Source organism: Haemorhous mexicanus, chromosome 10 (genome assembly GCF_027477595.1).
Source record: "Haemorhous mexicanus isolate bHaeMex1 chromosome 10, bHaeMex1.pri, whole genome shotgun sequence".
NCBI classification, from domain to species: domain Eukaryota; kingdom Metazoa; phylum Chordata; class Aves; order Passeriformes; family Fringillidae; genus Haemorhous; species Haemorhous mexicanus.
In genome coordinates this window covers 13,514,600-13,585,869 of record NC_082350.1, presented here as the reverse complement: position 1 = coordinate 13,585,869, position 71,270 = coordinate 13,514,600, and the positions used below count along the sequence as shown (strand labels likewise).

Genomic DNA, 71,270 nt, shown 5'->3' with positions numbered 1-71,270 from the left:
TTTTTAATTAAAAAAACAGTATCACTGTTTTCAATTTGGATTTTCAAACCTTTCTTTTATTTTTCAATTAATTACATCACAGCTAGTTATACCTTGTGAAGTCTTCTTCTTTTACTGTTCAATGCCGTCCTCCTCAAATCTTGGACATACTTATAACTTCAAGTTCTTGTTCCCTCCCCCTTGTCAAATTCTCAGAGAATCAAATTTCTTCTTCTAGAGTCAGCACAATGTCCTGATTATCATTACATTGTCTAATTTAATCTTTACTAACCCATTCAGCGATATGAATTCCAAAATAATGTACTATATGAAAAATAGTGTGAAAATAAACTATCTAGTAATGATTAGAACTCCTGCTGATTGCCTGGCTTTATGCGAAATGATGGCAATCACATGTTCAAAGCATGCCAACTGAAGTGTGGCTACCACACTTAGCAGTTTAGTTTCTCATGTGACAGAAGTATGAAATGCAGCACGGAGCCTTTCTGTGGCTGCGCAGTCGTCTGTGGTGCCTAATGAGAAAGCTGTGTCAGAGCTTACAGCAAGGATGGATCTTTCATGTAGTGACAGGTAAGCAAAGAAACGTGAGAGGGAAAGGTTTTCTGGAGGAAGGAGAGCAAGCTGTTTGCTTCTATGAGAAAGTTTGTTATTGAGCAAGGACTGGGAAAACCAAGCTGATCCAGGGTTGCTGTGTGTCAGCCCCAGCCTAGAAGGGTCGGACACCTTTCCGTGGTTGCATTAACACAATATAAGCTGGAGAAATTAAATTACTTTGTGCTTAAGGTGTGCACACATCTGTATCAGTTTCACCACAGATGCCTCAAAGAAAACAGTTATTATTTTTCTGGGTGTCTGTGGTATTATCTTAGGTTCTCTGTACAAATCTTGCTGCAACCCATCTTGCACATTCATTGAGCTTTGCGTGGTGCAGACTGGAAGATGATTCCTGGCAGCTCCATGAACTTCCTTCACAAGGAAGGAGCTCTCTGCAGGGTGGGCTTTGGGGTTGCAGGCTTTCGTTTTTCTCTGGGTCTAAAATGGCAAATATGCAGTGTCAAGTGCAAATGCCAGCAAAGACTGTGCAAGAGATGTGCTTTGTTCTCGGGAGGGAAGATCAGTTTTCATATGTTTCGTACTTCCAGTAGAAGCTCACAGCTGACTTTTTAGTTGCTGTATCTCTGTCAGACAGGAGTTGTAATTTTGGTGAGATTACAAGGTCGAACATTCCTTTTGTCAATTAATGTCCTTTTGTCAGCATAGTTTTCCTACTTGGGGAACCAGCAGAGGATGTGCTGACAAAATACACTTTTGCCAGCATTCAACAAATCTACTCGAGGAAGGTCTGCTAACAAAGCACTGTACAGGTAGACAATTTCCTTGAGCTAACTCTCAAGGTATTTCTGTCTTTGCAAAGAGGAGTTTCTTCTGCTTGTAGATACTCCTGTTGATCTTCAGGAGTTGCTCTAGGTACAACTTCTCTCCCAGGGATTAAGCAAACTCTGCAGTTGTACAGATGACTAAATATCTTCTGAGGGAATGTATTTCAGCTTTTCTGTAGAACAGTCAAGACTCAAGAAGCAGAAAAGTCTCATATACATAGGTGATTGGAAGGTGTTTCCATATTGATAATAAAGTACCTGGGTTGGAACAAAGCACAGTCTGTTCCACATGTCTGGTAAGCCTCAGGAGCTGCCATTTTTGTACAGAGAAAGGCCCACTGAAATTCTCCAGGAACAACTTTTCCAGCAATTGGCCATGCAATGAACTGCAGAACCACAGCCCACAAATACCAGGAGAAATCTGTATTTATACAACGTGTTTTGTAGCTACTACTAGGTAATTCAGTATACCTGTTTGTGAAACAGGTATAAATATCATGGTACAGACAGGAAAATAAGAGGCAAGTGTTATATGATACATTTGATATACATCATGTTGCAGGGTTATTCAGACCTCCTACAATTTGAGTTTATCTTTTTGGTATAGTTATGCATTCTTGACCACTGGCTCTACACCATACTTTAAAGTCAGTTTTATAACTTCCATATTAGAGTGCTACATCTTGCTTATGGGCTGGGAAAGACACAATATTTATCTAACCAACTCTAATTTGCAACATTCTGAGCCAATTCTCTTGAATAATTCTTGGTTGTGCACAAAGATCTTCAAGAGCAGACAAGGCTTTAGCCATGCAACTCTCATTAAAAGCAGCTGGGACAATAAGTCCTCATGTGACTAAAATTCAGGGATAGGAGTTTGCCAGCAATGTGCCTCTGAGTCTCTGTGACTAATCAGTCTCATCTGGGACAGCACAACACAGGTAATAATGGGGGACACATTTTCATTAAGGTGTAAATCAGTCACCTTTTTGGAAAGTGACACTGTCACGTTGGTATAAAATGGTGCAACTTTAGATGCCTCCAAGCAGCCACACTATTCTTCAGTGCCTGTGGAAGTAACTCACTCTCCTCACAGATTACCCTGACCATGCCAAGGCTCTTTCTACACTCAGAGAATTATTGTAATTATTGGAAATTCCAAAAAAAAAAAAAAAAGGCAATTACTGTAAAATATTACTCAAGCCAAAATAAAATTCCCTAACACTTTCACAAGAACATACATCTTTGCATTACTAAGTGAGGTTTAGCCTGCAATTGTATGAGTCCTTCAGTAAGTAGTGCAAACACGGCCCTATTTTAAAGTTATTTAGATTATTTGATTTAATAAGTGAGTTAGAAATCTAAGTATGCTTTAAAATCCTCCCTATATTCTAGTACATCACCATGTGTGGGTTCATTCATTAATTTGAAATGTGCTCACAGCCTGCATTTCTACAGGGCAGGATTTGGGATTTACTGCAACAGGGATTACATGTTTGAATGTTCTGAAAGTGGCATCTAGGTTTTCATGTCAGAAGTTTTGTTAAGATTACTGTACCTTTATATTTTTTCAAAAGTAATATTCCTACCATTGGACAGTCATATGTGTCCTCTGTTGGCCCTTTTTCCCAGGGTATACATTTATAACCCAAGGTTATAAACAATTAGTACAATCCAATTTTCAATGCTAAGGAAAAGGATATGCTTGATTTGTCTCTAAAGTAGGTTACAACAAAATGAACATGTGAGCTTTGACTGAACAGAAGGTTGAGATAACCTGTGATATTTTCCAAATGTCAAAAAAAAATTTGTTGGCTAGTAAGGGTTGTATAGTGGAGCTATTAATTTCAATGGGATTATGCCACAGTAGAATCCCCTCAGTAATTTTGAATATGGTTTCACAAAATGATCCTGGCAGCTAAAAGAATGAATCCTATTTTGTCCCTACAAAACCTTTGTCCAAAATTAAATTCTGTGCATAATTTATAGAACTTATCAAAATTCTGTATTCAATTTATAAATATTCAAACACATACTTCCATTTTCAATTTCTACTGTATTATTGGAAAACGACATAAAGTCAAATATCCAGAGCTATAACTGATACATTTGGGGAAGTTCTGTCAAGATCAATAGTTATGCTGATTAACCCCAGCTGAGAATCTGGCCCAATAAACAACTAACTACATAATGCACAAAATAATTCACTCTGCTATTAATTAGCACAAGAGCTAACCAACACTTACTCCAAATGCTGGGTGTGCAGAGGCTGTTCCAAAGCACGTACGCAGTTGTGGGCAATTTGGGAGAGGATCAATGTGTCAAGTTGTGGAGTTCCCACATTTCTCTGTTCTCGGCTGTAAACCCTTTGCATATTTTGGGAGCAAAGGAGGAGTCTACATTTTTTGCAGATGCTGGAAACATGCCAGATCCTCCTATTACAAATATTTCTACATACTGCCAAATGCTCCCATTGGGAATACTCCTTGTATCCCCATAACTACTGGTTTTGCTCCGTCCATTGCTCAATAAAACTAGCCACTGCTCCAGCTGGAATAGTCTGGTCTGAGAAAAAGGGCACCAGAAATTCAAACTCATCTAGCTGGAGAAACTGGGCTGTTAATAGATCCAGCAAGCTGAGATTTGTTACACAATATTTTCATTAAAAGGAAATATAAAGCACTGCCTCACAGGTGCAAATACATTTTACTAGTGTAAAAAAAAAAATCCTTTACTGAGGATCATGTCTTGAAATTATAATAGTATTTAAAAGTATGATGTGACAGAAATGGTCTAGTGATAATACTGATAAATTTCTTTTAGATCTGTATTTTCATCTATCACTGAATTCAGTGGGGCCAAGAGTTCAGCTCTGATGTCCTAATGATTTGAAAGAAATTGGAAGTATCTCAGCTTTAAAAAATTTTATTTTCTACCTTTAAGCAGTACTTGAGATCAAGTATGTTTTCCCTGGTGAGTCTGAAAGAAAAGGAATGTATTTGCTACCATCCACTTTCTACATGCAATTTTTCTATTTTCTTATCATTCTGTAACAATGAAAGATGCCACATTAGTGCATAGAGCCTTAATCTTAACCTGTCAGATGTATTCATTCCTTTCACTATAAAAATTGCATTTCACATTTTCTTGCCTTAGACCCCAAATTTGCAAACACTTAAGCATGTACTTAATATTAAGTCTCATTTGGTACAGAACGGGAAAGCAATGAACTGCACTTAAGAGACACCAGTGCTCTACAAAAATATTTTATAGCTGTTTTTCTTGACTATATTTGATTATTTTAATACCAAATTGAACTGTTTCATCTCATCTGCAATATACCAGAGAAATCTTGAAGCTGTTCTTTAGGCTTCTTTTGATCTGATTAATATTTTCTGGTTTTGAGAATTTCTTCGAACAATCCAATGATTTAATGGCAGCTCTTTTTCCTCTAGCCTAGCATCTAAGCCAGTGCCATCCCACATTAAAGGCAATGAAAATAGACTAGGCTGATTTACAACAAAAATATTTATATTAAATATTAGTGTTTCTGTAGTAGGTCACTAAAGGAATAATAAAAATGGTAGGCTGTTGTTACTGCCTTAAAAAACGGGATTTTTATTTAAGCAAATCATGTCAGTGTCTGAAGCCTACTGGATTATCTTCTAACATATGGTAAGTATTGGTTATGTGGTGTGCTGGCTTGCATTTCATTGTTGGAAAAGCATAGAAAACTGATTTTAGTATGCCTTTGCTCTTAGCAGCAGGGTATAATCATTTTTAAAAGAAATTATGGAATCAAGCATTAGCATACTGTGTAAATTTAGGATTTATGGAAGGATGTCATATATCACACACATATATTGCTTTGGGATGCTTAGGAAATCTTCACTACCACATGTCACTGTTTTGTAGTTGTTTAAAATGGTAACTATGCACATGCAAAAAGATAGCAATGCTAGGATAGTCTTCAAAAAAATTACATTGTTAAGTATTTAATAAACATACCAAAACATTAATGCATTATCCATTTTTACAAGCGCTGAACTTTAAAGAATTTCTCTCTGTGAATGCGTCAGTTATCATTATCCCTGAGGGTATTAGCTGAGCCCCACGGATTCAGCCCCTTGCAACCTCGCCATTCTTACGGGATTTGCTTCAGGTGCCTGGAGGTGGGAGGATGTGTGGGAGGAAGTCGGGGCTTTTTGAACCCACAGGAGAGGAAACCAGCACTTCTCATCCCCTTATGTCCCCTGTGTCCCTCCACTTTCCTCCATGTGAGGGGAGTGAGAGCTGTACCAGCAGGTGATGCCATTCCCACACACCTGATGGTGCAGGATGAGCCCATGGGCTTTTACCTGGCAAAGCACTGTGAGGTGTGCCCTGCTCTGGCACCAGCACGTGCCTGCTGGATCTCCCAAAAGAACAGCCTGCTCATCCTCACTATAAACAGGAAGCCCAAATTGCAATTGGAAGGTGAGAGAAAAGTACCCATTACATACTTGCCAGCCCATGCTTACTGCTGAGGGTAGGCTTGACTTCACCCTTCACTTTAGATTTCAGCAGCTTAATTAATCTACTAACATCAAAAGGAAAATAATCTGTTCCAAGCAGTCCTTCTAAAGGCTTGGTGCTTTGAACCTTCGTTTCAAAATCGATCTCGCCTCTGCCAAAATGAATGTAAAACTCAGAGACGAGAAGATCCCTTTCCTGTGACCCTCCACCACTGCCACTTTTGTTCCACCAGACCTCTGCAAGGTGCCCATTTGATCACTGCTATTTAGTCTGTACTTTTGTCCAAATAAGGCTCTGAGTATGTTGCTTGTCCATGCAGAGAGAGACAAGCCCCAAAGCACCAAAGCTGAGGGGGTTGAAGGGTATGGGCTGTCACAGGCTGTTCTGTCAGATTGTGGCTGTACAGGGAGTGGTTGTGAGGTCACTGTGGTGGCAGGAACTGGCAACAAACTATGAGGAGAGGGCAGGAAGTCAGGGTAGCCCCTTTTTATATTTCCCTGTGGCCCATGCTGTGCCAATGACACCAGGCTGCCTGTGTAGGACACTGGGCAGTGACCCGGCCAGAGTCCTCTGAGCTCACAGTGGTCAAGTGCCAGGCAGAAGAAGGCCCTGTGGAATAATGAACGCTATGAGTGCCTGGAGACAGACCACAGGCACAGAGGAGATGGGAGGAGAGAGTTGAGGATCTGGGCTGCCCAAGGCTCCTCCATTTAGAGAGCAGTGGAGCTGCTATTGATGGAAATGATGATGAACAGCCATTTAGGAGAGACCGTGTGTTCATGTGACAACTGTGCAAAGGTGACTGCCTTAGAATAAGACATCTTGACATTTCACTAGAGGCCATCCCTCTAGTGAAATGTGATGGGAGGCAGAAAAGTAAAGCAAGAAACAAAATTCTGGTACCCTGGAGCTCTTAAAATTTAAATTACTAACTGCTTATGAAAGGAAAGGCAGAGCCAGAACCAGTATCAATTATTTTAAATTATACCATACAGTGCCAGAGTCAGCAATCACATCAGCCACTCATGCAAGCTGCTTCAAAGTGCAGCTTGAAGCACAAGACTCCTACCCCACATGACTAACTCAGTGCATTGACAAGGACTATAACTCATATTGGCAAATATTCAGCAAACCTAACATAACCTGTGACCTGTTGCTTAGAAGCATTCCTGCAAAAACCTTGTTAATCTGTAATAACCTAGAGAAATCCCAACTTCTGGGCTCCATGGCCCAGATTCTCCAAGATCTGCCATGCATGAGATGTTTTGTTTCTTCTTGCTCCCCTGATCTGGCCCCTGGTTCCCCACTGGCGTTTTGCAAAGCCTGGGGACCTTGAAGGGGGAGCTGACTGCCTCTGCCCAGGTGTCCAGTAGGGCCGTGCCAGGGAATGGCTCTCTGACCCATTAAATCATTTTGAAAATGCAGTTATATCTTATTAGCATTTAGCATTGGCTGTCTTCAGTGTTTGCACTGGTTTGTTTCCATGAAGTGAGATTTCTGGGTTATTTATTACTGCTAATATGTTCCACCATGCTTTGACAGTCACCTTATGTTCTGCCACTTTGGGGGTTTTTGTCAATTACCCTGATTTCATGTATGCCTCTGACCTTTATCTACAAATACTTCTCACTTCATCCTCTCCAGACAGGAACTTGTCCTTGTTTTCCAGATGGGTTGTAAGGGCTGGACTGTAGAATAACTGCACAAGAAATAAGGGATTTGTTTACAAACAGCTTGACAGGGTTAGTTTACCCAAACACACAAGCTATCCGAATTTCATGTAAAAGAGACCTCTTGTACTGAAGGAGAGTAAAGAAAAGTTGTGGCTCATGATCAGGTTTATATTTGCATTTTCCATCAAGGGGGTTATTTGATCCCCTCTGCAGGGAGCATTTACTTGAAAGATGGGTCTCAGCCACAAAGTGTAAATTCCATTTCACTCTCCCTAAAAGTCTGGTGTTATTGAGAACGTCCAAGTTTTGGTGTGCCAAACTTAGTGGAACGAGAGCTACCTTCCTTCACACTTCAGCTGTCTCTTTAACACACACTCTGCTCTTTCACTGTTGTCATGTCTCAGCCTCTTGCTCACAAGTGACAATGTCAGCTCAAGCATGCACAATAAACTCATAATTCAAAATTACTTGGCTCTGCAGTACAAGATAACCTTAAGAAAACTGCAAATAAATACTGTAATACTATATTCACATATGTGTTATCTGATAATGTACACTGTGGTTTAAATTCTACTACTGTCAAATTCTTTGAGACATTAAACAAGTGATACTCATTGGACATTTAGTCATTCTAGACATGTTTTGACATTTTGGATCAAAACATTTTTTAGTATGATTAGCTAACTTTCTTAGAAATTGTTTTCTTGTGTGTAGCATAAACTAAGAACACTTTATCAGCTATGGTGAATTATCCTTTCTAACTCAGAATTTCAGAAGTATATAAAATTTGCATATTCAACAATTCTGCAGAATTTCTCTAGAAAATAACAATATTTATGATTCATTAAGAACTTAAAGGTGTTGTGTCTTGACATTATGAAGGGCTGGGATATTATGAACACAGACTTCCACCAAAAAAAAAAAATACATTAGAATTAAGCTTAAAAAAATTTAGATTTAGATGAAGCCACCAAGCTTGCCAGCAAGCCAGTGCTATGAGTGAATTGTGCAGCTGGATTACATCAATTAGTCCCAAAACTGAACATTAATTAAGCTTTTACTAATATTAGTTCATACAATTGCATTCTGTTACCAAAGCAATATTTTAAAGATGAACAGCAACACATTTTCAATTTCCTTGTAGACATAAAGACAGTCAGAACCCAGAGTGCAATGCATTTAGTAGTGTAATCAGTTCATTGTTCTTATGTTCCTGAAGCTCTAGTAACAGTTTATTTTTACTTTTTTATGTCCTTATCTAATAATGTTTGTTCAACTGCTGTTATATCATCTAAAGTGAACAATTCAAAGAGATGAGGGGAGAAGAAAAGGAGTGCACAGAAAAAAGCAGTTATATCACAGTCATGTAGGTAACAACTGTTATCAAATACTTTATTTTATCCTTTTTTATTGGAGCTTGCAAATGGTTCAAACATGCGCTCAGCCATAAGTGAAGTGTTTATAAGCAGCTCCCAACAAAGCTGGTTTTGTATGAACTTAAACTTTTGGGGTCAGCTGGGACCTGAGTCCCAAACTCCATTCTTGCCCACTGTGGAATGGGGCCAAGCTCAGTGAGCTGTGCTTTGCTTTCCCTGGAGGCAAATGAGAGCTACCACAGACACTGCAGGAGCAGGACTGGGCTCTCTGGGATAGCCCAGGAGGACCTGGGGGTGCTGCATGGGAGGAGCTGATGTCTGCGCTGGGGGGAGGGACAGGAGCATGGTGATTCAGAGAGACAGACCCTGATTTCCACCTTATCCTCCCAAGCTCCAAAAAGTTTTCTGTCTCAGCCAACCTCCTTCTGTACAGGGACATATTTTTCTAAATTACAACACTGAAGCTTTTAATCTTAAATATTCTTTTGCAGAAAAAAAATGTCAACACTGATGATGTTTTCCAGGATCTCATTTTCCCATGTATATAAATATCATGCCTCACATTTCAGTGACTTTTATTCAAACTTATTACAGTTGAGTTGCAAAATGTAGTCTTTGTCCTTAAGACCATGACAGAGAACTTTATCTGCATTCAGATGCCTACTGGTTTTGGTATTTCAATAATAAAACAGCAGGATTGAAGGCTCATGATGAGAAATCTGACTAATTACCTGTTAGATGATAGATGGTTGTAACTCGGCAGTGCCAGTCACTGAAAACAAAACACTTCTAGATATCAATCAGCCTCCTGACAAATTCAATTTCCATCACATTCAGTGGACAATAAATGTGAATTTTACCTCAGCAGCTACATAGCTTTGACTTTTAACTTTCCAATATGCATAATGATGTTTTAATAAAGTAGAGATTTCTTTTAAGTAAATTAGTATTTAAATACCTGACATATTTGTATTTCAGGCTCAAAGCTGGTGGAAATAATTAATGTTGCAAATTTGTTTTGTGTTCTACTGCAGACAGCAAAAGTGTATTTAATAGCAGTATTTTTGTTTTCTCCATATATTCTTGTTTAAGACCAATTATTTACACAGTTTTTAGTGGAGGCATTTGCCCTCTTTTTCTATCACCTTATCAATCTATGTAATAGTGAGTTGGGTGCAGATTCTTCATATGACACAAAAAACAAAATATCCAACTATCACCATTACATACCATGACGTGGGCCAAGTTAAAACAAGGAAGGATTGGAGAGTGGAAATTGAACATGGGCTTGGAGAAACACCTCTCCTTCTTTCCACATAGGGACTAATTGCATTGTCAACATCTGGAAGTTGTGGATAAGCTTGTCCACTTCAGAATGAATCTGAGTCCACTTACTCTGTTATAAATCAGAAGAGGTTAATTACAGTGTGTTTAATATCCATGCCAAAAGTATGATATGAAAATTTGGCCCTAGAGGTCATCAATCCCTTGGGCACATTAAACTGAAAGCAAAGAGAAAACATTAAATATTGTCCCAAAGTTATGGTGGATGTGCATCCTGGTATCAGTGCAGGTTATCACCCTGCCCTGTGCATGGTGTGTGCACACAACAGGCAAGAGCAGGCTCTGTCTCAGACTTCTGAAACTTTCATGTCTCATGGGATACAAATTCCAACCAATGATTTATCTCTGCCTTTTGGCAAGTGGCATCCGCACAACCAAAAGAAGGGCAGCAAAATTATGTTTATACTTGCTTTAGAGCAGTGTGCTTCTCCTATGTTATTTCACCGAATAAAGAATTGAAAAAAGGAAAATAAGATCAAGCCTTAATGCAATTGTCCTTCTTGGAGGAGCCATCTCAATGTGCTCCGTCAGCTGTCGGGGCAAGGCGAAGCTCTGAGGACCCACCACAGGTGTCCACCCAGCCCTCGGTGCAGGAGCTGCAGGGAGCTTTGTCCTTGGGAAATGGGAAAATTATTAAGCAGGTAACATCTGGGACCTGCTTCTCTGAGGCAACATCAGGGAGAGATAACTCTGTTAGGGTAAGTGATGGTCGAGGGCTCCGGGGCTGGCCGCTGCTCTGTGCTCATTTTGATTGATTGGCAGCTGCTGGGACGAGCTGCGTCTGTTCCTTTCTCCCCACCAGGAGCAGCCTCTGCCTTTATCCAGGGCTGCCCACAGCAGCCCCTTCCCAGCAGGGTCTCTGGGCTTCTGCAGGAGCAGGGGTGGGCAGGGACACAGGACCCGCCTGCCCCAGGGCTGGGCAGGGACACAGGGAAGGGCACGGTGTGAGCTCTGTGCCAGAGCTCTGTGCCAGGGATGAGAGCTGTGAAAAAGCTCAAGAGTGAAAAGGCTGAGAATTTTTCACTGGAGTCAGTTTACTCAGGAAACACCCTAAAGCACCATTTCTTCTCAACCCAGAGTTTCCTTCCCAGGTCCTGCCTCAGCACAAGCAGCCCAGAAGAGCTGCCTGAGCACTCATGGTGTGCAGGCTGCCCAGGGCAGTGCAGGTCACACACATGTGGCTCAGGTCTGGCTTTCAGGCATTACATTGGGCTTAGATGGTTTTGTATTGGAAGCTGCAGCAAATTTGCCCTCCAAACCACATCCCTCTCTGCAGCCTGGCATTTTGCAAGTAACTGTTATTTTCCAATTTGCAGAAATGCACATTGTTTTTTCTGAATTTGCAGGACCTATTTCTACTTTGTTTTAAGAAAGATTCTTGATAGTACTGGCCGAGTTTGTCTCTGATTTTGTACAGTCAGGCTATCACTGTAAAAGGTGCCAATATATCTATGAATAAGAGCTTTAGTGCATCAGTGAAAAATTACATTCTTAAACACAGGTTATTAAAGATTATGTCACCAATCTGCATGCATGCACATACATATCCGTATATTAAAAAAATATGCCAGTAATCAATTTAGAATAGCTTATTTTATTATTTCTTGTGGAAACAATAATGGTTGTATCAACAAATTCTTCTGTTTCTGATTCTGATAATGAATTACCAGGCTCACATTTATATACTACTTTTCATTAGAGATGTACTGAAGACGCTGTAATGATTTTTTTCTTAATCAAACCACTGTGCAGAAGAGATCTACTTAGGCTTTTCTTAAAGCAGCCTGACATCAAAAGATTTCAAAAGGACAAAGGCTGCTTTTAAAAGCTAACATACTATTTATGATTTCAAATGGCAGAGGTATGATTTAGCCTGCTTTATTACAGATGTTATAAATGATGTTTCACATAAGAATATTATTCTCTTATTGCTTTCCAGGTAGAGTTTCCTCTGGCTTCATTAAAGGCCTGAATGTAAAACAGCTGCAGAACCATGAATTGAGTCCTGGTAAGTGAAATTGTCCCCCTTTTTTTTTTTCTTAATCATTTGACGTGGCAACATGGCAGCTATTTAATTACACTCATGCAAGAACAATAAATAAAAGTCCTATGACCTTTTGTTTCAATAAAATAAAACCTACTTATTCTTTTTAACTAAAATGTCATTTCCCATTTATTTTCCCCCAATGTGGTTGCCAGTGTCCAATTTTTAGGCTCAGTGCACAACAGTGATAAGGTCAAAACCTGAGACAGGGTGATGTGATTAGCCCTGTCCTGGGCTACCTCATAAAAATGTCTGCCACACAGCACATGCTCTGTCATGCAAGAAAAATTGTTTATAAAAGGGTTCAACCAAACAGAGTTGTATGAACATGCAAAGGACTTTTTGCAGACTTCTCTCAACTTATTTTTACAAGTGAGATCAGGGAGAGGGGGAGGAGAATTTAAAAATGGGTAAATAGAAGATAAAACTGGACACTGCAGAAAATCAAAAGCTGAGGTGGGTGGTCTGGCAGCTCGAATAACTGCTGCAGATGACCTTACGAAGCCAAGGTGTGATTCATCAATCCCAGAAGATTTGCAATATGTGATATTTTTCCTGCTTCAGAATAGGCAGTAACCCAAACAAAACCTGACCTGATGAGGTTTGGTTCACAGAGGTCTCATCTCTCCATGAGAATAAGTGGAATTACAAGCATAAGTACCAAACACTAATATGGCACCATAGCCAGGGACTTTATTTATCATGCAGAGAGTGAAAACAAAGCTTTCTACTAGATTTATTGGTAAAAGGGAACAGAAGAATCTGGTATGGACAAACTGCATGTTCCCCACATCTCAACTGCCAGGACTTCCTGCCCTCAGGCATAGATATATTTATCTGGTTATAATTCAGTAAAGTTGTGTGATTTCAAGCCATTCCAAACAAACAAAATATCTAGGATATCATTCAAGGATGTCCTGACAATGCAATATTTCCCCTTTCAAATTAAAATAAAAAATAGAGATGCTAATTAAATGCTCTCACAAAGAGAAGTTCTTCTTCTCAGAAATTGTTTTTATTAATTTTATTTTTTAAACAGCCTAAGGACTGTAAAAATTAAAATGATGACAGTTTTATCTGGATGAAATTATTATAGCATGTACATCACTGGGGGAGAGAGAAAAGCATATGGAATATATATATATATATTCAGAGCTTGATTGTGCTGTTTCTTTGTATTCAAAGGCCTCTTTGACTTCACTGGAAATTTTACATATGTGACAGTTGCAGAAATGAGTCCTCAAATTGTACAGAAATCAAATTTCCATGTTAAAGAGACCCTGTTTCTAATTTCACTTGGAAAAATCACAGTTTTTCATATGAACCCCATCTCGTTATTTTTCCAGCCTTTCTAAACATTGGTGCTGTCTATAAGTGAGGGTCATTGGGGAGAAAAAAAAAGAGATAGAAGGAAAAAGAAGACTTTATGTGTACCAGGGGATAAATATGTTACTGGAACAAGTGTTTGGTGTTGAGTGTACTGTCAGGAGTAAAGAGAAACATGGATAATACCATTAGCGCCCCAGTGCTCAAAATAAAATATTAATGGCAGCATTTCCTAAGAAATTAAATTACTAGAGAAAAAAAGTCTTAAAAATATGCATTCCACTGCCTTGTTGAAAGCCCTCACACAAATTATGGTCAAATTAATATCCTTTTGTCTTTAGCACACATAGTTTATGACCTTGAGAGATGTCCTCATGTAAATGTCTGAGGTTTTCTTATTCAGAGATGGTCATATTTCACCCACACTCTCTCTGGCCAAGGGAAAGAGCACAACCATGAGCTATGTTGGAATGGATGAAATTCAGGTGTCTGTTTGCAGGAGTCATAAGATCATCTAGGGGCTGTTTAGCCTCTGCTTAAACCTCCAGAATTGTTCAGCTTTAGTCATTCTTCACTTGAGGGCATTGATGCTGACCAGTCTGGTTTGTCCCAGCTGCACAGATGGACAGTCAGCCTCAGCACATGGAAGGAGTGCTCTCTTTGTTGCAATGCTTTACAATTTCTTTTAGGTTCTTATTCAAACATTAGCAGTGACTCACTGGTTCTTAGATAACTACAGTTCTCACTAAACTGAAAATAAAAAATCGAGATCCATTCTCACAGAGGTCCTCCATATGTGATAAATACTGGCTGCTATGCTTCTAAGAAGACTATAATTAGCTAAAATATAATTCATTATGTCAAGTCTCCAATGCACACTATATTATCAACAGGAGTAAAAAAAATTATTTCTAGATCGTGACTATTTCAAAAAGGTTATTCCTTGAAGTAAAAAAGGGAAATATTATGACTCATGCCTATCAATTTTCTATTGCCTATATTCATTTTTCAGCTGAGAAAAAAAAAGAAAAAAGAAAAAAATTCAATGTCCTGCCAATAAGTTGAAATTTTTAGCATGTTTTATACACATTAAAATCATGCGTCAAGTAGGTTAATAATACCCCTCCACCTCAGAAGCAGTGGAGAACACAATCTTCCTTTGCCCTGACTGTGATACAGGAAAAGGCTTGCTCCTGCTGAGACTATGAGGGGGCTGAAACTTTCCTTTCTCTAATAAGGTCACCAAGAATCACAGATATTTGGGGCATAAAGCTGCATTCAGTTGAATTCTATCAAATGAGAAAAATCTGTGTACTTCACACAGTGCTCAGCATCTTGTCCAGCACTGGTGTACTGCCTTCAGGTCAGGCCAAGTGCATGTCTCCTACCCCAGTCTTTGCAAAAATACTATCCCCAACACTGTTCTTGCTAAAATATATAATTAAGTATTTTCCACTGTCATAAATAATTTTTGCAGCAAGGTTTTTCACACTTCTCCCCCATTCTCTGATATAATCCACTCGGCTGAATTTTTGCAGAATTGAGGGAAACATGGTTAAACCTAAGATCCCACAGCAGTATAATAAATATTCATCAGTACTACATTTGTCTTTATGTACTTCCCAAGCTTCAAAATGGCTAAATGACACAAATTTGTTACAGTGCTAACAGCAACACAATTATGGTTAGTGGCCTGTCGCTGCTACCATCCAAACTTCAGCTTACAATAATACAAAACTCTTGACAGGCCATTCATGGATCAAACTTAAAATATAAGGAAAAAAGAGAAATTGTTTTAACAACAGAGAGTTTATGGAACTGCCAGATGACAAGCTAGTATATGGAAGAGAAAATTAAATGTACAGAGGAAAAAAACAAAACCAACCATGCATGTTGCAGATAGGTTTTATACATGCACAAAATATTTACCTTGACACTTTTAAAAATCAGTACTTTTCTTAAAGGAATGGCAAGCTAAGACCCTGAGGGGATGTTCTTCTCCATGCCAGAGGCCCAGACTAGCTCAGGAGAAACAGCAGTTCATCCTGCAGACATGAAAGGAATGGTTTCTGCCCAGGTGGGCAGCAGGCAGCTGCTGGTGCTGGAGGTGAACATCTCAAGGGGATCCCAGGAATAAATCCTCCTCCTAATAGATAGGTTTCCACTCCCTGATCCATCACTAGGCATCACACCACAAACAAGGGGTGAAACATATAATTTGGTGTTCTTCGTGGTCTGGGCCTGATGTGTGGGGCAGGAAAGGAAGAGGAAGGAGTGGAATAAAGGAACAGAAGAGAGAGGTTTCTTCCAGTGAGTGGCCAAGGACACTCAAGTCAGGCTTCTGCTCTACCCTGCCCAACATGAGTTTCTCTCTCTTCCTCAGCTCTTTGAAAGCCAGAGGAGGACAGCAACAAGCCCAGCTGCAGTGACCTTGCCAAGGTGACAGCCAGTCCTCCCCAGTATCTTCACCAGAATGGGTCAGGCTGGCCCTGAGAACTCAGGGCCTTCTTAGGAATTATCCCTGAAGCAAGGTTCCCTACCCAAGGGAGAGGTGCTCACCCATCTTCTCACAAAATATTGTATATCAGAGTGCTGCAACAGGGGCCTCGGATATTCAAACACAGTTTTTAGAGGAAACACATTCTATAGCTCCATGTTCCAGCATCCAGTGAATTGCTAACACAAATAATTAAAACTAATATATGGTTGCAAAAATAAATGAATAAAGTATATTTCATTATGCAGTATCCTTGATTTTTATGGTGTTTGATTACTCACTAATTTGTAAAATGTGGTAATCTGCAGTATGCATCCAAGTCATTAGTGAAATCATACTGTACTTTAGTCAACAGGCTGATGATCTGACGTGTCCCAACAGCACCCCTTTACAGAAAGGTAAAATGAATTAAGGCCCTGATTCTTACACTTATAAAAGCCAGTTTACAACATCCAGACAATGAAAAGGAACCATCGAGTTTCTACAGAGAGGCTTACAGTGGTATAAATGACATTAAAATAAGTAATAATGTGGCCAAAGGCACTTATGCCTTTTAGGGTTTCTTCTAATATATTTTATCTTTTAGTGTCTCTGATTAAACTTGGTGAGAATATGTAGGTGACACCTAGAAGACAAATATAGCTTGGTATGGATCAACAGTGTTAATTCCAACACCCAATTTTGAGAAACATATGTTCTCTTGAGCAGATATATGGGTGTTATCATTGGCAAGGCTATAAATAAATATTAAATCCTCATCAGTCAAAATAAGGAGTACTCTGAGGTTTCACTTTCATCACATAACAATAACACCTCTAGAAAAACATTAAGTCTAAATGATAGCATATTTATTATTTGACAAAAACTATCTCGCAAAATATTTTGGTTTAATTCCCAGATGATTTACATAATAGATTATAGCAGCTGCTATAACAATTCCAAAGTTGTTTTTTTTCCGAATAGTCTTTGAATCCTCTAACAGTACAAGTGTTTTTCCAGATCTTATTTTTTAAATTAGCATGCCTTCAGAAAATACCTACATGTATTTTCCTAGAATGACACTAGCTATTGATCTCAGCTTGACAAAAGTGGAAGAACTCATAGGTCATTTCAAAGTCACCTGTTGAACTAACAGAGAAGAAATATTGCTCCTTCACCAGCCTAGAATCTTTAGAGACCAGTGGATGGTGCAAAGGCTTCACAGGGGCACACACGGTGGTGGTGCACGGCCAGAGCAGAGCGTCCTGGCAGATTGTCACAGCACTTCAGCTTTTCCATTTGAGCCCTGAAACAGCTGGTTCTGTCCTCAGCTCCTTCTCAGGAAAAACTCCTGAAGCAGTGGCAGGCCTTTTGTTTAATTGTAGCCACGTGCAAATTTATTTTGGGATGAGCATATAATTAATCTATTAAAAGGTTCCATGGGACATTCCAAAAGTCGCCGTGAAAAATTATTGTCAGTGCACAGCTGAGATGCTGCTTTATAGAATTAGCTCATAAAGTGGTATCGTGTGTAATTGCATTCGTGTTGTCACTGTCTCTTTGTAAATCTCCTGAGATTTACAGCGTCACACACTGGAGCAAGACCATCTAATATTTATAATGTTTTGTTATTTTCATCTACTTGGAACAAAACTTGTAGACTTATAGAAAACCTGACAAGATGTATCAGAAATAGCAGAGTCCACTGGCAGTATCCATAGCAGTACACAGAGCACAGGCGACACGACACCACAGGAATTGCAAGTGACCAAACAGCTGCATGACATTTACTCAAAATACTTTCTGCATTTAACACACTTATTGAGCAGAACTTGAAAATAGGGTCATTGCTTATTTGGGCATGGCAGAGGGGAAACTTTGTTTTTTTTACTCGACCTACAGAGTATAAACAGATCTGGACTGTAAAGCCCTTTCATTTTACTTTTACAGGTAGAAATAATATATTAGCTTTGGCTGGGCAAAAGTTAAAAGGCTGCAGGACTTATCCTATAGTTTAACTCAAAGTCCTTCTTGGTAGAGGATGGACAGATTGTTCCTGCACAGATTCATATCAGAAGTGAGCTGTTTACAGCTTTTTGAAACATTTAGGATTTCATTTTGACACTTTCTCGTTTATGACAAAAAAAACTAGGAGCACGCAGTTTTCTGATTGCTACCATCAGCCAGCAGGAAAATGCTTGAGCAAGAGTAAAACCATTTTCTTTATTACTGGTGGGGTCTTGAAGTTTATATCCAAACTTCATAAAGAACATAGCACCAATTGGAAATTTTGCCAGATTAAGAAAACAAGAATTTGGCCCTTTCTCTGCAACTACTGACAACACTCCACAATTTCATGCTGTTAGGATTTTTTAATTAAATGAGCTATTCTTCAGTACACAATAGAACTAAAAAGGAGAGAGTATCTAAGTATGAGGCTAAGTTTGTAAAGGGGTCTCTAAGTCCTTTGCAAATGTGTGCAGAAAATTAAAAACTCCTTGATACCAAGATCACCGAGCTTTCTAGATGAGAAAGTCCATACATTTTTTAAGGGACAGGGTTTTTTAAATAGCTGTGCTTTTTGCTACAGTCAATAAGTATCATGAGAAGAAGAAATATGATATTAAGCAGGATCTGATCCTAAACTTATGGCTCCAGTGGGAACCAACTAAACACCATTTATAGCATATCCCAACAGAAACACTCCATTTGCTGTAGCAGTGTTTACTGCATTGAATTTTCCTAGCAGAAAACAGCTTTTTCACAGTCAAGTTCCAATATTAGCAGTGAATTAATTATTATGTTATATTTGCAGGACCATGCTAAGGCTGAGAAAGCAGAAGGAGAGAGGAGGGGTCTCTCCTTGCTGTTACTACTTGGCAAAGCAGACTATAACTATGGTAATCTGGGCATTTTTTAACTTTCAGTCATGAGGCTGGAAAAAAAATTACTAGAAAGGACCTGACCAAATCTTTTCTATAGTTCCTGCATTCCTACAAAAACACGTTTGTCTAAAAGAACAATATTTTAAGAAATATCCTGAAATCAGCCATTGCTTGGATAAGGTGATTTACATGTCATTTCCATCAGCTCTGCAATACCAGTCCAGGTTTCTTATCTGCTCTTGCATCCAAACACAGACCTTTATATGCCAGACATAAATCAATAAATTTTAACCTAGAATGTTACCTGTAAATAATTTTAACCTAGACTGTTACCTGTAAACAACACACTATAAGCCAAACCAGAGCTGGGAAGAGACGAGAAGTGCCGTACCTGTACAGAGATTTACACTGAGCCTGTTCCAACTCAATGGATTCTCCCATTGATTTCAGTTCAGCCCCTTATTTCAGCCCTCATGTGTTTTGCCAGTTTAATGTAGTCACCCTTCCTGGTAGCCTTTGTCCACTGCTCCTTATAGGAACATTCAACAATTTGCTGTATGATTAAAAATGTCTGTGAAGTAGGAACCACTTTGTATATTGACCAAACACACCTAGAGGCTAGACAGCTCCAACACATATCTCAACAGAAAAGTAATAGAGCATTAAAAGTATTTTCATTTTAGTTTTAAAAAGATATCCTGAGTATTTCAAACAAACACAAGACAATTATAAATGCTCATATTAGGAATATTCATCTCAGTGAAAGTCCTGCCGCAAGCAGAAATGGTAAATAAAAATAAATAACAAAACCTAAATGGATCAAAAAATGTGACTGACATAAAAATTACTGTAAACATATATAACCTGCTTCACTCATCTATGTGAAAGATAATGATTTTGATTCAAACATAGATACATTAGATTTGTAACAGCCTGTGTTATAACCCCACTTCCTAAACCTAGCATGCCAATAAAGCATAAAGATACAACAAAGAAAATCCAAACCTGAATAATTAAACACTTACTTTTTATTAATAGGAAAAAAATACCTTGAGTGTTGTATGCTAGCATTGTATTTCCAAATTCTTGACTTTTCAATCATACATATTAACAATGTTTCTTGATTTATATCATAGAGGTAGTGGAAATACATTTCTATTCAGCACTCGTGTTATCTAGCAGATGAACATTTTCAGGGTGTTTCCTAGATTATAGCTCTTTTAGATGTCAGGCACAAACTACACTTGCTCTGTTGGGAATTTTTTTTTTATGTGCAATACCTTGAAACTTAAAATTCCACTGCAAACCACCGTCTGTTACAGTGCTTCATGTTGACCTGGGTGTAAACTTTCACCATTCAAGGAAGTCAAAGGAGGGTGAAATTTTAAGTGCAAAAATGTATCTATGTGCACGGGAAGCAGGGGGGAAAGAAAAGAGAGGAAGAAGGGGGATGGGAGATTTTTTTTCAGAAATATTACACCTAGCCCAACTTAGTGTCTAACGTGAGTTGTTTGAGCTTGCTTGGCCTGCAGCCTGCAAAGGTATCCTCTCAGGTTGGCTGTCCATTTTCTTTTCATATGAATTGTTTGTAAAATCTACTTGAAATAAAACAGAGCAAAAGATACACCATAACATCTACATGAGTTTTTATCAACTTCTGAGAGGACCATTTTACATTCAGACTGTAAAATGTGCACAGAAATTAGGCCTGAGAAAGAATTCTGAACCTCACAGCATTTGGTTTATATTTTTTTTACTAGAAGTGAAGTGTCTGGCACATCATTCATTTCTTCCTGGAAGGTGCAGATTTGAGGACATGTTCAACCCTGCTCTGAGTTTGGACAGTTTCAGAATAAAAGAGAACTATTCCCAAAGTCCCTGCCCTCTAGGTCTGCCTTTTAGATAACGAAGTTTCTGAAGGCGTTGCTCAACACAAACCGACTAAAGAGGAAAGGGAAAAAAAAGGAGGGGGGGAGGAGTAATATGACAGAAAAGTACATGTTTTTGCATTTCTTCTGAGTTTATTCTGAATTATATCCATCTGTGTGAAACAGCTAGCTCCCTAGCAAATTAATGGTCTGATGATTCAGGGAAATGTAGAGCTAGGTTCTTAGTAGTAAAATGCATGTAGATGAAGAAAGGGGTGCACAGAGGTGAATCCAGTTTGGTAGGATAGACGTTTTCATAGATCAAGGATTAATTTGGAAACAAGAGACTCCTAATAAAATGCCAACGTTATAATAGTTTTATTAAAACACATCTAGGAATATAGGATCAAATTCACCCGGACTCAGCTGCAACCCTCTGAGGAACCTGAGTAGAGTCACCATTTATTAGCAGCGGCGACTCATTAGAAAGGACGGAAGAACTCGGTCCCACTTGAGCTGGAAGTTCTGCCCGAGGAGCTCAGGATCGGCCCCTTGCAGTGCCCCTGCCCCTGCCGCCCGCTGCCGCGCGGGAGCGGCGCTCACCTCTTCCCGCGGGGAAAGGACATCAGTCTGCGCCACGAGAACGCTCCACTGCCTCTAAAACAGGGATCCCCTGGCCAGCCAGCCCGAGCACAGCAGCAGTACCGGCAGATGCTCAACAAATGATCTCTTAAAATACGAAACCCTGATTCCTTCTCTTTTTTCTTTTTTTTTTTTTTTTTTTTTTTTTTCCTTTTTGTGACAGCAACTTCTGGAGATTAATCCCTCTCCAGAGTTTGCCCGTGCCTTGTCACGTCAGTACCGTCCTGCACAACTTAACGAGATAAACCCTGACAAGCTAATCAGGCCGGGCGGGGGCTGGCACCGCGTCCCGGGGCCGGCAGCGACTCCGCGCCCCCGCGGCCCCCTGCGCGCCCGGCCCGCCGCGGATCGCTGCCCGCGCCGGCGGAGCGGCAGCTGCGCGCCCCGGGCCTCGCCCTCCGCCACCGGGCCGGCCCCGAGGGCAGCGGCGGGGCCGGGCGGAGCCCGTGGGCACTTAGCGAGGCGGCGGCAGCCCGGAACCGCCGGCCCGGCCGCCACCCCGCCACTCGTGCGCACCCGCGGCCTCAGCGCGGCTGCGGATCGCGGACCCGCGGGAGGGAGCCCTTAGCAGGCGGTGACCGGGCTCCTCTCTCAGCGGCGCGCAGGGGACGAGCCCTGAACTTGGCGGTGCCCGCGGCTCCCCGCGCCTCTCCGCCGGGACCGGGCTCCTGCCGCCGCCCAGGGGCTCCCGAGCCCGGGGCAGCCCTAGCCCGGCTCCTTGAGCTGGGAGCCGGGAGCTGAGTATCGTTTTACCCGGAGAATTAGAGCGTCTAATTTATCCAGGCCTCATTTGCGACCGGTCTCCTGCTACATTATGTCAGCAAAAGGTCGGCTGGACTCAGTGGTTCTCTTCGTTTTCTTAATTTTTAAAACAAACAAACAAAAAAGAAAAAAAAAAAAAGAGATAAAAAAAGAGGAGGGGGGTGTGTGATGGGGGAGGGCGGGGGAGACAAACCAGCAAGTTATTCAAATTCAACCTCATCTGAATAATCGTGAATTTGATCCAGTCAGAGCTGCAGACTGTACATTAAAAATAAACGTCCAGGAGGCATTTACTGAAGTTGATTTATTAAAAAAAAAAAAAAAAAAAACAGAGGTTTTAAAAATGCAGCGTCTGTCTAGCCCTTCTCCCAAAGATGGAGTGAGTTTTCGGGTACTGCACGAACCTTGCAGAGTGGTATCAGTGTGTCTGCAATACTTAAGTTGAAGGCTTGAACCCCCCAATCATAATTGTATGTTCACAAAGCACATATGGCAGCTGCATTCTTTGTATAGTTTGTTATGATCTGGTGTGTAATGTAAACATATAAGTTCCGACCGAAAACACAGGCTCGTTTTCCCCGTAACAACCAAAAAAAAAAAAAAAAAAAAGGAAAGAAAAGAAAAGAAAAGTTGCTTTGCAAACTTAAAAAGAATTACATTAGTGCCGTGCTACTGTCGGAGCCAGCAGTGATTATTTGGTCTGTTTGCTCCCATTCAGAGTTAATACACGACAATAGTTTTACTCTGTGCGGCTTGACGTGAAACCACTGGGGTTGGGCAATTCTGCTCCAAACAAATACAACTTCTACACCCATCCCTGGGACAGCTAGCCGAGAGCTGAGCGAGTTTTGCAATCGAGAAAAGCATCACTTACCACGACGGGGATCTAGATCTCGGCAAATGCTGCCAGTAGGTCTGAGAAGTGAAAAAACTGGAAGGGAAGCGCAAAAAGCAGAAAGTTGGAAAAGGGAATGTGTGTGTGTGCGTGTGTGTGTGTGTGTGTGCGTGTGTAAAAGCCAGAGGGAAATGCGAGCACAGCGCTCTCTGCTCTCCCTGGTCGCCACCAAAACAAAGATCCAGGAGTTAAGGGAGCAAAGCTGTGCCAGATCTACACACACGGCTCCTCAGGGCCAAACCTCAGCTTCTCACTCACTCCAGCTAGCGACAAGGGTTAATGCTCCGGAGGGACAGGCTAGCCGGCCCCTGACACCATTGGCTAGGAAAAAAAGCAGGTTTAAGGTAAATTTACAGACGCTTTGCAAGTTGCAAAGGGATAGTTTTTAAATTAATATGATAGTAACAACAACAATAACAATAACAATAATATTACTAACAGAAAAAGCAACAACAACAACAATAATAGAGCCCATTCTTGTCCAGTTGGCTGAGAAGCGAGGGCACGTCCCCCTCCTCTGCCCCCGCAGCGAGCGCTACGCGGTCCCGTCCTGGCGCAGACGCCCGCGCCCCGCGCCTGCCTCAGCCCACCGGGGGGACCTGGATATCTCTGGAAGCACAACAGAGGGACGAAGCCAGAGGGAAAAGAGCTGGGGGGAGGGAGGAAACGAAGCAGCCATGAGCACTAAATGCAAAGGTTCAGGCTCACACTTAGAGATCAACAGTTTTCTTGGGACCTAAATGGTGGGAGCGGATTCCCACGCGGAGGCGTGGGCATGTGGCTCAGGTGTGTGCCCGGGTGCCATTGTCCCCCTGAATGCCATTCTCCTGCCCCTGCAATTACCGGGGAGCTTCCCCTTCCGCTAAGGGGGAAAATGGAAGAAAGAAAAAAGCCTGGATGGAAAGCAGGGGGGAAATGTGTATGAATGCGCATCTGTTTAAATGTTGGAGCAAATGGTGACAACAGTGAGTGCCCAAGACAAGCTTCCACTTGGGGAACCGAGGTCAGGATCTGCCCTCTCTGAAATGAAAAGGCGACATGATGGACATCGGCTTTATTGTTGCCCCTTGTAGTCGGCTGGGGCGTGCAGGGAACCTCAGCCTTGCGGGGAGGGGGACACAGGCACTCAGGTGTTGGCCGGAGAGGGTTCCACAACCCAGTCCAGGAGCACACACCTATGGGAGCGTTCGTCTGCAGCGCCGGGCAGGGAGGGGAGAGGGGGCGATGGAGAGAGGTGGGCTATGGCGGAGGGGGAAGAGGGAGAGAGAGGCTACGGAGAGGGAACCATTTCCCTCTGGAATGGTCGCTGGACCATTTCCAGTCGGCCTGGCTCCACCCGGAAGGGCCTTTCTGGGAACTTCGTGGGTGCTGGGCCGGGCCGTGCGGACGCGGCGGTGCCCGGGCCGAGGCAAGTGCCCAGTGTGCCCAGGAGCCCGCGTGGGTTCCGAGGGCTCCTGCCTCCATCCTGCCCGCTCCCCACCGGGCTCAGGGGAAAGAAAAATCCACGTTATTACCAAGATACAGAAGCACATTTCTGATACTATGAGATGTTATTCTGCCACCCTACAAAAGGCTTTAAAATCACTTGGTGCCGCTGAACAATGAGTACTGGGAATTGCTACTATTTGTTTTTTAAAAATTTAAAAATTAAAAACCTACAGCCTACAAAGGAATAAATGCCAAGAGCCTGCATTTCTTCCTCGGATCTGCCATGCAATGTCGATATATCAGCAATAAAATATGATGGGCCATACAGTATGATGAGGTTTTCTTAAGAGGAGCGAGACAGAAAGGAATCCATTACAAGAACCTTTCTCCCTTCCCCAGAGACGGTTCTCTTCTGGTGACCGTACCCGTCGCGTTTTGACATATCAGCCCACGAAAAGCCACTCGGCCGGCGACCCCCGGCGCTGAGAACGGCTCTGAGGAGGGGGACGGGGGGTGGCTGAAGAGCCCGTTAGAGGAGGGAGGTCGCGTTTGCCCAACGTGCAGGCGGAGGCTGAAAGCGCCGGCCCGGGCGCATCGCTGCGCGGCGGGGGGACGGCGCGGCAGGGCAGCCTGGCCGGGCCGGGCCGGGCCGGGCCGGGCGGTGCGGGGCGGGCGGGCAGCACGTGCGGCGGCGGCGGCGCTGCCGTGCGCGGGCGCGGGCGCGGGGCGGGCGCGGGCACCTTCCGCGGGCGGCGGGGCCGCGTCATAAATATTCAACAGCACGTGCAGCCGCGCCGCGGGCGCGCATGCGCCGCTAGGGCTGCCGCCGGGGCGCTCGGCGGGCGCTCACACACACACAGACAGACATACACACAGACAGACAGACATACAGACACAGCCAGACACTCACATCACACACACAGGACTCGTACGGAGCACTCACACGCTCACACAGCACTCACACTCGCATCACACGCGTGCACATGCACGCACAACTCACACACACACAGAGTACTCGCACAAACACATACACACATCCCACTGACACGCACAGAGCTCTCACACTTACTCACAGAGCACTCACACACACGGCATTCACACACAGAGCGCTCACACTCACTCACAGAGCGCTCACACAAACACACACACCCCCCAAGTGACACGCACCGCCCCCACGCACAGCAGCGGTTTCCAGGAACCGTCCCCAGGTGGTCAGTCCTGAGCCTCCCGGCTGCCCCCCGGCCCCCAAAAGAGGCAACATCAAGCACAAAACACGTGGCCTGGCGGGGGGAAGCTTACTGATGTGGGGGTATTTTCCTGGGTTTATTTTTTCTTCACTCTTTGGTCATATTTCCTCACGGGATTTTTGTGAAAAGGGTACTAAAGGATCTTGCAGTTCAGCCCCGTGCCAAAACACAACTTTTTTTTTTTTTTTTTTTTTTTTTTTTTTTTTTTTTTTTTTTTTTTCTTCTAAGCAAAACCGTGTCCAGGTCTCTACAAGCAGCATGAGAGGACTCAGACTTGAGTGTGCCCCATTGATCCTGTACCCTTGCTGCAGCTACCCCAGACAGCTAATTCTGTGTTTGGGTCCCCAGATGTAAACACATGCACAATCACAGATGCACACATCGAGCATTTTTTTAATAGCAGTTTCATAGAGAGGTAGTATGAGCGTATATATCTAAAAGGTAATTAATTTGATTTATTATACTTGAAAAATCCTGTCTGCAGTACGGGCGTCATCTGGAAACTTCATGCTATTTTATACTATCGTTCTAAAGCCGAAATAAATGTTACGAATTGATGACAGCTTCCAGCTGCATGATAAAAATAGCCCCTTCTCTTCACAGGATCGTGTTTCATGTTATCGAAGATGAACCAAATCTGACCCATAGACGTCCGCAGCAGGGGAAAAAAAAATTGATACAAAATAAAAACCTTGGGCATTTTTAATAAACAATGATCCCTAAAATGCAGTACCTTTGCGGTGAAATGGAACCCACCTTCATACGTTCAGCAGGTTCAGGAAATCAGACCTGCCCTTCATTCAAAACAGAAGTCTCAATTATTCATCTTTCTGGGTGAATTTGGAAATTACACCCATTCTGTTACAAATGCCACCCATTGTACTGAACATTTGTATTGAGGTTCTGTGAGCCCTCGAAAATATACTTCCGTGTAAACACATGAATGTGTGTCCTTCTAGAAACAGCGTTCTTTCTTTACGTACAAATGTAGATAGAGAGGTAATGTACAGATACGGACATATTTGTAGTACAATCAGCAACGCGAACGGTGATTTCGGTGAGCTTGTGTGCATCTGCGGCAGTGACCGCGTGTCCCGTGAGTTGTAGCCACAGCACAGGCAATGTCCGTGCCCGCCACGGGACCCCCCGCGCCCGCGGAGCCGCTCCGCAGGCCGGGCTGCGCGGCCGCGCTGGGCCCCGGCCGGGCCTCTCAGCCTTCCCCGGCCTCTCCCCGGCAGCAAAGCCCCGCTCAGCAGGGAATCGCCGGGCACCTTTTGAGGAAAATGTGCTGATTCCCGCGGGATCGCCGCGCTGACCGCGGGGATCGAGCCCTCCTCTCGAGGTGCCCGGCGCGCACGTGTGCGCGGGGCGGCGGTCGGGCACAGCCACGGGCGGCCACAGCCAGGGCGGCTTCGCGGGCGTGCTGCGGGTGCGAACGGGGTGCGTGCGTGTGCAAATGCAGATGGAAACTTTGTGACGGTGATGCACGGTGCGCCTGGTACCTGCACAGCCTCCTTCGTGGGCGTATCGCTCACGAATTCCTCTCCCTCTGAGCTCCAGCGGCAAAACGCACGCGGGTTCTTTTAGCGACAGGTCACTTGACACACTCTGCCCTTTCCAGAGGGGATCTCCTTGCCCGTCCTGCCCGCTGGAAGCGGGCTTTGCAGTGGGGCTCTGGCTCCGCGCCGGCCGCGCCGGGGCTCCTGCGGCCCCGGCTGTGCAGCGGGGCTCCTGCGCGACCGCCGGCCCGGCCCGGCTCTCTGCTCGCTCCCTTTGAAAGTTGCTGCGAGAGGAGCCAGGGTTCTGGACACAGGAAAACTTACAAAGTCAGAGCCGTTTACTAGCTTAGCCAGAAAAGCAGTAAATAAAAGCGTCGATGCTCCGTGCATCAGTGCAGGGACTGCTGCTTCCTCACGGCTAAAAGAAGGGCGATAACCAGACGAGGCCAGCGCGGAGCGGGTGTCCCCATTTCAAACAGTGTCTGGACTAAAGAAGCTATCTTTGCCTTATGAATGCCGGACTTGCCTCTTAATAAATTCAAGCGATCACTCACAAACCATTAAGCGACCTGAAAGGCGAGTCTTTCGCGGGGGAAGTGGAAGCGCCTGATTATTGTTTTGCATTTAACTTTCTGCGTGCAAACTGCACAAGGGCGGCCGGGGGTTGCCACGCGAGAGGGGCCAGCACGCACAGCCCTCCACACACCCAGCCGAGCAGCCTCCTGCACTCTCCCGGCCGGCACTGCCGTCCTGCTTTGGGTATCTTCAAACACTCCCCCGCTGCGGCGGGAGCCTCCGCGGGCGCGGGAGACTGCGGACGGCAGACATCGGACCTAAATGTTCTGTCTAGCCCGGAGCAGGCAGCGCGGAGCGGCGCGGGGCTGTCGGCAGGGCCTGCCGTGGGCTGCTAAATCTACTTTTCCCATGCAGGAAAAGTACCGCGACACCATCTCCAGAGGCAGGCATAGGAGAGAAAGTGATGGCCCCCGTTGAGGCTGGAGAGCCGGGGTCGGTGCTTCTCCTCGCAAGCTTTCGTGAATAAATCCGCAAAGGGAGCCTTGCTAGAGGAAAGTTGACTTTAGGGACTAAAACACCGCAAAACCCCCCGAGAGAAACCTCACAACCTCTCTGCCTGAAAAACATCTCTCTCTCTCTGCCGGGGATTTCAAAGCACTGCTCCCCTCTCCAGAGCCAAGCGAACAGCACGAGCACCAGCATGGCGTGGACTTGAATTCAGCATTAACAATTCCAACCCCAGTGATCGTCGCTAATTCAGAACATACACGGGATGGAGATCAACCAGTATCGCACAGTTCCCACTCAGCCCAGATAAAAAACCTACAGCAGCAGCAGCAACAACATTAGAATCATCCTTTTGCTGTAGGACTCTCAAACAAACCTCAGACTGAAAGTTTAAAAGAATACTCATTAACCAAGTGTTCCAATACACACAAGTAACAGATCTGTGTAAAGCGACCACTAGGGACTTTACACAAGTTCAAAGAAAGTTGCAATACGCATCTTTAAAATATCTCACCCTCACCACATTTCTCCGGGTTTACTTTACAGATGGGTGGCTCAGAGGAGCTCAACGATTCTTTTTTTCTTAGATACGCCCAGGTTACATTTTTTATAAACCATGCCCGGTAAAATCGCCGAGACATTTATCCTGAAAGATTGGTGACAAAGCAACATTTTCGGCGCATGAAACACTTTTTCCCCCGGCTCTTTCGCTCGATGGGCTACATTTCCTCAAGTCCCAACACTTTCTGTCCCGGTCCCACCGGGCTCCAACTTTTCCTATCTCGCCAAACCCTGCAAGGTGGCGCTCTTTTCATTGAAAACTGGTATTAGCCTTACAATAATAACATTTTGTAGAAAGTAAAGTTAAAGCGAAGCCTTCCCACGGGTGCTGCAGGGAGCAGGCGGCGATGCCGAACTGGCAGGAGCAGGGATTGGGATGAGCAAGACAAACTCTCTTTTTTTTTTTTTTCCTTTTTTTTTTTTTTTTTTTTTTTTTTTTTTTTGGAGGGGTGTGGGGTGAGGCGTATGCTCTCGGGCAGCGGAAAGTCTCTCTGAGGGAGATCCCCAAATGTTACGGACAAAGGAATATCCTTGCAGAGGGCTGCTGAGAGCCAGGGCAGTGCTCTGGGCGGGTTAGCGCCGGGGCTGCGGAGTGCCCGCACTGATTGAGGGGAGAGCGGCTTCCCCCGCACCCCCGCCCCCTGAGCGGTTAATATGGCTATTGACTCGCTGTACACATAATATTTCTTTAAAGAAGCTGTTAAAGTGTCATCTTGGTCTACTGGAAGGTCAGTTTGTGCAATTCACTCTATGACATATCACAAGCCCTCGCAGCTTTAGCCAACCTCATGATTTGTGTTGTCTGTTGATATGTTGTCTGCTTAATGGGGCGATCATGCAAGCTACAACCAGGAACAAAGCCCAACAGTTCCAACAACCGTAGCTAAGTTAGTGGAAGCAGTACAGCTTGCAAATCTATCAAACTAAACTGCAAGGAAGACAATCTGATTTAGAGAAAAGGCGTTCTGCTACAGTCATTAAGCACAAGTAATTTAGATTTTTTATATTGTCTTCTCATTTACAAATTTACTGTATCAACGCCAGCCAATGGAACGAATTTCTTAAGTAAATGAGAAATAAATAAAAGAGATAGAAAGATAATCAAATTACATAAAATAATTCTTATGCCCTACATTTATTTTTTTAGAAAGCTATTAACACTAGCAAAATTATAGTAATAATAATAACATAGCATAAGAAGTAATTGATTTAAATTAACATCACGTTTTAAGAAATATCAGCAAAGAAAAAAAATAAGAAGAAAAAATCAAATAAAAATACACACAACAACAACAACGGCCTTCGTGAAACAGTGCTGTACTTCTTGGAGTAAAAGGCCCAAGGAAAGTCATGAATCCGCTGCCTAAGAATTAGTTATGGTCATAAATGCCTTAAATTAAAATAGCAACCGAAATCTCCTCTGTTTTAAATCTCCTAATATATGTTATCCGAATTAATTTAATTTAGGGACCCAGTCTATGCAGATTCATGGACAGTGTTGGACTGGAATGCAGCACTTCTCGTGTAACAATTCCCCACATTAATATTTATGTAGCATATGCAATCTATTTCTGTTATTTTTATGGTTGTTATTCTATGTCTGCAAAGGTCATTTAAATTATACTGCGGCCGAAAATTTGTTTCATAAATTTTGATATAAATACTAATTACACACTATAGTAATGCCAGCAGGGATCCTTTCATTTATCACATTTATATCACCTTCGCTGCTTTAGTGATGACATAATGGAAAGCAGTGAAAAACTGGGACAGTTTTATTCTAATATCCTAAAGCTAGTAGGAGTTGCAGCAGGTTGACTTAGTGAATAAGAATTCCTACCACAATTCTTGGGATTTAAGAATCTTTAATAAGGTACGAAATGTTACCAAACAGTTCTGTAAACTAAATTTTACATACCAATTCTTCTAGCCATAAATATTGAATATCTTGTAACAGGTATAACCGGACCTTTACATGCGGATAAATATGGAAATTAGGATTTATATACATTATGTTCTTGTATTTGCCAAAAGCAACGGACAGATATAGTTTATATCTTTTTTTTTTTTTAATATCACTTTACATAAACAAATGTAACAGTTTGACACGCAGATCCAGGCTTTCACTATACGAATTTCTTGACAGGACGTGTAACAACATTTTACTGCACTACTTAGACTGGACTTTGGGACGAAATGTTGCACTTTATACAAAAAAGCACATTAATACCAATAATATTCTGTTAGATCGACGTTTAGACTGTAATAATACAAAGTAATTCACATTTTGATACACATTTACTAGAACATTCTTGCCATTCAGTACAAATAGTTGAATTTCTACCTCTTCCCTCTGCCCCCCCACCACCTCCGCCCCCCCGCCGCCGCTCCCGCCCGCCCGCCCCTCCCCCCACATATATGCAAAGACCACAAATCCACATATCCCCTTATTCAACTTGCGATATAACTATTTACAAAATCAAACAGTACACTTTTTTTGTCGTTTTGTTTTTGATGCTAATAATTCTGTATTTACAAGAGGGGATGGGGGGGGAAGGCCGCTGCCCGAGCAGACATGCAGTTGGCGATCTCTAATCAGTGGTTTCCAGTGAAGCCCTACACAGTTGGCATTTGCCCTGGTAACCTTGTCTTCTTATGCATTCTACTAACCCTTTCGCCTACCAAGCCTTGGAACAGAGCAGAACAGTCAGGAAAAAAAAAAAATTAAAAAAAAAAGAAAAGAAAGGAAAAATCAAAAAAAAAAAAGAGAGAAATAATGGAGGACAAAAAAAAAATTTAAAAATTAAGTCTTCATTTTACTCAGTCCTGGGTCTACTGGCAGCATTTTATTTTTGTTTGCTCATTTAAATTTTGATTTCAGAGTGTCCATTATTTTGGAGTCTTTAAATAGGGTATTTGTTTGCTCGCTTGGGGCTCTTTTTTTTTTGTTTCGGTTTGTGTTTTGTTGTTGTTGTTGTTTTGTTTTAGCATTTTAGACGTACCATTCGTTAAAATTTGATGTAAGCGTGCTGTGGCTGGACGTGTGATGGACTGCGGAGGAGGAAGGGGATAAGGAGCTGGCAGTCTGGTTTTCTGTGGATGGAGACACGATGGTTGGAGGGGTGGAGGACTCGTAGCCTGAGCTGGCGGCGGGAGAAGGCTGGGACCCCTGCGAGGATGATTCATGGACCTGCAAGAGAAAACCCGGGCAGAGATAGAGAGCGGCGGCGGACGGAGGCCTCGGCCTGGGGATGCGCCAGCCCCGGGGACCCAGCAGCGGGCCCCGGGCTCGGGCTCTCCTGCGGGGCTCCCCGGCGGCCCCGGCTCCAGCCCCGGCCCCTGCCCGCCGGGCGAGGCCGGTCTGCGCCCCCCCGGCCGCGTCCTGCCGCCGCCTCCCTGCCCCTCCCAGGCCGAGCCGCACCGACCGAAGGCCCCGCGGCGGGGCCGGGCCCGGGGCTGAGCGCGGCCCGGCGGGCCCGGAGCCGGGGCCCCGCTGCCGGCCGGCCCCGGGCCGCGCTCCGCCCGCAGGCACGGCCGCGCCGGCCCGGCCGCCCTCCGCCCGGGCAGGCCCGCACGCCAGGCGCCCTCCATTTACCTTCATGTGCTTTCGGAGGGAGCTGGGGTGCGTGTAGGACTTGTCGCACATTTTGCAGAGATAGGGCTTGTCGGAAGTGTGCACATGCATGTGCTTTTTGCGGTCGCTGCTGTTTGCAAAGCGCCTGTCACAGCCCTCGAACTCACACTTAAATGGTTTTTCACCTATTGCAGAGGGAAGGGGGGTGGGGGGGAAAGGGATCTGATTAAGCAGGGCCGGCTGTATCGCTCATTGTCACCGCAACGCCGGACGGAGCTCAGGGCTCCATTTCAAACACTTGCAACTTTCTAACTTCAGCGCCGCTCAAACCCCAAAACCTTGCTTCTAGTCTCTATCCTTTCCGGACCTCCGACTCCTGCAAAGCGCCCGTTTCGGAGAGCAAGGGAGCTAAACAACTTTTTTCCCCCCCCTTTCCTTTGGAGGGGCGAGTTTCCTTTCAACCCCAGTCCCGGGCACCTCTCCCTTCTTCACAACGCTCCAAGCGAGAGAGCAGGCGTGGTGGGATATTACACACGATCCTCAGCGCCTGGTTTCGAATTTTATAGCTCGTTCTCGTAATATTTTACTCTCTCACCCCCCCCCCCAGCTCCCTCTCTCATATTTTCTTGCAATATTGAAAATTATCCTGTCCGGGAAATCAACGAGAGGGCAGCTCCACAAACCCTCGAAAAGCGCAAAGGGAAAGCGGCTCTGGCTTTCAGCGTTCCGGGGTGGGAGCAAGGGGAGATCGCTCTCCCGGCTAGAGGCTGCTGCATTCCCACCTCCCACGAAGGAAAAAGTTCTCAGGAATACCGGCGCCTCCCCTCCGCACAACAATAACACAGTAAAGCGCCGGGCTCGGTTTGTTTAATATCACTCAACGGAATTAAATATTTACCAAGCCCTGAATTGCAGAGAGGAGACGAATGAGCTGCCTGCAACATTTAGCACAATTTCTCATCGTGCCACAGCCAAAACTGCCGAACAATAATTAATTAAAACCTATAAATTTAAACAGGACAGGTTGCTGCGATCCTCCACCCCACCCCCTCTGCCCTAACAATCCCAGCAGCAAACCCTGCCGTCCTCCCCCTCTGCCTCGGCAGGGATCATTTTCTTTTTGTTGCTGCTGCTGGCGTGGCTGTGACCGAGATCGTTTTGCAGCGGAGCTCCAAGCCGGCCTCTCCCGGAAAAAAGCAGTGGTCCCTGGACCAAACCCCCTCCTCCCCGTGCGACCCTCGGCCAAGCCGGCCCCCAACCCCTCCGGCACGGCCCCGCGTCCCGCTCCGGCCCCGGCGCTCGGCGCTTCCACTCGCACAGAGAAAAGCGACAGAGAAGGTTACCGTACCTGTATGAGTTCTTTTGTGTATTTTGAGATTCTCTGATCTGGCAAACACTTTGCCACAGCCTGGGAAAGGGCAGGGGAAAGGTTTTTCACCTGTGTGGACTCTGATGTGATTTACAAGTTTATATTTGGCCTTGAAAGGTTTCCCTTCTCTTGGACACTCTTCCCAGAAACATATGTGATTGGACTGCTCGGGTCCTCCAACGTGCTCCACCGTGACATGAGTCACCAGCTCGTGCATCGTGCTGAAAGTTTTGTTGCAGGACTTTTTGGGGTTTGACAATTGCTCGGGCTCAATCCACTTACAGATGAGTTCCTGTTTGATGGGCTGCCTCATGTAACGAAAGAAGGCCCCTGCCCCGTGGTGGGCTGCCATGTTCATGTTCATGTGGCCGTAGCCGTGCAACTGGGTTGAGGCGTAGTGCTCGGAGCGGGGGCTGGTGACCTGGCCGTACTGGTCGGGTCTGCCGTACATGTCTCCAGAGAAGCCCAGGCGCATCTGCCCGTTCACCACGTTAGGCGAAGCGTGGCTGGTGGCTTGTTCGTGCAGCCCCGGGAAAAGTATATGTCCCGCGGCATCTGTGTGTCCGTGGGGTCCGGCGAAGCTGCCGGCAGCGGAGGCGAAGAGGCTGTGCTGGGCGCTGGCGGCCGCCGCCTCCCCGAAGCCGCGGTTGCGGAACAGAAAGTCCCGGGTGGAGTTGAAGGCGGCGCTGGAATAGGAGCTGACATGGGTCGGGTGGTGGTGGTGCCCCAGGGCCGCCGCCGCGTAGCCGGGCGCCTGCGAGGTGAAGGCGGTCTGGCCGGCCGAGGCCAGCTCGTGGGTGCTGGGGTTGATTTTGAAGGCGCCCATGCCGTCGGCGAAGGGGTTGATCCCCAGCCCCACTTCTCTGTCCGTGACATCGGCCGTGGAGTGGTGGCGAGAGGATCCGAAGGTAGTGACTCCTATGGCGGGATACTGCGGTCCAGCATCCAGAAGCATCTTCCCAGCGTCGATGCAGCAACCAAAAAAAAAGCACGCGCGCACACACACAACGCGGAGAGAAGCAGCAGCAGCAGCAGCGGCGGCGAAAACACCCTCTTTGGAAAGTCAGCGACGATCACCACCAAAGCAACCACATCAAAAACACCCCCTTCGGCATCAGCGCAGGGGGAAGGAAAAAAAAAAGGGAAAAAAAAAAAAAAAAAAAAGGCTGGTGCGGAAGGGGGGAAGAGATCTTCGCAGTTGCAAATAATAATAATAATAAAAACGTGCCCAAAAAAAATTCACTGTCTCTCTGCTTTGACTTTTCAGGGAGGTTTAAGTGGGGAGGGGGGGGTTGGGTGAGCTCAAAAATAAACTGGCTGCAAATAACAATAACGGCGAGAGTTCAACACAGGCAGCAAAAAAAAAATTAAAAAAAAAAAAACAAAACAAAAAAGAAACTTCCTTCAGTGATTGTTTTTTTTTTTTTTTTTGCTATAGGAATGTTGCAAAGTGGCCGAGAGATTGTTTCTCTCTCCTCTTCGAGCTTCCCCACACTCACCCGATTTTTTTTTTCGGGGGGCCTTTTTTTTTTTTTTTTCCGCTCCGCAAAAAAAAGGCGCAAATCATGCACAATATTGTCTTTTGCGGTTTATCTTCCTGGGGAGAAACTTTCACCTCCTCAGCCGGGCGGTGAACGCGAGACTGATAGCGGCAATCATTCCTGCAGATAAATGAATTGAAAAGACGACACCGTCCCCCCCCTTGATGAATGGGAGCCGGGGGCGGAGCGCCGTGCGGGCGGACGTGGGCGCGCATTGGCCGGCGCCGGCTCCCCCTTCCCCGCGTCGCTGCCCCCGGCCCCGCCGGCTGCGGGCGCTGATTGGCCGCGCCGCCTCATCCATCGCAGGTATTGTGGCGCCCTGACACCGCTCTGACAAACGGGGCTGCGGCAGCCCCAACTTTTTTTTTTTTTTTTTAATATATATATGAGGCTCTTTTTTTTTTTTTTTGCTTTTGCCTTTTTTTTTTTTTTTGCCCCCACGAAAATATTTCCAGCGCATCTTTTTGTGTGTGTGTGTGTACGCTAAGCGGAAAAAAAAAAAATCTATTATTATTAGGGTTATTTTGTCCCCCGCTCTCCCTCTCTCTGTCCCTCTGTCTCCAGCATTCTGATAATGATGGTTATGATGATTTCGTGGTGATCCTGAATTTTTAAGATCACCGAGCAACTTTTTAGGCTTTGGAAAGAGAAGCCCTATAGGGACTCGCGTCTTTTGAAGGTGTTTTCTTCTTATTTAAAACTGAAGCTCTCCGAGAGTAGGTGCTGGGTGCACTTGATCTAATTTTTAAACACCAGGCGTGATTTCTCTGTGTAGCTGACTCTATCCCTCCATCAGGTTTCTGAAATAAATCTTGTTTTCTGCACCCATCAAAACGCAGGTGGGTGAGCACTCTTAACTTTCTAATTTTGTTGTTGCTGTTTCGCCTCCTTTTTTTGTTATTTTCATTCTCTTTTCTCTCTCGCTCTCATTTTCTCTCGCTGTCCCTTGCTTTCTCTTTTACAGAGTCTCTCTCATTCAGGTAAAACTGTAAATTTTCCAAACCTACATTATTTCTCCTCCTGCTGCATGTAACTCACGGTTACTTTTCTCTCTCTCTCTCTCTCTTTTTTTTTTTTTTTTAGGGGGGGTGGGGGGAAGGAAATTTATTTTAAGTCCTCGATAGGAGCAATGTAAATTTTCTGACATTCAAACCTTTTCTAGTTCACAAATCAGTCACCCTTGTCACAGTTATTGAAATTCCTCAACTTGCCACACCAGGACGGTGGAAAAAGCAGGCGGTGTCTTTGTTGCTGACCAGGCTTTTGATCGCCAGAGAAAATTTACTTACCTTCAGATGAGTGAGCAGAAAAAGAAATAACACTCCCTTTGATTTAGTTAGAAAAATGCAGACATTTGGATTCAGTGCAAACATACAACACTTGGTTGTTTTCTAGATGCAACCCTCGATTAACCTGTCTTTCCCCAGCTCAAAGTCTATTGAAAAACTGTGGATAGTTCTTTTTTGTTCCCGCTACAAAGAGCCATTGACTATATATTAAAATGATTGTTGAAATGTATAAGTATGGTATTTAAAAGCAGAAAACCTCAGTGGCTTAATCAATTAAGCTAAACAACATTTGTACAATATTTTAAACCATGCTTCGACTCTTAAAAAAAAATATCTTAAGAAACTTTAAAATATAGACGTCTTTGTGTGTGTATGTATAGATACACTTACGTATGTGCCCATGTGCGTGCATATATAAAACTGACAAATTATTTATTTACTCGGTCGCCTGCATATTCATTAGCTCTAATTATTTTCTAGTAACGAAAACACCAAAAGCTCGCTAAGAGTCAGACTCCATACATTTCGCCTTTGTTCAGCCCTTCACTTGCCTCCTTCGCAGCTCAATCCGAGCCCCTCCAATTCCTAGTTCCAAACAAAGAAACTTTAAACTCATCCTCTCTAATTATAGCCGCTGGTAAGCAATCCGCGGCGCAGGTACTGTGGAGTCGGACCCGCAGCGCTGCTGCGAAAACCCTTCTCGGGCGAGAGCTGCCTCATTTTGAGAGGTATAAAATGGCCATTGCGACTAGAAAACAAACAAACAAACATCAACGACAATAAATAAACTTTGATACGCCTTGACGGAATGTTTCACTGCAGTTTATCTGCAGACGCAGTGTGCCTGTGCTCGGTGCAGGAGATAGCTTTCAAAGCAGATCTATTATGTAATTTTCCTTGGATCTTGGGAGGCTTTACAGGATTTGGTGGTGTTTGGGTTTGGTGGTTTTTTTTGTTGGTTTTTTTTTTTAGTATAATGGTGAGCTGAATCTACACGTTTGCATTTATTCTACGCAATCTATTTGATGGAATTGCAATAGCTCAGAGCAACAGGTATACCCGCTCTAGGGAGCGCCTGGGTGTGGACACAGTCTTAAGGCGGGTGTTGCTCTACTTTCTGTATTTGATGCTAAAATTAAGCGAAGGACAGAGTTGTCAGCCTTATTGTGATGTGTGCTGGGCGATGGCATTCGGAGAGCTACAAAGTTGGGTAGTTCAGTGCTAGCCTGCCTCCCAGTGCAAGGGGAAACCAGTGATCATTCCACGTCGGTGCAAAATGTACGAGAAGGCAGACGAGAAGGTATTTTTAGGAAGCGTATCTAAATATACAGTGTAAGAGTGAATGTAAAAAAAAAAAATGTTGTGGGTTGTAGAAGTTATCAAGTGGGATTTGCGGTGCGCTCTCTGCAGGAAACGAAAGCTGCTCCAGTTCAAAGCCACATGCACCAACGTGACATATAAGCCATTAAAATATCATCCTGAAGGCTCATTTCTGCTTCATCATACATTCCCTAACTGCTTCCAGAAAGCAAGAAAAGAAGAAATGAAGGATGACCGCCTCGATGGGAGCGCCAAAGAGGTGGTGGGTTCTTGGGGGTGGGGGGGGGTTATTGTTTTCTTCTTTCATTCTTTCTTTCTTTTCCCTTCCCCTCCACCCCCACTTTTATTTTCGCCAGTTCAGAAATGAGGGGAAACCTTCAACAGGTCGCGGGGGTAAGTGCCTGGGTGTAGGGGGGTGCCTGTGCAGTCCGGGCTATTAGCTAACCCCCACCGCCTGCCCCAAGGGCTGGAAGAGAGCTCCCTGTCGTCGAGGGGGTGTCGTCGGGAGGAGGCTTGGCCACCCCGGGAAGAAGGGCTGGAACCATGCGGCGCGGGGGGGGGGGCAGAGCCTCGGTTGCCCCTCGCCCACGTGAGGCAGGGTCCCGGCTGCACCTCGGCGGGCGGGCGGAGGGCCGAGAGCCCGGGAAGCACCGAAGGGGGGGGTCCGACACCTTCTGTCGGACGCCGGGAGCCGCGCCCGCCCCCCTAAATGCCAAGGGAGGCCGGCCTGGAGGTCCGCGCAGTGTATAGCGGCGGAGCAACGCCGAACAGGGCAGCGGGGTACGCAGAGCGGGACTGGGGTGCTCCCCACCCCGACTGCGGCCGGGCTTTCTTCGGACGGACAAGCACCGGCACCGGAAGGGTCCTGCGGCCGCCCAGGCAGGGCCGGGAACCCGGGGCGGCGTGCAGAGGGGGCCGAGCGCCGACAATGGCGAGCCCCGTGGGGAGGCGTCCCTGGGGAGGCGCTCCCCGCCCAGAACCTCGCCCACCGCCGCGCCCTGTGCCGCGGGGGCCCTCCGGGGGACCCGGCGCCCCGGCACCTCAAGCCGTGCTTTATAGGCGGGTGCGGGAGGGACGGAGCCCGGGAGCTCGGCCGGCCCCCTCCGGCCTCTCTCCGCCCCGCCGCAGGCAGAGCCGGGGGGCTGCTCAGGGAACTGGGTGCTGCCCCCTACTTCGGCAGAGCCCGGGGAGGGGCTGCGACCCTGGCCCCGGCCCCGAGGGGCCGTCCCGCGTCTGAAACCGGCTGGGGAAGAGGGAAAGGTCCCAAATCCCTGGCCAGGGGGATACACCCAAAGGCGACCTCTGACCCGAGCCCAACTCAGTGTGCCAGCCCCGGGCACCGGCACAGCGCCGACCGATGGGGACAGGCACGGGCTTCTCGCCGACCCCTTTCCTGTCACTCCTTTGTCACGCACGGTCCCTCAGCCCCGGGGAGTCCAGCCCGATGGCCGGGCTTCTCTGGGGGCTCTCTCTACCCGGAGACGAGAAACTTTTATTTCTGCACCGAGCCTTCCCGAGGAACGCTCCCTCCGCCCTGCGCGGCCGCGGAAAGCACAGGTTGCGTGACAAGCGGCTGGCGGCGAGGCACACGCCGTGGCTGCCGCCGCCCACTCGGTCTGGCTCGCAACCCCGCCCGGGGCCGCCGGGACCCCGCGCGGCGGCGGCTCCGGCCCCGCTCAGCCGCACCTTCGGCCCGGGGCGGGAGCGAGCGTTCAGGGAAGGGGGGCGGGGCGGCTCCCATCGCAGCCCCAGCGACACGGGGGGGAACTGGTACCCCACAATAACACCCCACATCCCAACACTTTGGGCAAGGGGACATCCTCACCCTCCTGCTCCGCGACGGCACAGTGCGGATGAGAAAAGTGTGCGAGGTCGAGCCAGAGTTTTAGCCAATATTTACTCTGAAACGCAGAACTGTTTTGCCTTCCTTTTTGTCATCTGGTAACCATTTGAAATATTAAATGCAGCGATTTTTTTTTTTTTTTTTTGTCCAGTTTCAACAAGTTTTGGCGAACACTTGGGAACTGAGCACTCCTCCTGCCTCTCACCCTAACCATAAAGCACAACTCCTGCAAACCTCTCACTAGCGGGGCAATATTGGCAACTCTGACATGGGAAAAGTGGGAGAATGAATGGAAGTTGACTAGAAATTTAAATTCCTAAGGGATTACTAAAGTTTTGGCAGTAATTTTCATCACAGCAGTGAAAATATGGAGGACACCAAATTATTTATGAAAGATTACGACTATGATATGATGATGAAGTTTCTTAATATCATCAAGTGTTTGTCTTAGTACAGATTTTTGTTTACTAGCTCTGGAGTGCCTATAATAATAGTAGTGAGAATAATAATAATAATAATATAGCAAGAGTAATAATAATAATAATAATAATAATAATAATAATAATAATAATAATAATAACGTCATTTTAAGTAACTGATTCCAGATTCTAGTGTGCTTTTCTGTATTAAAAACCAAACAAACAAAATCCTGAGCATTTCGAAGATATCTGCAAAAATTCAGACTCAGATACTGCATCCAGCCCCAGAACTGCTCTCAAAGCTATTGCTGCCGCTCAAAGCAAGCTGTGCAAAGTTCTGCCTGTAGACTCAGACACTGCATCCAGCCCCAGATCTGCTCTCAAAGCTATTGCTGCCGCTCAAAGCAAGCTGCGCAAAGTTCTGCCTGTAGCAGTGGCAGTGCTCTGCCCTTCAGAGAGCAAAGAGCAAGCTGAAAATTACAGGCAGGGAGAAGTGCCAGGGTGGTACTATACTAATCCTTGCTGAGACAACAACTTGTGTTGGAGGCTCGCAGAGAGTCCGGAATTTAATTTCGGGACGGAAGGATCTGTAAACAATATAGCCGAGTGGGTAAAAACTTGCCTTACAATAGCCTGCCAGAAGGTGAATGTCAGATCAAAGGAGAACTGAAAAGATGTCCTTTCATATTTTTTTTTTTCCCTAAATCAGCCATGGAAACTTCATGACTCCATAAAACATGTGCTGCTTTGCTGGGGAGACAGCCTCCAGTTTCCCCTCGGAGAAAGCTTCTCTTCCCTTCTCACTGCCTAACTTGTGTTTTGGTTTGGTTTTATGGGTTGGTTTTTTGGGGCTTTTGGGGTTTTTTTCCTTTTCTTTTTGAATCCATGATGCACAATATATAGGGTGCCTTACTCATTTCACATCACACACAAATGGTTTTGCTCTTAACTTTCTTACCTCTCTCCCCAAACAGGAACAAAGTCAGGAAATGAGGCACAAGACTCCCCTTGTAATGAGGAAAAGAAAACGACTTTACAGAAACATCCTGGAAAAGTCAAGTAAGTTAAAATATGTCCTTTTTACAGTTCAGAGGAGACTGCATTTTTTTCAGCTTAGTGTTTAACGTACTTGCATAAACACAAATCAGCGACAGAACACCCCACCAGCAGCTGCCTAATCCTGCTCAATGCCTATTCATTTGGAGGTTCTAGAATTAATATTTGACGACTCTCTCATTGAAACAACAACCCCTGACCCCATGTGATTGCACTGTCACATTATTCTATGACATATTCATCTTGAATTCATTTACGGACGATTTGATTGGAATGAGGTTTGACATGTATTGGATCCTATTAAAGAAGAAGACTTTGATCTTGTTGATGGGGTTTACATGATATGTATCATCTTTACCAGGGATACCAGGCTTCCACAATGTGGTGTCTAAGTAGTCAGTGACTGACAGCTTATCTGACAGGAATACCTTAATCTTGAGGTCCTGAATGAAATATTCTATTTAAAATAAGCATATGATTTGCTTGTCCTAGGGTAGCTCTAGGTCAGAAAATGTGAGAGACAAACCTAGGCACAAACCGTTGCTTGTCTGGTGGCTGACTTCCTATTGTTCGGGAACCCTGAAATAAAGAAGTCCCCATAAGTGGATATGGGGCGAGGGAATAAAAACAAAGGCAGAGTGTGCTCTCGAGCTACTCGGTACCCTCTCCTCCCCAAGGTGAAACTGTGATCGCTGAAAGGCTTTCTTGAACCACCTCTTCCTAAACAGCAGCACCTTCTGCCCAGGCAGGCAGGAACTCAGGCTCAGGTCCTGAGTCTGCTTCCCGCATCCCTCTCTGCCAAAGCGAGTTTAGGGATAAGGAATCGGGCAGGGTGACTTTCTTGGTCCTCTCTGTTTCTACTCCTGGCGGTTTTTCTCTTTCTCACTGGGGTTTTCAGACTGATCTGTTCCCCTCCTCTCGTTTGGGATTTGAAGCCTAAAAATGTAACCCCCGAAGCCTGTCTGAAGCGTTCAGAGCCTCCCGGCCCGGTCCAGTCCTCGGGCACTGGCTGGATATTTTGTAGCTGGCTGCTCGAAGTTTCCACAGAGGTGGAAGTGGGAGAACACGGAGTGGATGAAGGTCAAATTTGGCTTTCTTCCGCGCTTCCCGAGGGCAGGACCTTTGCCTTGAGCCTAGCACGGTTGTAAAGGGGGCTGCCTCTTCGAAGCAATGTTAGAGATAGCGACAAACATCTTGATGTTTAGGTATATTACTACTGAAAAAACAAGGCTAAGGTAAAGCCCATGAGGAGCTGGGGCTGCTCCCACCCTGCAAAGGGATATGCAGCCGGTTTCATGCCGCAGGCCTCGGCGGCCCGGCGGGGCGGAGGTGCGGGCAGAGGCCGGAGGGTCGGGGCTGCCCCCGGGCCGCCCGCCCGGAGCCGTGGCAGGCGGAGCTCCGGGCCCCGCATGGCGGAGCGGAAAGCAGGGGGACAGCTCAGCCCCTCAGCCAGGGCACAGCCCCGACGTTCTTCCACGAGAGCCGGGTCGGGGGCCAGAGACGTGCTTGTGACTCGTCTTGACAACGTGTCACTTCTTTAGAACAACCCTCCAGCTCGGGTCAGCTTTGGGGCCAGGGGCTGAGGACGGGGTGGCGGACACACTGCAGCCGTAGGAAAATTCGTACTCAGGATCAAGCAGCCAGTTTGTTGGCCCTGCAGAAGCTCATGTTGACACATTTGAGAGTTTGCCGAGAGGCCGGCGTGTCTGGTCAATCGGGGCTCAGGCCGCTGCCAAGAAGCAGGAGACCTCGGTCAGCTCTCGAGTGGCAAGCAGCAGTATGAGGTCGAGCTGCCAAAGGGCTGCACAGACAGGCGTTCAAGTTTTCAAAACAATGCGGGAGATGAGCGGAGCCCGTCGGGGTCTGGGCCCGCTTCCCTCCTCTTCCCCGTTTCTCCGCCTCCCCGCAGTCATGTGGCGGCCCCCGCCCGCCCTCCCCCCGCTCACAACCGGGGCTCACATCAGCCTCACCTAACAGTGAGGGACACCGAGGGCCAGGTTCTCCTAAGCTGCCTGAAAAAGGGTGTGAGAGACAGCCCTGAGTGGGGGGCAACTGAGAGCCATGAGTGTCTGGCAAGAAATCATCACAACATTTGAAATGAACTTAGGGCAAAATGGTTATGACTATTTTTTAATTGGCAAACTCTTCCAGATGTTTTCTCCCTTGACTGAGAAGTGTCAGAATTGATGGATAACAAGTATGTAGAGATGCAGTGTTTTAAGGAGGTATGAGGAAAGCAGCTTTATTTGGGATTCACAGTCTCAGTACATTTGTAAGTAACAGATTCATACTTCCTAACGTTTGTCTCTTCTGTGCACTCCTATTGAGATGGTCATGAATAGGACTGTCAAATCCATTTCGTAGAGCAAGTAGACTTGAAAGTTGAGATATTGTGAGGATGGTGTGTGGTTTAAAATGCCTGCGTAAACATGTTATGTAAGGTTGGGGAGCTAATTGCATCATTTGTCACTTTTCATCATCTCCACTCAGAAAGACGTGTGCAAGGATGTATCTAGAGCTAGCTACCTGAATATCAGCCTAGTTTTACAGTGCAAGTATGGTAAATGCGAGCAGAGACAAAATACGTAATTGCAGCCAATCCAGAATATGCGAAGTTGTGTCAAAGATGTCTCCTAGGTGGTTATGTATGTCCTAAACTTTAATCTTATGGTTTCCAGTCATTGCCTTGCAGTTTCAGTTCTGAAAGTAGTTGGGTTGACATTGCCAAGTAGTTTCTGTTTTACTACTTCACATAAAGCCTATTGATGGCCAACACTAAAATTCTTACTGAAATGCAAAATTCTGTTCTGGGAGCTTTACCTGACGTGCATCTGGTAAAGAACCCACTGGCAAGTTAACAGCGAGTCAATGTATTAAAATGATGAGAGTTTGACGGGATGGGTAAAGAATTAATCATTGCTATATTTCATAAGACTGTGAGGTTATTGGTGGAGCCGTTTTTGTGTCAGGATCCTAGTACTGTGGTAATACAGTGGGTAGATATTTAAAGATGTGTTTTTCTTTCTTGGAGCAGAAGAATCTTTTCCCATGTTTCATTAACTTTTTATAAGTTCACAATCCCCTTCTTAAAAACTTAAGCAGATGCTTCCTCCTGTGCTGAAGCCCTAAGCTTTTCTAAACCTGTAAGGCCTCAGTGTGTCCAGCTAAAACCCAAACCTACACTACCACTACTAGCACGCAAACCCTGCAGACCATGTTATTTCCTTCAGGTGAGAATCATCAGAACCGAGTCTGCTATGAATGCTTGGCAATGCTTTTCCTTCAAGCCAAGGACGGGGATTTTACGTGGAACTACCCTGTAAGTGTGCGTGAGAGAAAGTGAGAGAGCGAAAGGGAGAGACTCCCTCTTCTGGGTTAAAAATTCAGATTCAGCCTGAACATCATGATTTCTCGCACTGCTCCGGCGGCCAGTAATCAGATAACTGCTAAAACTTGTCAGAGGAGGGGGAAGGGGATGGGATGTCTCAGGGAGCCTTTGTCCGGGCTCAGGCACCGGGGCGGTAGCCCGAGTTCCGGCCCGATAGCCCGAGCCCCGGACTGAACACGCCTGGCCAGCGAGCGGCCGGTGAGTCTCCGGCCGCAGCTTCTGCCGGGCAAGGACCCTCTCCCCACGCTGGCAACAAGTGCCGAGGACCCGCCGCCAGGATGGGCACCAGGGCCCCTCCGGCTGCCGCTGCTCTGGCCGGGGAACGGCGGGGCTGCCGTTCCCGGGGCTGCCGTCTCCCGGGGGCAAACCCCGGCCGCCCCTTGTCTCAGGGCAGTGCAGCGGGAACGGGCAGAGGCGAGGGGGAGGCCGGGGCGATCCCTCCACTCCCGCCGAGGCTTTTTTTCCCAGCCTCAGGGGGAAGCCCGGCAGTGCCCGGCCCCCGGGCGGAGACGCCGGGCCGGGCCGGGCCGGGCCGCGGATGGGGGCGCCGGGGGGAGGGTTGGCGCGGCGGGGCATGCGCAGCCCGTCCCCGCGCGCGCCCCCCGCGGCACCGGCGATCTCCCTCTCAGGCGGCGGAGGGACCTGTCACGGTGACGTCACCGAGGCGGCAGCCAATGGGCGGGCTCGGCGATCGTGTGGCCGGCGGGGCAGCCGCGCGGCCGGAGCGCGGCCCGTCCGGTCCCGCCGCGCCGTGAGGGCCTCCCCGGCCCCGGGCAGGACGGGCCGCGCCGCGGGACCTCCCCGGCCGCCGCCAAAGCCTCCCGCCGGCCCCCCGAGCCCACCCGCTGGCACAGCCGCCCGTGCGTCCCGCGCCGGGGCGGCGGGACCAGGAAACTTTTTTATTTTGGGAGAAAGGAGACAAAAAAAAAAAAAAAAAAAAAGAAAAAAAGAAAGTTTTTTCCTCCGCTTCCCCCCCTTCCCCCCCGCTGCCCTGTGTATCTCTCCTCCCGCTGTCAGGTGACTTTTTAGCGTTAGAAGCTAATGAGCGTGGATGCTCCGGGGATCCCGGTGATGGACCCTGCTGCTCTCTCCAGGCGGAACACGGCGCTGAGATTAGTAGACTTGGCGGGGGCTCCTCGCCACCACCAGCACCCCCCTCAGAGCATGACAGGCTTCCCGGGCGTCGCCGGGCACCCCCACGCCACGGCGCCCACGCAGCCGGGGGAACACGCCGCCGAGTCCCGCCTCGGGCCGCAGCAGCTCCGGCCAGAACACATGGGGCACCGCCACCATCCTCCTCCTCATCCTCCTCCTCAGCATCACCCCGCGGCCCTTAAGATCAGCCCTGCCCCTCATCCCCACCACCAGCTCCACCACCACCACCACCATCATCATCATCATCATCATCATCATATGGCAGGCCAAGCCGAGGTGGTCTCTAGTCACACGGCGGCGTTTGGCCCGGCGCAGTCTCCAGCAGCCCCTTACCCCGTGTCTCACCCAGTCCAGGCTCTGGCAGCAGGTAGGGACTTCTTCATACGCAGAGACCTGCCGGCCCCACTCATGCCAGGGCTGACCGAGCAGCACCCCGCTGCAAGTTCTCACCACGGACTGTTTGTCTCAACAACAGGTAGCTACCCCGGACACCATGGTCACCAGCACCACCACTCAGAAGCTGGGAATCCCTCTCTGTTCACTGGACTCCATGAGCAGCCTCCCCATGCAGCTCCAGGTGGCCATCTAAACGGACAGCTCAGACTGGGGTTACCTGGAGAAATGTACGCCAGGTCTGAACATTTCACTCAAGTACCAGCCTCCAGGACAGATCATTTTGCTGCTTCTTCGCTTCATAACTACGGTGGTATGAATCTGAACGTGAACCTGGCTCCACACCACGGCCCGGGTGCCTTCTTTCGTTACATGAGGCAGCCCATCAAACAGGAACTCATCTGTAAGTGGATTGAGTTGGACCAGACTCCCAAAAAATTATGCTCGAAAACTTTCAGCACGATGCACGAGCTGGTGACTCATGTCACGGTGGAGCACGTTGGAGGACCCGAGCAGTCCAATCACATATGTTTCTGGGAAGAGTGTCCAAGAGAAGGGAAACCTTTCAAGGCCAAATATAAACTTGTAAATCACATCAGAGTCCACACAGGTGAAAAACCTTTCCCCTGCCCTTTCCCAGGCTGTGGCAAAGTGTTTGCCAGATCAGAGAATCTCAAAATACACAAAAGAACTCATACAGGTCAGTATGTAAAGCTCTCTTTACTCTCTTTCTCTCTGTTATTCCGGGTACTGATATGTTTTTTTTTCTTTTTTTTTTTTTTTTCTAATGTATCCTTTGAGTTGTTATTGAATGCACGCCAAGTACTTCTGGAAAATAAATTCTCAGATTTGTTTGCTTCTTTACCGTTTGGAGAAGGGGGAGGAAAGGGGGTGGGGGGGAAGGGGAGAGCGAGAGCAAATCTCAGAATTCTCGTCCATATTTTTTTCTGGTAGTGCAGAGAGGTTGCTGTAATGTTTATATGGGTAGATCTGTGTAAATATCGAACGATATAGCTACTATTTCTGCTAATTCACCAGGCGAGGTTTTTTTTTTTTTCCGATTTAAAGTAGTCGGGGGGAAAAAAATGAAATCATTGTGCAAGCTCACAAATTAAAAGTGAACAATGGAAGTTACAACTTGTCTAGTCAGTTTTGACTGATGTCGCTGAGATGCTGCTGCTCGAACATTGTGAGAATAACACAGCTGCGACCTTTTCGTTCAACAGTTCTGTTTTGGGCAGAGGGAGTTTCAAATGTTTGATCTGAATAACACTGACATTTTTAATGAGCATTGCCTTCCAACGACTTTCTGCATTCGCAAATATGGGGAGCTGCGATTTCTGATTCTCATGAGGGGAAAAAAAAAAAGAAAAAGAAAAGAAAGGAAAGAAACCCTTGTGTTGTTTCGGCCTGTACATTCTGAAATGTCATTTGCAGATCTGTTAAGTGAAATTGGGACATGTGTCAGAAACATCTGTTAGTTCTAGTTAACAGAAAATAAAGTAACACGATGGACGATCTTGCAGAACTACGTTTGAACTCTTCCGGCCAGGAAAGCGTTTATAATTAATGAAATTGCACGTAGAAAGTTTTCACACTTCTGGGAGCAGCTTGTGAAGTTGTATTAATTAGTTTAGCAGCCGGTGTTTGTAGTCCATAGCGCTGGCTTCTTTTTTTTTTTTTTTTTTTTTTTTTTTTCTCCTTCTCTAAAGAAGATAAGAAATAAGCCCTTTTTGGAAAATTTAATCTGTTCCAGTGTAGGGTTTTCCACCTCCCACCCCCTTCTGTACAGCCTTATGCACTGCGAGGGAAACTACATAATCCTATTGTAAGATCTGCTTACAGCCAAACGATTTTTTTCGCCTTCCAGTTCATAAAACTCCCCTTCCCCCAAGCTCGGTGCAGGGCTTGACCTTCCAGGAGTTGCATTTTTTATGATAGCGCGCGACGTGATATAATATGCAGAACATACACTAATTTCGTATCGCTATCATCTAGACATAGCACTGAGATTTTACAGCGACCGTCACTCGTCACCTCATTATTTTTCCATCGCTCTATGAGGAGTAAGTCTGTGTGCGGGGCGGGGGGGTGGGGGGGAAGGAGGTGGACGACAGCATAGTTGTGCTCCTCGGCTGCCTTCTTGGCCCCCTTTTTCCTCGAAAAAGGGGTATCCCGGGTCACGTAACTTGTATCCCAGCCAGTTCCTTGTTGGATCAGCACAGGTACAGCCATTAACAGGGAGAGCTCATCTCTTAATGACAGTGTTTTTCTTAAGTAAACAAACTTTTACTGCTCTTTAACGGCCTCACTGTTTGAAGTCTCTGAAGCAGAAAATGGTTAAATTCTTGGGAAAACTGACCTACATCGGAGATGCAGGTTCAGGGCAAACCCGAGAGCGGAGATTTGCGTTTATTAAACACCATTCGGAGCGTCTGTACTTTTGGCTTTAACTTTCTCGGTGATTAATTGCTGTATTGTGCAAACTCCTGCAGGGCCTTTATGGTTCCACCGTTTCTATTAAACACCCAGAAGTTGTCAAAAACGCAATGTTTCTGAAACCCTAATAGAACTCACTACGAATTATTCATGAAGACAGTTCTAGATTCAACAGGAAAATTATTGCCTCCTTAAATATTAATGACTTCTGATTTCTCCGAGGCTGGGGAGCAGGCAGAGGGGTATCTGGCGATGTACGAGTTTTCCAGGTTGGAGGATAAGGCCGCTAAAACGGCGGCAACGGGACGAGCAGGACGGGCTGGGATCACTTCACCGCCTTCCCTGAGGGCCAGGAACAATAGTGCGAAGCGTGGGACGGAGCCCCGCTCCCTCCCTGCGGCCCCCGCCGCCCCCGCGCTTCGCCCGCAGCCCGGGAGCATCCAGCTCCAGCTTCCCCCCCCCAACCACTCACCCGGAGAAGTTGGTAAATACCTTAATCCACTCCCGGAGACGGGGGATTATGCCACAAATTCCAGGCTGAGTTTCACTGAACACTTTTGCCCAGCTACAAGTGTGGGGGTAAAATGGCGGTTGAGTCTCCATCGCCCGCGGAACTTTGTGCGTGGCTGCGGCTCCGTGCCCGGGCTACGGCAGCCGGGACCTGTGCAGTGTCCTCTCCCTGCCGAGCAGGGATTTCCGCGAAAGAAAACCTGCTCTCGCGAAAGGAATACTTGCAAATGGCTCGGATGGCTCCTCTTTATTGAGGCGTTCAGGGAATGCAACCCGGGCAGCTGAGAAAATGCTGCCCTCTTCCCACTTGAAACCCGGCTGCACGGACGGACCTTTCAGTGGCTCTTTCAGGGGGTTAAGCGAAGTTGAACATTTTTCAACTCGGCAAAGCGCAGTGCGGCGCAGCCCGCTTTTACCTGAATGGAACTCACTTTGCACAAGCAGAGTGCTTATGAGGATGGCTTTCCCTGGGGTCTCCTAACTTGCTGCTTGCTTGTACTACACTAATATCCTTGATTTGTTGTCTCAACTTAGATGCTGAAGGTCAAATTATTTCCTTACGTGGAACTCTAATTAGATTATAGGCGGGCGTGTGTCTATGCATATGCACCGCTGTATGTCGACGGTATTTGGTTACAGAATCCGCATCGTTTTGTGAGAGACCTTATTTTTAACCTCTTCCCTCCCTTCCCTCCAACGCCAGATATTTACCCATCCTCCGTGCAAATGTTAGCGGAGCAGGATGTCAGTGCTCCTCGTTGACCATTACAGTGCGGAAAGGGCATACTTTAAACCCGGAGCCATGAGCCTTTCCCACCCACCTTGCATGAAGTGCATTCATGTGAAATATTTGGAATGCCTTCCTTTATTTTCCTCTGCTCGTAGTCGAGCCCGATGTAGACCTAGTCTCTTCTAAATTTAATCATGACGATCTGGGGGAGAAAAAAATATAAACGACAACCACAAACGTACAACCCAAGAAATTAAAAAAACCAAACCAAAACAAACGCACAAGACCAAATATTGGAAGTCCTTTCGGCTACATACGCCATGATGGTGAACACAGTTGCTTTGTTTGCACTTCACGTTAAGGTTAGGCCATGTATTTTTGTGGAGTCCTCTCTGCCCTGATACTTTTTGACTTTTGACGGATGAGGAAGATATTTTCATAATCGGTTGGTACAGGACCTGGGTACCCCTTGGCAAGCAGAGTTTCGCAGTTTGCTATTGTCAGCGACAATAGTGCCGCCAGCATTTCATCCTGCATCTGGCTGCGGCTTGTTTCCTTGAAAACCTCCTGTATATCGTCTGCCATGCCAGGTCCACAAGATTCGAGGTTACGCTTTCATATGACTCCAGCAACACGACTGTATTTCTATTTTGCATAACACCACTTATTATATGATCAGACAATTTAATCCCAATTGCAATTCCTTCAGTGGCTGTGTAGGTTGAAATGAAAAGGGAATCCTACCCTCGCCACATTGCCGTGAGATGGCCTAGTCATCCTTCTGCTGAATCTTTATCGTTTTTCCCACACAATCAATATCTTTCTGAAATATTTCGTACTTTAGCACACGGTATCAGCAAGCTGGGGAGCGGGAAAAGGAAGGGGATGTGGATCTTCCATGGCATTGTAATCAGTGCAAGTAAGAAGTGGATGAAATATGATATAGCCAGGTTATGGAAAATATTTTCACGTGCCTGAGGGACTGTGAGAAATGTATTTAACGTTAAAGCCTTCGAAGGGATAAATCACTGACCGCTCTTCCTGCAGGACTTCGGAGTCTGCGGGGACAGCACAAGTTTGCTCGGAACGAGCGGTTCTCCTCTAAGTTTTCCTTGTTTCGGAGCTTTGTCTTTTGCACAAACTCTTACGATGACACACACACAGGCCAGGGGAAAGAGAAGGAGAAGCTGGCTGGGCAGGGAGCTCCGAGTGCGGAGCCGGCCATGCATCCGGGTGGGCACGGAACGGCGGCTCCGGGGGATGCTCAGCAGGGCCCGCGGGGAAGGGCACAGCTAGTGAGAGGAGATTCCGCGGGGAGAGGAGCCGTGGCAGGGCCGGAGAGAGGGGTCCGGGGAGGCTGTGGGCTGTGGGGTGAGGGATGCGCTGCTCCCGGCCCCGCCGCCGCCGCTAATGGCTGTGCTCGCCCATTGCCTCCTGCAGGGGAGAAGCCGTTCAAATGTGAATTCGAGGGCTGTGACAGGCGCTTCGCCAACAGCAGCGACAGGAAGAAGCACTCGCATGTCCACACCAGCGACAAGCCCTACAACTGCAAAGTGAGAGGCTGCGACAAGTCCTACACCCACCCCAGCTCCCTGAGAAAACACATGAAAGTGCACTGCAAATCCCCTCCTCCCAGCTCCGGCTACGAGTCCTCCACGCCCTCCTTGGTGTCCCCCTCCTCGGACTCCGGCCGGGAGCCCCCCGCCTCCTGCTCCCACGCTGAGCCCTCCGCGCCCGCGCAGCCCGCCGCCAACCTGAGCGAATGGTACGTGTGTCAAGGCGCGGGGCCCCGCTGCCCCCCCGGGCCCCCCGGTGCCTCCCCGCCGCCGCGCCTCCCCGCCGAGCCCCGGCCCCGCTGCTAGGGCGCGCCGGGGGCGGCGGCGGGCGGCCCGGCCCGGCCCGGCCCGGCCCGGCCCGGCCCGGCCCGGCCGGCACGGGGAGCGCCGCGCCGGGCACGGGGAAGCCGAGCGGGAGCGGCAGCGAGAGGCGCTTGGCGGAGGGAGAGAGGCTGCGGAGCGTGCGGGTGGGCCCTGCCCGCGCCCCCGGCACCGCGCACACGGGAGGGCTGCGCTCGCCTCGGCCGCGGCGCTGCCGCCTCCTCCCGCCGTGCCACACACCCCCACTCTGACCGCCTTGCTCCCGTCTGTTTACATGCCAACTGATTTGCATTCCCTTTCCTTATCCCTGGCCTTTTCCCTTTCCTTCCTTTCCCGTTCCCTTCCCCTTCCTCTTCCCGTTTTCCTTTCCCCTTCCCTTCCGTGGTTTCATAGAGATTTTCTCTGTACAGATTTTCTCTTGTCAACCGTATTGTGTGCTGCACTGTTCTGTTCGCCCACGATTTTCTGTGAGAGTGTGGTTTTTAAAGAAATATATATATATAAACTATTATTTGTTACCAATTTGTACAAAATGGATCCATTAAATTTTTTGATTAATTAACCCGTTCGATGGACGTTTCTGTAAAGAATCTTTCCCCTCTTTCTGTATATAAATACATATATATATATTTCCTCCCCCACCCAGTAGTCGCTAATAAAGAAAGGCCCAGGGGGTGAGATGATTGACTGTCCATTTTAGCTCCCACTGGTAATGACTTCTAATACCTAAACATGCCCGTCCCCACCCAGAGTGCGGCTCCTGTTGAACCGTGGGCGCTGAGGCTCCCGGGGGGGCGGTTCTGGCGGGGTGGGGGCAGACCATTCCCTGACGTCACTGCCAGGGCGGGGGCCGGGCCGCCCCCGGCAGCGCGGGGACCGGGGGCCGCTGCTCCTCGGCTCTGCCCTGCGAACAGCCCCGAGGAGAAACGAACCGCTCCCCCAGCGCGGCTCTAGCATCTCCATGCTGCCCCAGAGTCTCAAACCTACAGGGTTCATTGCACTGGTTCAGAGAAAGAAGGGAGGGGGGGTAAAAAAATAAACAACCCCCGAAATAAATAAACAAACCTCTCCACTGGGGTAGCTTGAAACTACCGAATGGTGCCGTTTTAATTACTTTAATTATGTTTAAGAATACCAGATAGTATAGGCAAATAAATAGCATGGGCTGCTGGAAAGGGTTTCTATGGCTTGCGGGGAGCAGACAGAAGGCTGCTGTTACCGCATCCTCTGGTGTTTGACAGATCACCTCCGCACCCAGGTGACTGGGGTTACTGTGAGTGTACAACTGCACACGCACGCACACACACGAGTGCATGTTGATACCGAGAAGTATAAAAACGGCAGGAAAATATATAACTGGTCAGTGACTAAAACCACCCCAATGCCCAGTGCTTTTCTTACTTATGCACCCGTATTTTTCCCCCAAGGCACCAGGTCGGCGTTCCTTTTTTCATTCGCCCAAACTCAACAACTTTTGTGTTTAAACACCACGGATAGCGACAACAGCATGCCGCTAACGGGAATACATTTAGGGAATCAGCTAGGTGAGAGCAATGTGTGAAAGAGGAATCCAAACAGGGGAGAGTTGTGCCCCTCTCCAGCCCCCGAAACTCGTGTCATGGAAATCGAGAAGCGCAGAAGCCAAACGCGGGTAGGGAGGATGTTTCCATCATGTCCCGAGATCTGTTTATTTCTTTATTTCTCTATTTACAGAAGTATTTGGATGTGCAGGCTAATCACCTTTAATTTTTCATTTGCTTGTTACAGATGTCTGCCCCGTTGCTCTCAAGGTAATCTAGACAGAAGCAGCTGAAAGCCTGAATCTTATGCCTTAGACATCAAAGCAAGCTCGCACAAAGAAGTATTTCTTCACAACGGTGAATCTTCATGGTAAGTTAGGATTTCTATGGCAATAGGCAAGTCATACTTAAATAGTGAAAGGCGAAGTCTGGAGCCCGTCCAGTCTTTTCATTAAGGACATAATATTTACGTCTAACAGGCCCTTTTTCTCGTGTATACAAGTATATATTTTTGTTTGACGCGAACTAAATCATTTTCATTTAATTTCCGGTAAACAAAACCCACGCGAACAGGGCACTTGTTCCAGACCATAATAAAAATGGATAAGACTGTCAGGAAGAAAAGGCCCGCTTGAACCGTCGCCTCAGCTCACTTTTGTTTCTGCTTTCTGCCAGGATCAGAGAATGCATTTGGGATTTGAGGGCGAGTTTCTAAAGGCAAGGAAATGGTTTTTAAGGGGGGAAAGAAAAGGAGAAAGGTCTAATCAAGCTCGGGTTGTTCAAAGGGCCTGATTTTGGGGTTGAAAGTGTGAGTTTTATGGTGCATCAGCATGCCACGTTAGGATCGCTATGGTAATGAGGAGAGCAATAGCAAGCGGCCTTCAAAGGAGGCACACTCCATTTGAGACAGTCTATTAAGATACATTTGCACTGACCTTTGGTTTCATGCTAGCTTAATACACTCAATCTGCTCCCCGCTAGAGATAGACTTCCTCCACCTAATGCACTTCGGCGGAGCTGGGTTTTGCTGGGCTTCGCCCTCCCCCCGAGGCGAGCTCCGTTCCAACGCTGTAGCCCCGGTCTCCTTCTCCCCAAAGTAAGGGGCTGCCAGCCCCTCAAGCTCGGCGGGAGCTCCTGCCCGCTGTACCCGGCCTTTCTGACCTGCTTGTAGCGGCAGAAACTGGCCACAAACCCTGAGGATGGCTTCCCTTCCTCCCTACCAAACGTGGGAGAGGAAGATAGGATGGGGACTGGAAGATCCACCTCCTTGAGCTGCCTCTGTCTCAGGGAGTAGGTGTCCCGATGGAAGTCCCCCAGGAGCTGGAAAGCGGGGTGAGCTCCGGGGGAAGGCGGCCGTACCCCCTTCTCACTCCGCCCGGTCCCGCTGTCGCTGCGTGGCAGAGAGGAGGCTCCGCGGTGCGGGGGAACTTGACACCCGCATGGCCGGGGCCATGGGCGCTGGGCCATGGGCCCGGGAAAGTTAGAAGTCCATGTTCCAGTAATTGTCTTGTTGTTTATTTTATCCAAGTACCCTAGTGAATAGGGGAAAAATAAACACGGGGAAAAAAAATTCAAACAGTTGAGTCGTCTTTAGTGCCAGCCCTTGTGGTTGAATAAAAAGGATGGTCCAATTTCTATTGAGCTGAGAAATCTTTGAAGTGGGAGTTATTATCTGAGAAATTCCTGCTCGTCGTCCTAACAACGCTGATGAAACGTAAAAGGTTCTTTGTCAGCGATTTGTTCTCCTCTCTGTCAAACTCACCCTGCCCGTTAGCTTTAAACCGTTTCTAAAGAGATAAAATCAAACTTTTAAAGATAACTTTAGGGGCCCAGAGGGTGCTGAAAATACCAAACTATCGAATCTTGTGTATAGACATACATCTGGATATATGTGGCTGTGTCTGCGTGAAACTCTGACTGTGTAAAGATGTCCATGGATGTCTGTATGACCTTACAGTTCGAAAGTTGAAATTATGTCCATTGTTTTTGCATTTTATCCTCCAAACTTTTCCGTCTAATAAATTATTCCTACACACACTCTGCACGGAATGCGATTCTTGGGCGAAGGCAGAAACGTTGGGTTTCAATAACGCCACTTTGTGACCAACAAATGTTTTCTCTCCAATAGAGTGAGAGCAAGAGTGTAGACATAGAGTAAATTCTTTGATCATTTAACAGTCCGAATACCTATCAAGCATGTATATACTGCAATGTATCGAAGTTGTTAATGCATTCAAAGTGATGGCTTCCATATGCTCTCATGTTTTATTGTCTGTACGTGTAAGGATATTCAAACTGCATCCCTTTTGTATCTTCATTTTATAAACATGATGTTGTACTGAAATGATTCCCTGATCAAGTTTTATTTAGTAGTTGCACATTGGATATCATGCAGTGCCCTGTTCAGAATATGAATTCCTTGAAGCTGTAACTCATCAGTGTACTTCTGTTTTAGTTGTTAAAGAATTATCTGAGCCCAATCCTGCCATTCTAAGCCAAACCATTAATTTAATGGGACCTTTTCTGAGTAAAGACAGAGTCAAATTAGAGTGGAGTGGGTATTTCTATTATTCTTGTTATTATTTTTTGGTCTTGTCATATTTATGGCAAAATCTAGCACATTCTTTGTGAACTGTACAGAGGACAAGCCTCTGAAAAACGTAGCTTGCAGAAAAAACATTTACAGTGTTGGTATACTGTATCTCTTTCCAGATTCTTATATTCCTGATTTTTCTTTATCACATGTTTGGCAATGAAGTAATGTTCTGTTGTGTGCTTGAACATACTATTTATTTTTAATACCTGGATTTTTTTTTTACAATAAATATTTATAAGCATTTCATTTCTATGGCTATTTTTACAAATGTGCACTTTTAAATTATGTGTTTGTACTGATGAGACCGAGCCATTTCTAAAACACGGTGTAATCAGCCTTCTCTTTCTGTTGGTTTTTATATTAGTAAAAAAAAAAATTGCCCAAACCTGTGTACTATTAATGTGGTGTACAATCAAGTATTAATGAGTGGTTTTTTGTTGGTCTTTAACCTTTTTTAATGTTAATCGTTTTAGGTTGGCATTTCCATTAAAAGAACAGAACAAAACAAACCCCTTCTTTGGCTTCATTTCTGCGACAACATTTTTCAGATCGCAGACTTCCAACCAATTGTACTTTAAGCATTGGCCAAGGTGCGGGGTGGGGAAACAGAGCCCGGTGTCTCCCAGGTGCAGCTCTGTCCCTCTGGGAGGGTGGGTGCGTGTCCCGGTTACCTCCGCAGTGGCACTCTGGCTCCTCACGAGCACTGTGCGACTCTAGGGACACTAACACTGGGATGCTGGGCACCAGCACTCAGGGGGTTGGAGTGAGATTTCAGCGGGGGCCACTCCGAGAGGCTGCTGCTCCCCTCCGCCCGAAGGGTTGTTGTTTCGCAGGAGGCAAGTGTTCTTTTGAAGAATTTCCACACACCCCCTCCAGAATGGGTCCCAGTCACAGCTAAATAAAACCGTTTTATAAGGTTCCTCGGCGGATTTAGGGCATTTTATTTATTTTTTAAGAGAGGGAATTCTTTCGCCAGCTACAGTAAGCTGAAAGTAAGCGCCTTCTTTGCCTTGCGCATTCCCCTGATGTTAATACGTTCCGGGGTTCCGCAGCTCCCGAACCTGCTCAGAGCTCCCTTGGCATGACAAACGCCAGCTCCGGTGTTTGCAGGGACCCAGCAGCCTCGGGCACACGGCGGCCCGAACCCGGCGGGCGCCTTGCGCATGCGCTGCCTCGATCGCTTTTAGAAAAGGAAAACTTGAAAGAAGTTGCCTAACACACAGAGATGGCAAAAAGTTGGCTTTAGCTGCCAGGAATATTGTCAATAGGGAATACATTTGACTACATGAAGGGAGAGAGAGAAAGAAAGAAAATAATTTAAGAAATAATAGAATTCAAGAAAAAGAAATGAAGGAAAACATTTTTGCTGGTCTGTAAAAGACAAAAACTGGCCCATAAAGGAAAGGAGGGCTAACAGTACATGCTAATTAAAGAATACAATTCTATGGTCTCTAATGATTGAGCGAAGACATGTACTTATTACACTTGACTGTCAACAGGGGAAGGAATGTCCCCTCAGACAACATGGTGAGAGACGTGTGGGCATTATTAGTGGCCCTTTTATAGACATTGCCTTTTCTTTCTCAATGCTGACAAACCATTTTGGAGGGAACCATCCCCTGTTGCTTCCTATCATCGATCCCCATGCAAGGCCCTGCATTGTGCAAGTGCATTAATTAAAGACCATTCATTTAACAATAGCACATTGTATGTTCAGGAAAGGAAGATTAGAAATATGAATCAGTAACCGAGACCCGTTTCCGCCACCTTACCGGGAAAAGCGGAGGGGAAGGAGGTGCAGCGTGCGGTTAAACACCCTGCACCACCCGGACGGAGCGGGGCTCAACTCCAGTTAGGCTTTTTGGGAGAGAAATCCTGAAACCGATTACAATTGGAAACAACAACAACAACAGAAAAAGGTTGTCAAGTGTCTCCGTGGGCGCCAGTTTGCTCTACCCTGCTCGGCGCCTCGCCAGCCGCCCGCTCCAAGGGGCAGCGCAGCCCGGCACAGCCCGGCTCGGTCCGGTGCCCCTTCCCGGGGCCGGGCACCCTCAGCCGGGACCGACCGTGTCCTGGGCTGGTGTGCGTGTGCACACACATCCCCACACACATTTGTCATGTCAATGGGTTTTCTCCGGCTGCATGTAGAGGCACAGGCGCAGGACCTGCGTCCATCCCTCCCCATCCCTGAGCTGCCCAGATTTTTGCAGGAAAAACCATCTGGTGCCCCAAAGCCGGTCGTAACACAAGCGTGACTTATCGTGAGAAGGTGGAAGGAATACGCAGGGAGAAGGAGGTTGTGAGGGAGCGGGGGAAGGACAGAAGACGGATTCCCAGTATCACCCACATGACTTACTAAGCGGCTCCAGCTCCTCTAAAACCTCTGGGCCATATGTTAGTTTATTTACACCCTTTGTCTTTTCGTGTGTCGCCTGGTGAAATAATATTCCTGGGATATAAATGAAAGTAAGCTACAATAAACAAACAAGGGCAGCGCTTGCTAAAGAGATATGTAACATTTCTGAGTTTCCTACAGAGTATGTCGTTCCCTTGGTTATAACGGGGCCAGGATAGCAATTAAAGCTTTTAGTTAAAGCCCCTAGATTTCTGATGCTGAATGTCACGTTGACTCCATTTTCTCATAAATGATTTAGTTTTTTGCAGGATTACACTATGAGAGGAGAAGGAGGGGGAAAGATAAAAGTCACCGCAAAAGCAACCCTTTAACAGTTAAAAAGAAATGGCACAACAGACTAAGGTGCTCTTAATGATGATAACATCTCAGAGAAACCTCTGCAACTTCCCGTGAGGCTGACTTCAGTCTCAACTTCTTCTCCATTTGGATCCACCCCGGTCCGACTCCAGGACCACTATGGCTCCTTTGGATCAGGCGCCGAGACCCCGAGGAGCTGCAGAGAGTGCGGGCAGCAGCTCCCGCGTTTCAAAATCCGTGCACCATCTTCGTTTTCTTCGTCATGAGGCAGCCAACCTCATGGCCGGGCTGGAGCTCGCCGGTCTTCAAGGAAACGCTTTTCCTAAAATAAATAGGACGCTCTGACAGATCGGCAGATTTTTTCTTACCCCCCAGTCAATGTTACCCAGAAGATCGGCTCTATACTGCCGCAAAACCCTTCTCCGGGTCATTGCGGGTTGCCTGGGCCGGGGAAGCCACCCCGGGGGTCCGGGCTGCGCCCCCAGCAGCGGGAGCCCTGCTGAGCCCTGCGGGGCTGCGCCCGGGCTGGGGGCGGCCCCCGGGACTGCGCTGTCCGCGGCCAGCAGCTCCCTCTTGCCTCCCCTGCCTCGCTGCTGGCCCTGAGGGTACCTGCTACAGCACGCCCTGAAAATCAGACAAAAGCGCGGACACCACCACTCCCCCTCATCGCCCCAGCTGTTTCGGGAAGACACACACAAAAAATTAGTCTTCAACTTTTGACTGGTGTCTGCTGGCTTAAATTATCCTCTGCCCCGGGTGGGGGCAACGGTGAAGCAATGCGAGTTCCCTGCTCCACCGCCTGCTGCCGCGAGCGGCCGGGAAACAGGGTGCGTCTGAACTTGGGCACAAGCGGGCTGCCCTCCCTCTTCCCTCGTCACGGGGAGTCCCCGAGTGGGGAGTCAAAGGGAGGTTTCAAGGGGGGAGGTTTTGTTATCCCTACCTGAGGACAGATTAATCCTCGCATATACTTGATAAAGATGAAGATCTTGCTGGGAGGAAGAGGGTAAAAAACGGGTAGGAAAAGAAAGGAGTCACTGGATTGTTATTGTCTAGAAAACAGGCCACCTTAAAAAAACCTGTTGTAGAAATACAGAGAGTCCTTTAAGTGTGAAATATCATTTCATTGTAAATAGTCAAAAAAGAGTCGGTAATCCAACTTCCGGAAACTGTTCTGAATTATTTCAGCAGACTCTTTTAAAAGAGGATTAGCAGGGCTTTAGGGGCAAAATCCTTCTGTTTTATTCAATCTCTGATTTTATGTTATAATTACTAGATGTAAAGACTCGCGAATTAGTATGCAGGCGTCGTTCAGACATTATGCAGGTGCTATTCTAATCATTCAGCTTTTTAATTAAGGAACGAGGTAAGAAAACAGAATCATAAAAACACTTTTGTGAGAGCTGAGAAAATCGTGAGCGACTGCATGAATAAAGCCTTTATACCTTATCCTGACAGGTCAGACACCAATTGCCTGACTTACGACCTTTTCTTGCTGAAACAATGGTTAACAGCTTTCTCACCTTGTTCCCATTATAGCCTTTATTCTCTCAGAGAATTTATGGAAATGGCCCTAAAATGCTTACACTAAAGAGGGAGATGCAAAAAGGTATTGCAATTTTAATTGGTGCGTGTCCCGTACAAAGATACTTTATTTCGAGTCGTTCGGGAATTGAGGCACTCGGCATGGCACGAGGATTTGGGTAGATCGAAACGGTTTGAAGCATAAAATTCTCCTTCAGGAGAGGAGGGGACACAAACAAACAAAAAAAGCCACCCAAAGTTGCCGGAATGCCCGGACAACCGCCGCGGCTGGGACGGCGCGGGGTCCCCCTTTGTTCAGCGCATCAGAAGGCATCGTGTTCCCTGGTCCCGCGATGCAAACTTAAAGCCTTTGTGGGGCTTTGTTATTATTATTTAATTTCTTTCCTTTGCCTTCCTCCTCTCCCCTCCTCTCCACCCTCCCTACGCCTGGCACGACTGCATCACGTGTATTAACATATGAATGAAACAACCAGAGCCAATGCACTTAAGGTAATACCTATGCTCCTATCTCTCCTGATTATCTTTTTATAGAAAGTTACATTAACTAATGACATTTACATAAATATGAATAATTAGTAAGGTAAGTAATTCTGCTTCGACGGGGGAAGGCGGAGTAGGGAAAAGCCTGAGACCTGGAGCCCAATTTTCGTCTCCGAAGACCTGGACGCTGCTTCGCCCCTGGCACTGGACAGGAGGCATGGAGTCCTCTGCGGGGAGGAGGAGAACTGTCACGTTTATATTGTTCTTTCTTTTTTTTTTTTCTCCCCCCCCCCCCCCGGCCTTTTTTTTTTTTTTTCCCTAATGCGAAACTTTTCTCTTGTGCCCCTCTTTTATCTCCCCTCCAGACCTCCAGTTCTGAGCAGAGTTCAGTGGCTGTAAATGATAGGTTCCCAAAAGCATCAATCCGCGCTCCTCTAGTACTTGGCCGAGAACAATGCAAGTATTAGGATATCAGCAGCACTCGAAATGATCACGCGTTAAATTATTTTGCTTTCACGGATGAGGGGGCTTTTTTCCAATGTAAATCAAGCGCTTTAGTTATTAAGTCTGAACACTAATCTCCAACAACCTTTACATAATGTGGCAGAATGTGCCACACCACTTCGCACCTGCACTCTGAATAGAGCCGCCTTTTCAATGTAAGACACGCTTGTTGCCCCTGGGCTCCAAAGGAGTTGTGTGAATAAGTCAAGCTTTTTGAATACCCCTACTCGCTTTCTCTTCCTCCTTTGATCACAGAAAATGTCTTCTAATTTGTCCTTTTTCATTGTAACAACGTTTTCAAGTCTCTTTTTATTTTCCAAACCACATATTTATAAAGAACATAAATCGCCCCAGAAAACAAAAGTTCTCTCCTCGCCAACTGGCCGAGTAGCCTATGACCACTTTGTTATTCACAAGGAGAAGGGGAAAACAAAGTTCTCGCAAAGACTGTTGTTTCTCGAGTTAGTCCTAAACAAACGTTTAACTTTGGGACAGGACGCGGGGGGAGAAACATGTTTGTTTCCTTCAAAAACAAGGGCAGGTCCATTTGCCTTGGCGATCTGCTTGCTGCTCGCTCCAGGATGGTGGGCAGCTGCGTTTCAACCTTCTACCGGCGAGAAATGGCAAGGAGGAGGGCAGAAGGGACAGCTATCTCTCTATGACCACTGGAGTGACTGAAACCTCCACCAACTTCCTGAGCCCACCAGACAGCTCAGGGCGAAGCCAGCTGTAGCGAGCGGGTTTGCACGCATTAATTCTTAGCTGAGTTGCCTACTCTGACGACCTTCGAGGATAATGAACTCTAATTTATAAATCCGAGAAAGATGTCAAAGTTAACAGGGAGCGGAACCACTGAAAAAAACCGCTGGGCTCCTTTCTCCCCAACCCCGCCATCTCCCCGACACTATTTTTCCGCCGAGGAATGGGGCAGCGGCTGCCCCGGCGCCGAGTGCGCCGTGCCCGGCCCGGTGGCTCCAGGCTGCCCTGGCCGCTCCTCAGCCCCGCATCAGCTGCGGGGGCAGGGGCGAGATCCCAGCAGGGATTCCACCCCCTGCTTCCACCTCAGCCCTTTCTCAGACATCTCCGAGGTGCTTTGCCCGAGTGTCTGCTAAGGAGCAGTAGGTTAATGGCATTTTAGTGAAGTTGCTCTCTCTGCAGGCTAAGCCCAACCTAGGAGTTTCTCACTCCTCCTTCTCACAGACGGGTTTCCGGACGACTCTTTTAGCATCCCTATTCATTAGCACGTTAATCAAGGCTGTAATCCCAGCGAAGAGGTGCCTGTGCATTCCTGCTGCAGCTAAAGCCGCCTCTCGAGCGTGCACCTATGTGCAGCGCTGCGCAGCGCCCGCTCCCCCCTCCGACGGGTGCTTCCACCGAGAGGCTCTTTCCTTACATTACCGTAGGCTCCGGGTAAGAAAACTAACAAACCCTTCTAATACAGTTTAAAACACTTTGATGTCTTGCCAAGAAACACACTTCCTTCAAGAGACAAGTCAACATTTGTTTTTCACATTAAATGGCATTTAGTTGCCACTGAAAAAATGATGCTGAAGGACCACTTTTTAATTCGATGTATAACAACCGCGGGGGTCTAAGAGAAAATAACGGCGAAAGCTATAGACACAAATAACTAAATTACCAAAACGTTAGTATATCTCCTAGGTTCATTAATATGTAACAGACTCCCCAGTTAATCTCCAAAAGCCAGTGTTCCCCCTCTAAAATAGCACTCTGGGACGAATTGTACAGGAGATCAATCACTGCTAATGCAGTAAGGTTTACTGCAAGGGGGGAAAAAGCTATTTACACCTTCAAATAGAAGCTTTTGAGATTTAAGAGTAAGGGTCATACATCACCAAGAATAAATGATTATGAATTGGTAAACGCGCCCTCCAGCCATTAGCTATGCGACGCGATTTATCATTTCTGGGTGTTTTTCTTTTTAAAATCATCTGGCTGTTTGAAAAGAAAAGCATGACGGAGAAAAAAAACACCGCGGGAAAGTTTGTTTTTGCATATACTATAAGTCATCAAAACATGGCTATTCAGAAATAAACGGGGTCACTTATGAACTGCTTAACGAGAGACAATAAAGCCCTTTCATTGTACTCTTTTATGACTCAGGGATCGGTGGGCTTCTCCCAGCCCAGCCTCCGGCCGTCTCTGCCTTTTTTCCTCCTTTCGTTGTAAGTTACAAGCCCGCGAGTGTTGTAAGAAATCATTTACGCCCTAAAAAAAAAAAAAAAAAAAAAAAAAAAAAAAAGCCAAAACCAAACAATAAAAGGTCGCCCGTGCCTTTCCGTTGCTTGGCACATATTGAACTTAAACTACACGAGATATTTTGCCAGTTTTGAACAATTGCCAGTTGGCAATTGTTCATCCAACATGGTCAGAAAGAGCAGTGTGAGGATTGGACTGGGAGGACCTGCCCTAGACGTGAGGTGGTGGGACAGGAGACCTCTTGCTTCTTGTCGCCATCAGAAAAGAAAAAGAGATGATGGCTACTTTGGGTGAAAAACTTTGAACCCAGGTCTGTGGAAGCCAGCTCAGCACGTCGGGCGATATCTAGATATTCTTGTGCGTGCGTAGTTGACTCTATTTTTTTTAACGATTATCATTGAAACTCTTTCGCAATGCCAAGTAAACCTTTTTCCACTTAGACTCTGCTCAGGGCGGTGGGAATGTTGTTCATCAAATGAAACAATTTGTAATAAAACACATACTTCAGAGATGGGAAAGAATGGCAGCGTGCTGCCGAAGGGCGGGGAGAGGAGAGCTGGCGGCCCCCCGCCCCGTCTGCTGGTGGGCCGTGGGAGCGACTCCCAGGGCCGGGCAGCGCGGCCCAGCTTGGGGCAGGCAGCGGGATCTGCCGTCGGGGGAGACAGTCGGGACACCCGATGGACAGGGCGAGCATAACTAACGAGGTTCTGGGGGGGAAGTCACCTGCCATCTCCTCGAAACCTCTTTCACTCCATCAACAGCTAAGCACCAGCCCAGGTGCGAGGTACTGGCTGTGCACAGGGAGGACGTCGAGGGCCACCTCTCTGGAACACTCTCCGGACGTGGTCCTCGGAAACGTCGGGCAGACCCTGCAGGCCTCTAGCAGAGGTGTGTTAGGACATCCGCTCGGGAGGGCCTCCGGGGAAAATAGAGTTCCCTAAACTCTTACATCCCTCTGCCTCGATACGTCGGGTTTCAATTGTGACAAGTGCCTGTTTTCTTAGGGAAAGAGATTTAATATGTCTGGTGAAAGGGTCTGTGGCAGTGAGGCTCACAGCAGGTAAGCAGCTCTGCCAGGAGGCTTTTTAGTCCCACTTCTAAGACTCCTAACATATTTGCAAGATTTGGGAATAAAGCTACTTGGTTTTAGTCTCGAGGACGAGCTGAGATTTCTGGTTTGTTTTACAAGCTCGTTACAGGCACATTTGGCCAACGGGCACTTTTTTATGTAAAGACAAAGACACAGAGCCCATTCTGGGAAATGCGGGGCTTTTAGAAAACTCTGCTCCGTGGCTTATTGTCTACTGGGTGGTTTTGGAAAAAAAAACTCTCTCAAACACAAACCCCAAACTCAAGGCACTTGCACGCGATGGGCCGCTGACCCTCCGAGTGCAAATACCTTGGAGGTACATGGAGACATTTATCGGGGGATGCTGTCCTCTCTCATCTTCTGGGCATCTCCCTGCCCTCACGGTAAGCACCGAAGCGCTCCTGTGCCAGCCGCGGAGAGCCGGGGGCGCGGGCGGAGGTGACGCAGGATCCCATTCGGGCGGCCACCCTGCGCCCCTCGCCCACCAAAACAGCGCCCACCTCACCGTGGACTTCAGTGGGGCATGAGCAAGTGTGCGCTGCGCAGAGAAGCGGGAGGACTGTGCAAACCTTCCCTGGGTGCAGCCGGTGGGATGCGGAGGGGGCGGGCATGGGCCGGCACTGCCCGGGCCTGCCCGCATCCCCGGCCCCGTGCAGCCTCCTCTGCCCACGCCGAACTGCGCCTGCTGCCCTCTCTCTCTCCGAGAAGACGAGTGATAATAAAATGGCAATTCGCCTTTGTCACAGGAGAGCAAAGGGAGGCCGTTCCCTGCCTCCCCGGGGTCCCCACTGGAACGTCCACTTCTTGGTCCACCAAAGAGGGCTGGTGGGGGGGCAACACATTTCGCTCAGAAATCCTCTTTTTATTTTAGAAGCCTATCTCACAACGCAGAGGAAAAAAATAATAGTCTGAGATGATCTAGTTCTTTGGAATAGATGAAATTGTTTCCTTGAATATCTAATGCTGCAATTCCAGTTCGAAGTACACCCATTTCCTCTTTATTACATCATTCTGCATTTTATTTCTATGATTTTATGTTTTACTGCTGTTCCTGCAGAAGTCTATATTTTCAGCGTTATAGAAAGTCTCTGAAGATCCATAAGATTATTATTTATCTGACTTTCTGTGTCTCCGAGTGCTGTATACATTATATAATTGCCTTAAAATGTTTTCATAAATTACATTCAGAAATGTGTCATAGTAAATTACCTTTGTAATAAAATGTAAAAAATGCAAATGGCTGTTGTCTTTATTACGTTTTAAACCATTGGTTTATCTGCACTATTTCACTTGTCAGTTGCACAATATGTTGTATAAAGGGAAAGCACAGTTTGATAACAGATAGATGGAACCTCGTGTGTAATCTAGCAGGCACGTACAGTTTGGGTCATTTCCTTATCTCCCGCAGAAAAGACATTATCCCCCTCATATTTACATACTTTTCAATATTTGTCAAACAATCATAAATTATAAATTAATGAAATGTTCGACAGTCTTCAGAGATCAGGCTAATGAAGACATTTACCTTTTTGGTGATTTGGATTCTCATCTTTGTAAGTTTAATGACATTTAGACTCTCACGGTTTATTAGGCTTTATTAGATTTGTCCTTCACTCCTGCTGTCATTCAGATGTCTCTGCATAAACATCACCTGCTTCAGGTACAAGAACAAATCGTCTTCTTCCTCTGGAGCAGCAGCGACACCACGCCTGGGCGCGGAGCAGGGGCCGGGGCGGCCCAGGCCGCCCGCTGCTGTCCTCGCCCGGCACCTCGGGCTGCTCGCCCCCCCGGCCGGGCTGGCAGCCCTCTCTCGGGCCAGCCCCCGAGGCCGGGAGTTGCTAAACACCCTCCCAAGCCAAGGAACCCATCTGGCTTTGGTTACGCGGGAGCCCGAGCGCGGCCCGCAGACAGGGGCACCCAGCCCGGCCCCTCGAGGCCACCGCTGTCGGGCTCCCGAGCGACGCCGGAGCGTGCCAGTGCCATGCGGCGGCTCTCAGCACGTTGCTTGTTCTCTCCCTGTGCTCCCGAGGGCTGCGCCGGGTGCCGCGGAGGGCTGGGCCGGCGGCGGCCCCGGCCGGGCGGGCACCTGGCCCCGCTCGGCGTGGCGCAGGGACCTCGCTCTCAAAGGTGGTACTTGCCCCCCCAGAACGATTAGGCTGCAGAAATTAAATTGTCCCCAGAAAGGTCGGCACTCGTCCTCCTCCACCTTTGCCTGGAGAGGCACACGCTAAATCCCGCCGGCCAGACCCTGGCGCCATCTTCACGGGAACAAAGACCCGGGGCTCCCCAGCCTCGCAGCCGCCCTGTAATCGAGTTTCCTAATTTCATTACTCCTCTGGCAAATGTCAGGAGCATGTGTTGGGGCACGCTGCCCCCGCCTCTCCGCACGCCCCCGTCCCCGGGGACCTGCCGAGTGCCTCGACGGCCGGCCCGGCCCCGCGCTTCTCCCGGCCCCGGGAGCGGGCAGAGAGGCTGGGCACTGCCTCACAACCTCCGCGCTCCATCAGAGGCTGGGTCTGAACCTCGCGCCACGAACCTCGAACATTATTTGTAGAGGCTTCCAAATATTTCCAAACAACGCTTTTTAAAAACACAACGGAGAGTTATTAAAGCGCTTGTTGGTAAAGTGAGCATGTGTTCTGCAATCATCAAAAATTGATATGTACCACCAGTAAAGTAATTATGCACCATCCTGAGGATACGAGAACAGTACATTGTTAATCCACTTGCACACCCGTTGACTTGCAGCATCAGGCTGCAAATAGCTTAATTAAGTCATACACGTGGAATATAACCATATTGTTACATTGCATTATGCACACTATATCTCAATTTATTGGGACAATTAATGCCAGTGATAGACCTCGGGCGAAAAATATTAACCACAAAGCACTAAAGTTGCATTCTGGTGACATTTGCAGTACGGCAAGTAAACATTGAAACAAGGCACAGCCTTCGAGAGCTGCGAGGACTGCCGGGGACACCTCTGCCCCCAAGCCTGTGCTTAGCAGGCGGTGGGCAGCCGGAGGGAGCGACCTCCCCATGCTCTGTTCTTTGGCTGAGTCCTGACTTGAGAAAAAGCTCGGAGGACCAAAACGGAAAGAAAGCTTGTTCTTCTTTACTTCAGGAAAGGTTGGGTTGGTTGGGAGCTCCAGGATCGGTCCTCACAAGGTGTGAAGTCCAGAGCAAGGGGCCTCAGAGCCAGAGCGAGTTTCCTCGCAGAGCGGAGAAGCTGTAACGTAGCGGGGCGGGGATTGAACAGCCGCGTTTCACCGGCAGCCTACAGCTGGGAGGACACACCAGTCTGTCTAATATCTTACACACCGTAAACATGACCACATGTCCGTATTCCTACAGGGAAGCGGAGAGGCTGGGTCCCGAGACTCGACTCTGGGCGGGCTCCCGGCTCATCGTGCCCGGAGCGCGGCAGAGCCGACCCGGAGGGCCCGGATCCAGATGGAGACGGGTCACGACGTGTCGGCAGTGTCCAGTCAGTCAGTGGCCAGAGCGGGGAAGCCCAGCTTGTGACCAAGGTGGGGACGGCCAGCCCAGCCGGCAGTGCTCAGGCCCCCGCCCCGGGACAACCTGCCCCCTCACCCGCTCCAAACTGCGGGGATCCCCCGCATGGTCCCTCGAGGGAGCCGGGGGCTGAAGGTTGCGCCAGGAGCGCTCACAGAGTCACGTATCCCGGGGGTTCTCCAAGCGCTCTGCACAGACTTCACAGCCGGGGCTGAGCGGCGCTGGGAGGCGGTGGGACCTGTTCCACGCAGAGAGAAGCACTGGGGAGGAAGGGCCAAGGGAGCAGCTCCGAGGGGCAGCGGGGAGATCCCCGCTGTCCAGATCATTTGTGTAAGCAGGGACAGGTACGCTTCTGGCAGCGTGCTACTGGGTGGCACCCCTTTATCCTCTGATTTACCTCCTTTCCTGTAAAAACGCTCAGACTTGATATTATTTTACGGGCAATCAAATAGTCCTAAATCAAAACCAAAACTTCTTTGGTCGACCGATTTAACCGCATCCTCCAAATTTTTAAACTCCCTTCAATGGTGAGCTGTCATTCCCAGAGGGATGAAGCCTCTTCAAATTTCCCCAGCTTGCGTTCTTTGGGGATGCACGGGGCGATTTCCAGCCTCTTGAGGTCTTTGATTTAACGGATTTCTCAAGCTACTTGGGAAAAAGCCGTCTAGAAAATCAGGAGGATTACCCCAGAGGTCTCTCATGCCCACGTCGAGGAGACCCGTTAAGCGCAGCCGCAGGTGGAGGCAGGAACCCAAGCTGGACCCATGGGCTGGGCAGAGGCGGGGGCTGCAGAAGGTCAGGGCTTGCTAAGCGGGACACTGGTGTCCGCCCACACCGCGGTGCCCAGGGCTCCTCAGCTGCCCACACACACGAGTGGGGGAGCTGCTTCTCCCAAAGTTTTTCCCGCCAGCATCTCAGCGCTTCTCGTAAGCCGCTCCGCCAGCCGGGAAACGACTGCAAACTGGTTTCTGCTCCTGACCACGGTCATGCCTTGTGCCGCCTTCACCCCGGCAGCGCCTGTCGGGGAGCCGTTCCCGCAGGTTGTTGGGAAACTCCGCCGTAAATTCGCTCTTTGAAAGGGGACAGTGCCCACTGCGCTACTCGCCCGCTCAGACACGCAAAACCACGCTCTTTCCTCCACTCCGTAGCTGGCTTTTAGCAGAGTAGAGGGTTATTCTCCTCCTATTTCGTTTAATCGTTTCCAAAATAAGCCAAATATCAAGAGTTCAAATCCCCACTGTCCTGGGGAAACGGCCGGCTCTCGAGGATAACCCTCGACTGCCGGCCACTGCCTGCAGACTGGACCACAGGCAGAACCTTGGTCCCCCTTGGTGGCTGGCAGCACCTGCCACAGGCAAACCTTGGTCCCCCTTGGTGGCTGTCAGCACCTGCCACAGGCAAACCTTGGTCCCCCTTGGTGGCTGGCAGCACCTGCCGCCTCCACGCGTGGGCTCGGCTGCTCCCCCGCGGCGGAGGCAGCCGCCCCCTGGCCCCGCGCTCCGGTGGCCGCGCTACCTGTGCGAGTGGCGGGGTGGCCCCGGGGCACCGGGGGCTGCGGGCACCGGGATGCTCCGGCCCGGCCTCTCCGCCCGCCGCCTGCGCGGCCCGGCCGGGTCCGGGGCTCTGGGTCCCGGTGCTGCGGCCAGGGACAGAGGTGGGACGTGGGGCAGCTCGGCTTTGGGCACTCGCGGGAGGCTGCAGCCCCCCTCCCACGGGGAGGCGAGGACACTTGTTCTGCTGGATGGGAGAATTATGGAATAAGGGGCAAGAGGCGAGAGGAGCCCGGGCAGGACGGGCAGGGCTGGCAGGGAGCTTTCAGTCCGCACTGCCCCTGCAGATTATTGTCAACCCTGCCCAGCCAAAGCTATCTCCTTCGGTCCAGCGGCACCAGAAACCCTGTCCTGTTACTAAAGCAGGTGGGCACAGCCTCGGACTCAGGATGAGGCGCCACATCTCTGCCCTCGCTTGCAGCCAGGACAACTTCTGGAAGCCAACGGCAGTCTCCGAGTGCCACTGGGACCACAAGAATTGCAAAGCTTCTTACGACAGAGGACACTGGAGTTTACTAGTGGTTTTAGGGCTGTTAATGAGTGTTTCCTAACAATAAACAAAGTCCACACCGAATTCAACCCCCTGTCCCACACAGTCGCTAGCTTGTGGCATTTATTTTTGTTATAATTATTAATAGCAGTTATTATTTAGATCTATTTATTATTCAGAAGAAGGATAGGACCTGATTCATAGCACAGCCTTCAGCTGCAATCCCTGCAGTCCCTCACACTTGTCTTTTCTGGCTACAGCTAGGAAGCCCTCTCTGGAGACGAGAAGACGAGACATGAGGGGCTGCTAAATTAAAAAGTAACACCTTGCCCAGGGACTATGAATGCCGCATCTTTTTCTAAACCAATAAAAATTTTAAAAGGTTAAAAAAGAAAAAGAAAAAAGAGGGAGAAAAATCCTGGGTTGAGGAGGAAAGAAAAACTGTTCGTGACATATGAATTGCAAAAGTTTAGTTTTGTTTATTTATTTGTTGAGACACTTTTAAGGGGGGCGGGGGAAGTGGGACAAAGCACGATAAACATAATAAGAAGCTAAAAGTCTGGAGGACTGTAACTTGGGTGGATTGGTTTAAAGCGGGCAGACTCTGTCTACCTTTGGCCATCTGGCTGATTTAAGCTTTTGCCCCCATGCTGTATGATTTTAGCTTAAAATCTCTTCCGTTGCAGTGCCGCTTTTATTGAATTCATCAAAAGCAAACTTTCCCTGAGGTTTTTTTTTTTTTTTTTTTTTTTTTTTAAGAAGGGCTAAAATAATAAGTCGACCACTGTGACATTCTCTGGGCTTAGGCCATTTTTCATAACGCAGCTGATACGCTTTTGTGCAGCTAAGGCGACCAAACAGATGAATAACGAGAAAAGTCTCTCGAAAACTAAAGCTTCCAGCTTTTCCCATCTTTAAAAAGTTAAGTAAAATGAGAGGTGCCTGTAAAAAAACCCCTTCCAAATCCAAAATCCAAATCCCATCACGCCAAAGATCAGGGCAATACTTTTATACCTCTGAATGGTAACGATGCCTTTTAAACAACTTACTGCACACACGCGAGCACACACACACACACACACACACACACACACACACACACGCACACACACACACTCGCACAAAACTTTAAAGCTTGTGAAACTGCCCAGGTGGTGTTTATAGGACCGTAGCCAGTGAGTTGAAAGAAATCCGAGACAG

General features: G+C 47.4%; 2 protein-coding genes across 2 annotated transcripts; one reads left to right on the top strand and one right to left on the bottom strand.

Moving 5' to 3' along the window:
* Positions 1 to 31,376: 31,376 nt before the first annotated feature.
* Positions 31,377 to 34,932, bottom strand: LOC132331709 (zinc finger protein ZIC 1). Its single transcript, XM_059855407.1, has 3 exons — positions 33,866 to 34,932; positions 32,539 to 32,702; positions 31,377 to 32,133 (listed from the first exon to the last, which is right to left on the bottom strand). Exons 1-3 carry the CDS (start codon positions 34,839 to 34,841, stop codon positions 31,936 to 31,938), a joined length of 1,338 nt encoding a protein of 445 aa, XP_059711390.1. The 5' UTR covers positions 34,842 to 34,932; the 3' UTR covers positions 31,377 to 31,935.
* A 10,851-nt stretch (positions 34,933 to 45,783) lies between these two features.
* Positions 45,784 to 51,831, top strand: ZIC4 (Zic family member 4). Its single transcript, XM_059854886.1, has 2 exons — positions 45,784 to 46,990; positions 51,410 to 51,831. Exons 1-2 carry the CDS (start codon positions 45,784 to 45,786, stop codon positions 51,829 to 51,831), a joined length of 1,629 nt encoding a protein of 542 aa, XP_059710869.1.
* The last annotated feature ends 19,439 nt before the right edge of the window (positions 51,832 to 71,270 follow it).

What these genes read in the sequence shown, in the direction of transcription:
- LOC132331709 (XM_059855407.1), bottom strand. Translation starts at nt 34,841, where the DNA reads ATGCTTCTGGATGCTGGACCGCAGTATCCCGCCATAGGAGTCACTACC. An exon ending in ACACAAAAGAACTCATACAG is followed by an intron (nt 32,703 to 33,865) that starts GTACGGTAACCT and finishes CCTCTGCAATAG; the next exon opens with GTGAAAAACCATTTAAGTGT. An exon ending in CCCTCCGAAAGCACATGAAG is followed by an intron (nt 32,134 to 32,538) that starts GTAAATGGAGGG and finishes TTTCTCTTGCAG; the next exon opens with GTCCATGAATCATCCTCGCA.
- ZIC4 (XM_059854886.1), top strand. Translation starts at nt 45,784, where the DNA reads ATGAGCGTGGATGCTCCGGGGATCCCGGTGATGGACCCTGCTGCTCTC. An exon ending in ACACAAAAGAACTCATACAG is followed by an intron (nt 46,991 to 51,409) that starts GTCAGTATGTAA and finishes TGCCTCCTGCAG; the next exon opens with GGGAGAAGCCGTTCAAATGT.